Genomic DNA, 72089 nt, shown 5'->3' with positions numbered 1-72089 from the left:
AGCACATCTAGAGCACTGCTGGATGAATCGCGTTTGAGTCATGATCCAGGGTTGCCAATGGCTTAGGTCACTAGGGGTCCTGCTTCATCCAGGGCATGTTTTGAGAGTGGTATTGTAATGTACGGCAGCCAGGTTGGGGCAGGGGAGGAGAAAGATAGGAGACAGAGAGGACTGTATGGACTCCGCAAAGTTTTGTGTGTGAACAGCCCCAAAGGTTCCTTTATGTACAGTGGGTAGGAGGGTCTGGTGAGATGCTAAGGAGCTAGACAGAGAAAGAGAGGAGGTTATGGTCCTAGAGTGGGAGAAGGGAATTAGTGAAGTGAAAAGCAGAGCAGAGGTGGAGATAGACCAGATCAAGAGTGTTGACATCTCTGTGAGTGGGAAAGGCTGTGAGTTGTGAGAGACCAAGGGAGGAGGTGAGCGATTGAAGCTGAGAGGCAGATGGGGAAATGGGGTCATTGATGGGGATGTTAAAGTCACTTAGAATGAGGTTGGGATTTCGCAGGATAGGAAGTGGGGGAGTCAGGCAGCAAAGTGATCCAGAAACAGGTGGGGAGGACCTGGGGGCGGTGGATAACTTCTACTCGCATGGAAAAGTTGTAGGGTATGCACCTCAAATGATGGGAAAGTGAATGAGGGTATGGGGAGGATGACCTGGAAGGTGCATTGTCGAGAGAGAAGAGCACCTACTCCTCCATCACACCTATTGTCTGCTCTTAGAGTTTGAAAGAACTGCAGTGTATTGTAAGAAAGTGCAGCTGCGGATGCAGTGTCAGACTGCTGTATCCACGTTTCTCTGATAGATAGCAGGTTTACAGATTTAACTCTGAAAAAGTCGTGGATGGTGGGGAGTTTGTTGAATGCTGACTGGAGATAGGGGAGGGTATGCATGGACTAGGAGTTAGGAGCAACAGAGGGTGGACCAGTATTGGGAGAAATATCCCCTGCTGCTAGTAGCAGCAGGATAGTAAGGGTGAGCAGGGGGTTAGGAGATTTTGAGGGCGGCTGTTATGTCTCTCAGTGGCATTAGGGGCTTTGAGGCTTAGTAAGAAAGTAAAGAGTGTGTGTGAACTGTGGATGAGTGAAGAAGGGAGAGAAGGGCTGATATATGAATAGAATGCACCAGAGGTGGGCTTTAGAAATAGGTTTTAAAGCTAACAGCTAAAATGAGGATAGAGGCTACAATATCAGTGATGGTGGTGAAGTGCAAGGCATTTAGGCAATGTTTGTAGCCTACCTGTCTTCTACCCTGTCGAACTGCAATGTATAACTGCGTAAAACACTTGATCCAGCTCACACTTAATAGGGCTCACACATGCGTGGCTGCCAACTCACATGGCAATGATGGTGACATTGATTTTATAATGAAAGCTAGTTAACCCTTAGAAGCTATGCCAAGGTTTTATGCCGACTGAGGGTTTTTCATGCTGCGGCATATATGGTGTTATCTATTAACATTGCAAAATTTGCGTTGTTCTGTGCGTGATTTTGTTTCGGATGGGTGGTGTCCTAGGTGCGCAGAAAAATAGAGCATGTTATGTATTTTTTCGATTGCGCGAAAAAACACTCCATGTAAGGGAATCCATTGAAATTCACAATGAATATTTCTACGGTGGAATCCACCATGTGAACATACCATGTAAGTGAACTTAAAGGGGTTGTCCCACGAATTAAAGTTAAGCTAAGCACTTCTGTATGGCCATATACATGCACTTTGTAATATACATCGTGCATGAAATATGTGCCATACAGAAGTTATATACCTACCTACAGGGGGCCCCCCCCTGTGTTGCCTTCCCCGTTGTCTTGGCGCCGACCAAAGTCCTCTTCTCCACCGCTGGAACAGTCGCACCTAGGCAGTAGTCTTCTTTCTTCTTGTGGACGCTGCGAGCTGACTCCTCCCTCGGCCGAACACCCTCCTCCCTCCTGCACAGGGTGCCGAACAGCCAATGAGGTGGCTGGAATCGACAGTGCATACATGCCACCAGAGCGGAGAGCAGGAACAGAAAGGTGCCCGCCAACCGCGATGGCGTCATCGGGAGCGCGCTCGTAGCAGCAGACCACCCGCAATGCACCATGGGAGAAGACCCGCGGTGCACCGTGGGAGAAGACCCGAGGCGCCATCTTGAAAAGGAAAATTCTCCCAATGAACAAAAGCTGCTACAAGTAAGTGTGCAGCACTTATGGAAACGGTTTTAGTGTATATTTAATGCCCTTTGCTAGCTAGGGCAACTGGGCAAAAAAATTTTTTTTACTTTTACCGTGGGACAACACCTTTAAAAACCCTGTTAGGCTAACTTCACATGGGCAAGTGCGTGAAACAAATGCAGAGGCTAAATATCCTTTCAAAACAAATTAATTTACTAGGAGCAAAACACTGGTATAGGATACATCAAGGGTCACTAGAAGGGCTTAAACAGATGAGCGCATGCGCAAATGCACTTGCCCGTGTGGAGTGTATTAGCGCATGAACAAGTCAAAATGTTTTCCTACTGTTTATATTTTACGCTATTGCGTCCGGTAAACAAAATTAAAAAAAACGTAAGATAGGTCCTGCCCTATGGTTTCTCGCACGTAATATCGCGTGAGAATCATGCTAGTTAAAACAAAACCATTGAAATCAATAGTTTTGTTGCATCACATTTTGCAGGCGTAATTTTCACGCCCGCAAAATGCTAAGAGAACACGGACATCTGTTTAAGCCCTAAGTCAGAAATCCATACTAAATCACAAACCATTGCAAACTAAATTATTTAGTCCCCACTGCAAATTAGGTTTACTTGCCAAATTTACAAACATTTAGCTGCTTGCAAAAAATCGATCAAACAAGAACAATTTAAATAGCTCAACACGACTAATATTACAAGGGGTTTCTACAAATTCAATAGATGCTTCTTTTAAGGGGAAACTGTCATATCCTCACAGCACCATAAACGAAGTTATGGTGCTGTAAGGCGACATGACAGGGAGCCGGGTGAGGTCTACTTTATAATCATCAGCTCCCGCGATCCAGCGCTGTCACTAGGTGAAGTAATGGTCTTCTATGGAAGTCTATGGGAGCACATAGGCACGGGGCTCTGAAAAGAGCCAGATTTTTGTGCCACATGCTGACTTGACTGGGTGACAGTGCTGGATTGCAGGAGCAAGCGAGTACATCACCCGGCTCCTTGTCACACCCCGTAAGAGCACCATAACTTAGTTTATGTTGCCCTGGGGACATGACAGGTTCGCTTTAACAGCTACTGCAATCTCATGATTATTCAACCCTTTCCTGAGAAGCATCTTTAGTACTTAGTAGAACACAGAGGCGTAACTTGAAGATTCGGGGCCTCAATGCAAAATCTGTAACAGGGCCCCCCAACTATAATGCTTTATTCATACTACTAGGCTCCCTGTATGTGGAAAAGAGGCCTTATGGGCCCCCCAAGGCTCCTGGGCCCGGGTGTAACCGCATCCCCTGCATCACCTGTAATTATGCCCCTGGTCAAACACCCTTTTGCTGTTATGACCTGCTGCAAAGCTGATGCATAGGTGGACAGCAGCTTCTGAAAGCGTTCAGAATTGCTCATGGTCAACGGCTTCCAGTTCATCAATATTCTTGGGTGTACGTATTGCAACCGTCTCTTCATATCCCACCAAAGCTTTTCTATGGGGTTCAAATCAGCTAGCCGACTGTGACAAACACTTCAGAATCTTCCAGGATTTATTCTGAAACCAAACCTTGGTGGACCTTGAAGTACGCTTGGGATTATTGTCTAGTTGAAATGTCCAATGATGCCCAAATTTCAGTTTCCTCACAGAAGGCATGACATAATCTCCTAGGATTTCTTTATACTTGATTGAGCCCATCTTGCCCTCCACATGCTGTATGTTTCCAGTGGCAGAAGAGGCAAAACAACTCCAGATCATCACCAAGCTACTGCCATGCATCACTGTAGGCAGGGCGTTCCTTTCAGCATATACTTCACTCTTCCATAGGTTCCACTTTTCTTTTAATCATTCAACAGAACAGAATCCCAAGTCTTCTATGGCTTTGAGCATATTAGAGTTGACTCTTTCTATGCCTTTGCATCAGTAGAGGTGTACATCTTGGAGTTCAGACATGAAGACCATCAAAGTTTAGTATGCACCTTACTGTGCAAACGGAAACCTTAGTGTCTGTTGCCATCAAATTTCTGTGCAGACTCGTTGCAGTCACGTGGATTTTTTTTTTACCATCTGCCTCCTCGGGAATTGTGTGGTAGCCAGTGATAGCTTCCTCTTTCTGCCACATCCAAGTAGTTCAGCCAATGTTCCATTTAACTTTGAACTTGCAAACTGCTTTCAACTGTATCCCTAGGAAGCTTCACTGCTGTTGATATCTTTTTGTATCCTTGTCCTTGTTTGTGAAGGGCAATGATCTCTTCTCTTAACTTTATGGACCATTCTCTTGATTTAGCCATATTTCTAACATGCAGTGAAGCATTTCAGTCAACAAAGCCCTAGCCAGTGCAAGTATTTGATGTGTTTAATCTCATGCACACCTGATACAAATAATGAACCCCTTGATCAGCTTCATCGAGTATGCTTAAAACAATGTTATGAGAGGCTCTATTCAGGGGACTGAATAATTCTGAGACTACACTAGTCATTAAATGTGGAATTTTGTGTTCAATTTAGGAAACCATTTGTTATATAATTTGTGTTGAGCTATTTAAATTGCTTTTGTTTGATTTCCTTTACAAACAGATGAAAGTTTCTACATTTGCAAAAAAAAAAACAACTTATTTGCAATGGGGGGTGGTGGGGGGGGGGGAGGGGGGTTGAATGATTTTTATTGTAACTGTAGTATCAGAGCAGAAAAGAGAGGAAGTCATGTAGCCCCTTACATGTCACCACTAGATTGTGGCTTCCTCTGTTTATGTTCTCAATAGACTATGATTTTTGCATTATTATGTAATATGTTATTTTTATGTTGTTGTTCGTGTGCTGGATGGTTATTGATACACAATCTTAGTGTTTTGCTTGACTGTGGTTTTGTAGTGTATAGTTTTCTGTGCATCCATTATTACTGTAAATTAGTATATTTGTTAGAGGTGCACACCCTTTTCATTCTTTTGTTAACTATGTATTGCCTCCACTAGCAATATCAGTGGTGACCACAATTATTTTGCCTCCCATTGAGGTTAAATGGAATGCATTATCAGAAAATGGCCTACTGAATAAATCAAGTTTTTATGTTGAACATATTTTTTAGAATTTTTGGTATTTTTTTAAACTTTCAATGTCACAATCTATATTTTAAAAAAATCCTACATTTTTCATACTTTTCAGTAGTCCTCCCATTGTCATCACAGGCAGGACTACAATAAAGGGGACAAGTATATAGAGATAACACTGGATCCACCATTCACGATATGTGATGTCACATTTTATCTACTCCCTCTCCCTGTGCAGAGTCCCATAGGGAGACCCTGGACACCTGACATACGTTGGGAGCTGGGAGTGTAGAGTGCTGATTTGTTATGGTGGCACGTACTAGGCTCCTTCACGGAGGGACACACACAGCCAAGGCCAGAATAGCACTGCGGTCCACCTCGGAATCCCCTAGGATAGGGAATGCCCAGTTTACTGGATAACATGGGGGTGGTTGTCACATGTGATGCCACCGTTCCAACACTCACACCGGTATGACCCTCAGCGGTTAAGTAATTCAGCCACAGACAGTTCTTAAGTGCCACTGGTCTCTGGAAACAGTTAGAGCCCAGTTTAAACTTTACTTGAATAACAAAAGAACAATACAAGGCAGTTCATTTGTAGACTTCACAGTGCAGGCAAATGAATAGACTTCAGAACTTAGTACCTCCACATGGCTCTTACAGACTCAAAGCCGCACATGTGTGAACAGAGATTATTATCGTGTCGTACCTCCACCCAGCCTTGGAGATGCGTGGGTGTGCAAATAAAGGGTGTACCTCTACGCGGTGATCCAGACTTCAGACGGCCGCGTAGGAAAAACAGAAGAGATAGTACCTGTACACTGGCCTTGAATAAACACAGATTAGAACTCACAGATGCTCTGTCTCTCTCTCTAGGGGCTCACTCTCCTTACATCCAGTTCACAAGCAATATGGGAAATCTTTCCTTCTCTTCCATCTTCACCACATGAGGGCTGAAGGTGCCCCCATGTGACTCTAGACTCTCTCAACTCCAGAAGATGGACCCTTTTCCCCATCTCAATCACTCACTTCTATAAACTCTCTCATACCACATACCACTTGATATATTTACATGCAGGCTTTGGATTTTATTAACCTCTCAAGCGCTGCAGCTGCGCATCACTCACACTGGAAATGACAAGACCGTTTTGTACAGTGCATCAACACAAGACATACATGTATGACATTTATGGAGGGGAACAGGATTAAGTACTGGGTCACTACAGTTCCTCTCTGCTTAAGAACAAGCCGACCCCAGTGCCTCCAAAACAGAGTGCATAAATCCGGAGTCGGGCCATCTTGAGTGTATTACTTCCCTTCCCTTGAGAGATCTCTGCGCAGTTGCGGAGTGTGCAAGGTAAAACCTGTAAACACAACTCCAACCCCTGGCCACCTATGTGGTAGGATAAACCCACTTCCAATGTGCTATGACTAAAAGAAGTGTTATTTCTGTATGTGGCTTTTTATTTATGACAGCGTGTAAGGACTCTGACTTGCAAGTACATTAGAAAATTACTACTAGGCTGAACTGAATTCAAGGGCACTAGTATTGCTATGGAGCTTTATACATGACTCTTTTTTCCAAAGGCTAGAAAAATAAGATCAGTGGAATGAATGTCACTGTCTTTTCTGAGGATGAAACACACTGTTATCAATACAAAAATATGATAGGGTGACTGGCAGGAAAGAACATGAAACGAGTGGTATGAACTTCACTCTTTCTGTGTAGAGACAAAAATCAGCAGAGCAGTCAGTAGCTTAAGTCAATAAATCACTGTCCATGATTATGAGAAGGTGAAAGGAAGGCCCCGCCCCCTGGGACAGGCTAGAACAGGCTGCAAACACCAAGACGTGACTTAGGGGAACACAAGAAACCTCCAGTGACACACATGTAGCATTCACACCATCCATGCGGTTTCATGCATAAGGTGACATTGTGAAAATTTGCATTTCTAAATTAGCATAATTAAATTAGACATATTTAAACTACACATATTTGCATTGCAAGGAATAAATGACTTTAAATGAATTACTTAGAGAGCATAAGCACATGAGAAATAACAATAAACACCCCTTTGACTTCCTCCTGCACATACTTGAACATTATAATGTTGCATTAAACTTTTTAACATGAAAAACACACACTTGCGTTATGCAACCAGGGGAATAAACTTTAAAGTCCTTTTTCTTTAGGGACTTAACTGGGGTGAAACAGGAACAAATGTCCATTTTAGTTTTTGCACCGCTGGATTACCTGCGACAGCAAGATCTCTTAAGAACCATTTAAACACAACAATTATTGCTCAAAAGATGTCGCTCAAGCAACTTTTGAGCGATAATCATTGTGCCATTTACAGCGCAAGATGATCGCTCAAGATGAACGATCACCTTGTGCTGCCAGCGAAGGATGCAGAAGACAAGCAGGGTGTCCCACCCAACAGTACTGAGAAAGGGGTTTGTTTCCCCAAAAGACATATTATTGTTAGTTTACTTTTTAATAAAGATAAGTCAGATTTAACCCTTCCCAATCCACTGTCTGACTTCTCAACACATTCTGATTGAAGGCTGTACAGCCCCAATGTCAGAAGACATCCGGCAGGGTATTCTTACTGTAGATTATTGGCCGCTGTATTGTCGGGGGCCTCTCCAGCATGTCACATACAGCAGTACTGCCTCTAGCCAGCAGATGGCGCCATTGTATAATGGCAGAAAGAGAAAGCCCCCTAGGAAATCCTGAATCCAAAATTGGATTGCAAAGGGTTAATCCTCCTGTTCTTTGAGCTTGTTTTCACCGTAAAAGTTGCGCCGCATATCCCTCTTGGCCTCACACCCTACCAACCATGTAGCATGTTTACCATAATGGTGTCTTCTCATGTGGCAGAGGGGCCTTTTGGCCTCCTTAGTAACCAGGGCTTGGGTGTGACTGCTAACCCTACACCCTAAAATTATTGATGTAGGGGGGTTAAAAGAAATGTTTGCCTTTTATTGAGGTTTCATAAATTCATGTGATTTTTTTTTTAACATTAAAAAATGATTGCTCCTTAGAATCAGATTGCAAATGACCATTTTGTTAGCACGACTGTTATACTAAGGAGCACTAGACAGGTTAGGAATAGAGATGAGCGAACGTACTCGGTAAGGGCGATTTCGCAATCGAGCACCGCGATTTTCGAGTACTTCACTACTCGGGTGAAAAGTACTCGGGTGCGCAGGGTGTGAGCGGGGGGTTGCAGAGGGGAGTGGGGGGGAGAGGGAGAGAGAGAGGGCTCCCCCCTGTTCCCCGCTGCTACCCCCCACTCCCCTCTGCAAGCCCCCGCCCCACAGCGCACCCGAGTACTTTTCACCCGAGTAGTGAAGTACTCGAAAATCGCGGTGCTCGATTGCGAAATCGCCCTTACCAAGTACGTTAGCTCATCTCTAGTTATGAATGTAAATCTCAGCAGAATTGCAGTTCTGCTTAGGTGTGAGCGGTCAGTATAGTGACACTGCTATTCTAGAATTGTTTGTATTTTATGGTTTTCCTACATATAGAATTTTGCATTCATAATTCTGATAGAAGTTAATATATCGGTTAAATCTGTATAACTTTACGTCTGTTACAGAGCTGTAGAGCTGGAAAGCTTCACTTCAGCACATCCTTCTATCTGACCACAAGCTTACTGAACGGTTTAACTTTTTTCACACCTTGACGGAATAAACGCCTAGAAAGGAAACCCACACAAGGTAATGCCAATGAGCCAAATCATTTCTGTAATCTTCAGTCTTACTATTTATCTGGCTCTTTATTATCTATTACCTCCCAGTATATTCATTCCTAAGCAGCAGACCTGTGGAATTATTTATATACTTTATATTTGCTATATATTTTCTAGTTGTGATGTACAAATGTGTAACTACAGGCCGTATTTTTGCCACATACATTAGCATCAGTTTTATCCATGGTAGGTGGGGGTTTGTTACAGTTTTCTGGGTCACCTTTGTCTCCATACTTTTCTGTTTCTTTTCATGTTTTTTTGAGTGACTCACAATGTCACCCCTGGATGCTCCAGTGGCTTCCAACTGTTTTTGGTAAACCCTCACTTGTGCCTGCAATTTGTGCTGTTTGAAAGCATCTCCTCTAATTTCACTTATCTGAAAGAAGTATTCCATGCCTTATTTAGTCACTTTTACTTTAAGTGTTAAAATGGGTGATGGAGTATGGGGGCAGTATTTCAGGTCTCGCGAAAGAAGGAAGGGAGGAGATTGAAGACGGAGTTCCAGCGCATTTTGCGTGCTTTCAGCCAATCGCAGAGAAGGGTGTACAGATATTCTGACCCATCTGCTGCTCTTTGGTTATGCCATACTGGAAGATAAAACTTGCTTTTAGCAGCCTACTTAGGAGAGTGTTGTGAATCCAGCAACATAGTTTTCTGCTAAGAGGTGCACTGTGAACCAGAGCTTGCAAAATATGAGTCCGAAGGGACAAAAGGTTTCAATAAAGACTTATGAAAAACCCTGTGAACACTCCATGTAGCTGGCAAGTCCAGTTCATAGGCGGGAGGATTCACTACACGTGTGACAACAAAGGGCCCCACGTAACACGGTGCTAGCTTCAAAGACAGGACCTTTAATTTGAGATTTTTAGAAGACAGGTATACCTTCTGCCCTATGCAGTAAGGTGCAGACACTAACAAACTCCTCCCACTACATACGAGCCCCCATTGCTTCCAAGTTTTTCTGTACTTCTTTCTATACTCCTTGCAGCGTATCTGTGGTGACGTCAGCTGCAGGGCAGACAGACGGAGTAGGAATCGCTGTAAGGAAGCGAGGATGCTGCCCGTATACACAAAAGAATGGAGACACCCCAGTGGAAGAACAAGCGCAGTTGTTCAGCACAAACTCTGCCAACGGCAAGAACTCTGCCCACCAATGAGCCCTTTCGCTAGCAAACAACTGTAGATATTGCACTAAATCTTGGTTCTTCAGCTCAGTCTGACCATTGGTTTGCGGGTAGAATGCTGATGAGAAAGAAAGCAACGTTCCTAGGTTTCTGCAGAAGGCTCGCCAAAACTGTGCAACAAACTGAACCCCGCAATCGGATACAATGTTTTCGGGACCCTCATGTAGACAAATTATTTCTATTACAAAAATCCTAGAAAATTCTAATACCGAAAGTAGCTTCTTTAACGCCACAAAATGTGCTATCTTCGAGGACCAATCAACAACCACTAAAATAGTGGTGAACTTCTGAGATTCTGGTAGGTCGGTGATAAAATCTACTGATACCTGTGACCACGGGTGAGAAGGTACTGGTAAGGGTCTCAGAGGGCCCTCCGGAGGACGCCAACGACTTTTATTGCGTGCACAGACAGAGCATCCCTTAACAAAGTCGCAGATCTTCTGAGCCATGCCTGGCCACCAGAAGTGTCTAGAACAAAGATCCAGAGTTCCCTGTACTCCCGGATGGTCTGCGAAAACTGAAGGATGGGATTCTTCAATGACTCTAAGACATAAGGTGTCTTGCACAAACCATCTGCTCTCCGCTACCCCCGAAGGAGCGTCCTGCTGACAGTTCTGTAGTTGAGGGACAAGGTTAGTTTCTACAGCTGCCACCACCATCCCAGGTGCCAAGATATTCTCAGGAGTAACTGTCTCACTTTCCGGCGACCCGAAACTCCGTGACAGGGCGTCCGCCTTCACATTCTTCTCTCCTGGAATATAAGTCACGACGAAATTAAACCTGGCGAAAAATAACGCCCACCTGGCTTGACGAGCGATGATTTTTTTTAGCATTGACGGGATATACCAAGTTTTTGTGATCGGTATACATGGTAATGGGGTGTCTAGCTTCCTCAAGATGGTGTCGCCACTATTCAAGGGCCCATTTTATCGCCAGTAACTCACAGTTACCCACGTCACAGTTACGTTCTGCCAAGCTAAACTTCCGTGAAAAGAACGCACATGAGCAATACCCGGATCTCCCACTGACTTCCTGGGAGAACACAGCTCCTGCTCCTACCTCAGACGCATCTTCCTCAACGAAAAATGGTCGCCGTGTGTCCGGCTGTACTAACACCGGGGCAGTAGTCAATGCTCTTTTCAGATGACTAAAAGCCTCTAGGGCCTCAGGCGACCATCTTACCAAGTCGGCCGCTTTCTTAGTAAGATTGGTCAAGGGTTGAGCAATAACTGAATAATTCTTAATGAACTTTGTGTAAAAATTAGCGAAATCCAAAAAATGCTGGAGAGCCTTAAGGTTATCTGCTCTGACCCATTGAGAGATTGCTGCTACTTTATCAGACTCCATCTGAATCGCCGTGGGTGAAATCACATAAGCCAGGAAAGATACTTGTTTGGTACCAAATATACATTTTTCCTCGGCACCGTTTAGCCTGTCCTGACGCCATCTCCATTTGGCCCGATATTAGCCTTGCATCCTGGAAACCCCTCACAGATATAGATATAAAATGTATTTACTTTTATTAAATTATTTTAAAAGACATGGGCTTACACTGACACTGACAAACATAAATCGAGACGAAACAAGGAAAACCAAAGAAATGAAAAAAACCCTGGTTTGGAATTGAATGGGGAGATCACCACCTTGATAGTATGTGGAAACAGGTGTATTAGTCCCTCTTGATGTATTTAGGGATGACCCATATGAATTAATGCGAATACTGCAGGTCAGATCTGTTAATCAGATCCTGCCAGATTCGGTTCAAACGGGGTGTATATACACCCTTAGGTGATTGGTGGCAAATCACCTATATGTGATATACGGTCTAAAGGCAATCAAACCCCGTAAAGTAAAATCTAATTTACCACAAATGGAGAGTGTGGCACTACAAAAACTAAAAACCAATACCCAATTGGTCATAAAATCGGCCGATAAGGGAGGTAATGTGGTTGTGATGAACAGAGAAAACTATGTATCAATGTGCCATCAGATATTAAAAGACACAACTACATATAAGATACTACCCTCCGACCCTACTCTATGGTATCAGATGGAACTCAGAAATCTCCTACAAAAGGCCCTTGAAGCCAAATGCATTAACCAAAAGGAATGGGATTTCATCTACCCAGAACACCCGACCGTTGCTACATTTTACGCCCTCCCTAAGATACACAAAGGGATCAACCCCCTTCGCGGGAGACCAATAGTTTCTGGTATCAACAGCCTCACACAAAACCTAAGCATATACATAGATAAAATCCTAAGACCTTTTGTAACTTCACTAAGGTCTCATGTACAGGACACTACAGACGTCCTCAAAATGATAGAGGGAATCACTGTTGATCCAGAAACTCTTCTCGCCACCCTCGACGTGGAATCTCTCTATAGTTCCATCCCACACACAGGAGGTATCAAAGCGACCCAATATTTCCTTGAAAAAAGGGGTTTCCAATTCTCGCAACACAATCACTATGTCCTGGAATTTCTATAATTTGTATTGACCCACAACTATTTTTTGTTCGATACGAAGTACTTCCACCAGCTCAGGGGACGGCGATGGGGACATCATGTGCCCCATCATACGCCAATCTCTACCTGGGCTGGTGGGAGGAAAAGTTCGTTTACACCAACAGCGAGTGGTCGGATAAAATCATATTATGGCTACGCTTTATAGATGATATCCTGATCCTATGGGGAGGCACCGAAACATCTCTTCAAAGCTTCATAAATACACTTAATACTAATGATCTAAATCTGAAATTGACAGCAGAGATCAACACAAACTCGGTAGCCTTCTTAGATCTATGGATATCTAAAAACGAGGATGGAACCATCTCCTCTACTCTACACCGGAAAACAACAGCAACAAACAGCCTCCTAAAATGGGACAGCCACCATCCCTTTGCCCTAAAACGTGGCATCCCAAAAGGACAGTTTCTTAGGGTCAGACGCAATTGCTCTGACGACCGCAAGTTCGAACCAAAAAGCGTGGGTCTAAGAAAGAGATTCCTGGATAGAGACTACCCACGTGAAATCATTGAAAGTGCATATGAACATGCTAAACAGCCGAGAAGTAACCTCCTTGTCCCCAAAAAAAGAGACGATATTCCAATATCAAGGATAATTGGAACCTTTGACACAGGCACACATGAGGTGAGACAAATACTCCAACATTATTGGAGCATAATTAAAAACGACCCTGATCTCACAGAAACCCTGCCACCCGACCCTATGATTACATTCCGGAGAGGACATAATATCAGGGACCACTTAGTCAAGAGCCATCTAACAGCGGAGTCCAGTGAAAACTGGCTGAGTAGCCGTAAACCGTCTGGGACGTTCCCCTGTCACAAATACGTGGCCTGTACGTTTATCCTCAAAAGCAACACCTTTACGAGTGCAAGTACAGGCAAGACCTATCATAATCGTGGATTCATAAACTGTAAAACACGCAACATCATTTATATGGCTTCCTGCCTGTGCCCCAGGAACTACGTCGGAAAGACCACCCAAGAATTCCGGCGTCGCATCCTGGGACACGTGGGCAACATTCGTCGCGGGGAATCAACCCCGCTTGCAGATCATTTCCGTGATGTCTATAATGGCGAAGTAGAGGATCTGAAATTCCAAGGCATCGAGATGTTACGAACAAATGCAAGATGCGGGAACATTGATAAAAAACTCCTGCAAAAGGAAGCTGAATGGATATTCAGATTAAATACAGTGAAACCAGAAGGTCTTAACACAATTTTGAATTTTAATTGCTTCCTATAAGCTCTGTATATCTATTTCTCCTAAAAGTACAGTCCTCGTGGTCTCTTGAGGACTCACAAATTGATCTACTCAGGCATTGTCCTACGGGATTGTCCGTACATTCTTATTCACCTGGCACCTACACCTGCAACTTCTGACATATCAGACACCTATCAGTATACGATCTTATATACCATTGGACTTATACCTGACTGTACGATCTATAGAGGGATTGAAAAGATGACAAAAAGCAGGGTTCTACACCTATGGGACAAAAATAAAAAATACCAAGACCCGTTTCTTCCATACATCCTAGTTGCCATAACATCAATGATGTCAAGGGACACATTGAGTCACCATATGGGTTATGGAAATCTAATATATCACAATTTAAAGGTGGGTGACAATCTACTAATATCTACCAGGTATTTTTGTCAACACATCTATTGGGCGATACATCTATATCTGTTCTCGCCCCTTTACATATCCTTTGCCATATGGACATCTCAATATATGTATGATAGATGATCCATTCCCTCCCATCGTAAGATATGAATATGGTAACTGAACATAAACGTTCTTCAGGCACTTCGGTTGTCATACCAACCAGATGATGTATGTATGATAGATGATCCATTTCCCCTCCATCGTAAGATATGGAATATGGTAACTTAACATAAACGTTCTTCAGGCACTTCGGTTGTCATACCAACTAGATGATACATTATATGTGGATCCGCCCCTTAACACACCCGCTATGATGCGGGTGTCCTAATACACGCGATTCAAATCCCCCTTGACACCCTTGTAGCCATCACATCAGGATGCCAAGTTACGCCTAACCCCGCCCCCGTACACACCCCTCCTCATAACGGATATTCCATGAAAGAAACGCTTTCACATCCACTAAGTCCACCTACCTAATATGAGAGGTGGTATCTGTAAGTGACGTTTCACACACGGCCCACCCGCACTCACTGCATGGACCAAATGACCCCTCCTAAGGGGATGCGGTACGCTACTACGTCACAGGCGCGGCCCAATGGTTGGGCTCCAGCGCGATGACGAAGTCACGCAGCGCGTGATGCGTTCCAGTTTGGAACGCGGAAGTAAACCAGCGACGTCGGACCGAACGATCACTCCCACGGGGACACGGCACGCCATGTACGTCACCGCACTTTATCCAATGGTGATGTACTAGCGCGATGACGAAATCATGCAGTGCGTGAAGCGTTCCAGCATGGAATGCGGAAAGGACAGTAACAACTTCGGGAGCACAATCGGGGAGTTCCAGCGGCGATCAATTATGGCAACCCTTCAGCTCTGACCATCAGAGACATGCCTCCAGCAGAAAAGTGAGGTACATAAGGAGCGGCAAGTGTAATAAACACAATGAAGTGTACTGCGTTAAAGGGAACGCCTCCTGACACCTTGGATAGGTCAATTAGTCCACACTCCTCCCTTTTGAGGAGGAGCTAGTCCTATATAACCCCTGTCATCAGCCTCAACACCTCATAGCCGGCCGCTCACCATTAGAGCCGCAGGCACTACCTCTTGCTCTCCTCGTCTCGGTCACACACCCGGGCCCCATCTGACTGTGGATGGGACTATTTAGGGGTGTCGTTGTCCTCTCTATCTAGGCTCTCCCTGTACCTTTTGGGGGTTCAACCCTGGAAGTTGCCCACTTGGGTTCACTCTTCCTTCTCTCCTAAACTAACAGTCACTCTTTGTGTGATATACGGAGTATTGACTCTGGCTGTTCATATACTGACAAACAGCTATATCACTGACAGACTAGGGGACAAGTACAAACCTAGAGGGGACTCGCTTATGCAGCCCCTTTTAGGTAAAGTTAGGGGATAGAGCCTTTAGACGTAAAATAACCTTCCAGAAACTGGGTCCACAAGTGAGATTGTTCACTGCGAGACAAGTCCCTGGAAAGTGACTGATGTATATCGAGGGTCATTCAGCTCCAACCTTTCTCACTAAATGATACATTCTGTAATGGTACCGACATTTATACCAGAACACTGGTCGGTCTAACAGATAGTGTTGACTCGTTGGTTGCACATATTGAGAGCAAGAAAAAGGAATCTATAACCGTATCCTACGGTATTCCTTTAATAGAAACTGGTGGTTAAACCGTGAATCCACCGGGAAAAACCATATTGTTAACTTATTTGTTCACCGACCCTGGTGACGATTGGTCCACATAAAAAGGACTGCATATTAACTGATGGTATACGTACCTTTTGCTCCTGAGGAACTATCCAAAAAATCGGATAGGGAAACGCGTCGAGCCTATCTTTGAGCATGAGCCTATTCCTTGAGTATTACTGCACGGCGCTACGGCAAACAGTGAGCTCATAGACTCCTATTTGCCGAACGCCACGGCTAGCTCGTTCTTTGAGCTGTTAGATCCAGCACTACCAAGGTGCAAAGAGTTTGTTTGTAGGTTCTGGTTAACTAAATACCCAAGTGCACTATAACCAGATCCTGAAACAAAAACTTTTGAATATGCAAATGAATATTGTGGCATAACTGGGGAATCGCCGCAAGACCGTATATCCATATAGGTGATTTGCCACCAATCACCTAAGGGTGTATATACACCCCGTTTGAACAGAATCTGGCAGGATCTGATTAACAGATCCGACCTGCAGTATTCGCATTAATTCATATGGGTCATCCCTAAATACATCAAGAGGGACTAATACACCTGTTTCCACATATTATCGAGGTTGTGAATTCCCCATTCAATTCCAAACCAGGGTTTTTCATTTCTTTGGTTTTCCTTGTTTCGTCTCGATTTATGTTTGTTAGTGTCAGTGTAAGCCCATGTCTTTTAAAATAATTTAATAAAAGTAAATACATTTTATATCTATATCTGTGAAGGGTTTCTAAGAGTTTACATATAGATTTTCATACCACTGTGACTTCCTTTAGCCGTGCATCCTGTGTATATAATTAATGCAGCTTTGTACTGCAAACACAAATAAGACTGATCTGTACACAAAAGCAGTATACACTGTATACATAAACAGGAAGGATTTTATGAAGGTGGGTGGTTCATGGGTGTGGACATGTTCTTGCATATGAGGCCTGTCTTGTGGCCTGGTTATTTCAGTACTGTGGTGTAGTGGACTGAACTGGAGCAATTGCGAAATGAGTTATTTTGGGGAGAGCCCTTAGGAGTAAGTGGAAGTGGAAGTGAACCTTCTTTTGTTCTGAATAGAAACTTATGTTGAAGAGTTGACCTGTTTTGTTATTATTTAACTGTCATGAATCCTGTGGAGACCGAACGTCTAAGACCCCTGTGACATTAGGGGAAGCTGAGATGGAGGTAGTTACAAACATTGTAGTATAAGGAGTGTTGAAGTTGCTTTCTGGAGCATTCAAGTGTAAGAGGGTGCACCACGCGCTCCCTTACAATATATGCGGTTCAGCCACTTGGAGTCTGTGGCTGACGGCGGCTTGGTGCAAGCGATGAACAGTGCCATTTTGTAGAAGCCTCCTAAAAAAACTGTGTGTGTGAAGAAAGACCTTTGAGTATGCCCTCTCCATAGGAAATAGTGTAAGGCTAAGTCCTCTCATAGTGCCAGGTTATGCAAGGTCACTAGCAGGTCTATGGGTATGATATAGAACAGAACGAGTAATTATTAGGAAATTATAGTACCAGTGTTTTTGGTCACGCAATGTGCCACACAACTCTGCTACATGCATGTCACACACACAGCTGTGCTACATGCATGTTACATACACAGATCTGTTTTGTTGCTTTCGCATATAAGCTGCATGTGATTTACAAACTTCAGCAGCTCGCTGAGGAAATATGTTCACTCTTAGCTTTTGCGAATCTGTTGCACAAGATGTACAAACTTCAGCTGGTGGCTGAGGTGAAGTTGTGGCTTGTCGCTGTGTCATGTAAGCTGCATTAGTTCCATGGTGGTGTTGAACCCTCTGCGGCGAGATGTTTGCACGACAGCGACAGTTTGTTACAACACTGGAGAACGATTGCCGATTAGATGAAGGCTGAATTGGTGTTGGCGGCCTTGGGACTTGAGATGACATGATATCACGTTCAGGAGATGTGATGATAGTGGTGATGGACTATGCTTTAATGTTGTTGGTCAATATGCACTGCGAGCTATGTATGTGTACCTTTATTGGAGTCTCCACTCAACCAGCTACAAACTGCCAGACTGAGTACTTCTGTATCCTTAACAACTGAGTCCATGGGGGTTTGTGGGGGATGTAGTCCACCCATAATCCCTCATTCAGCTCAGAGACCACGTGACTAATCATTTGACGGTGGCACCCTCACAGGTCCTCTCACCACATGAGTTATGTAAGTGTAAATTTGTGAGGTGTCATTTATTAGAGTCTCCACACAGGTGCCCAGCTGTCTGACAACAAGCTACAAACTGCCAGACTGAGTACTGCTGTATCCATAGCAACTGAGTCCATAGAGGTTTGTGGGGGGTGTAGTCTGCCCATAATTCCTCATTCGGTTGCAGAAGGAGGCTAAAGGACCTGTGATGACGTCACCATTATGTGACTAGGGGTGGAGCTATGATCCGGTATGTGTATTTTTGTGCGGTGTCATTTATTGGAGTCTCCATACAGGTGTGCAGCAGTCTGACTACCAGGTACAAAGTATCAGACTGAGTATGGCTGTATCCATAGCAACTGAGACCGCAGGGGTTTGTAGGGGGTGTAGTCTGCCCATAATTCCTCATTCATTGCAGAAGAAGGATAAAGGGCCTCTGATGACATCACAGTCATGTAATCAGGGGGCAGAGATAAGAGCTGGTAACTGACATCACAGGTACTGTCAGGCTCTGTATGTAACTCACACGGCACACACACACACAAATTTGACAGACAAGTGGTCATTAGCAGTTTGAAACTGCATTACAGGATCTGAAAGGGGCTACAGAGAGGCAATGAGAGCAGTGTGTGAGAGAAGTAGATGGAAGTAGAGCATGAGCACCAGCTTCCTCTGCTCCTCAGCCATTTCTTTCCATAGAAGAGGTGATCTGTTTCCATGGCAACAAACTGTAAACAACCAGAGGACAGAGGAATCAATAACTACAATATTTGGAGAACAAAACATTTTGGAAACAAACATCTTATGGGTCATGCATTGTTTTTGTCATTTCGAAAACATTGCAATCAGATCCCAAGATGGGAATACCCCTCTAAGGTGTGTATTATGATGTTCAGCAGCTGAGTTGAGCATTATGATGTTCTACATGGTTACAAATTCTTATGTCTCATCATATCAAAGACTTTCTGGGAAATGCCACTACATCCTAAGCCACATTTCACATATTAATAGAGTATCTTATCTGCTTATTAAATTGAAAATCAACAGTGTTGTTTTAGCCTCAAGCATCCCACCTACACAATCACTGACTGTGAGTTGAAGTGTAATGAATGAGTGTATAACTTAAGCAGGTACAAAAGCTGGGCAACTAAATTAATACATTGAGTGCGCAGACTACAATATCCAGAGAGGTAATCAAAATTGTGGTTATTTAGTTTAGAATAAAGACGGCAGAGGGGCGACTAATAACTATGTACAAATATATCTGGGGACAATACAGAGATCTCTCCCATTATCCATTTATACCCAGGACTGTGACTGTAACAAGGAGGCATCCTCTATGTCTAGAGGAAAGAAGGTTTCTACACCAACATCAAAGGGGGTTCTTTACTGTAAGAGCAGTGAGACTATGGAACTCTCTGCCTGAGGACGTGGTGATGGCAAACTCGATAAAAGAGTTCAAGAGGGGCCGGAATGTCTTTCTTGGGTGGTACAATACTACATGTTATATTCACAAATTATTTTAGCTGTTGAGTGTAGACCCACTGTGCCAACTTACTAGCTAGGCCGTGATCCTACACCAGTGAGATTAGCAGCTGATCCGGATGAACGTAGGTGTTGGAGTGCAATGCTGCGAGTCCGTCCGATCCGAGAGCAGGAGAGGTACAAGAAATACCTAGTATAAGTAAAGACTGATGTCCTCTGACGGGCTATGAAAGATGGGGGTCTTGCCCTAAAATGAAATCGGGTTAGGTAAAAAACCCTGCTTAGATGCAGGGCGATCCTTCTGAGATGAATGGCCCCATGGTCTTCAGCTGGGGTCTGTCTATTCCTGAAGGAAAGGTGAACTGAAAAACTAAACCCACACACAGAGAACAATAAACGTAAACAGAAGAGACTGACCACAGAGATAAATACTTTACAAGACAGGAAGGCAATAGGGAACTCGAACACCAGAGAAGTACTAGACGAAGAGCAGGAAAGCACTTGGATATAGGAACCTGACTGGATAACTGTAGCAAAATACACAAGCAATAAGACTAAGAGCCTAGCTCAGCTAAATAGGAAGCTGAACTGGAACACTGCAGGGATTAACCCTGCACTGCTGGAAAGAAATGTACAGCAGTTCAGGTTACTGTGGAAACCAGACGACACCTACGTCTGCCGGAAATAACTGGAGGCAGGTAGGTCTGGGGCATAGGTCTAATACTAATAACTTCAGAAGGGTTGGTGATCCAGGAATTATTCCAATTGCCAGAATGGATTCAGGAAGGAATTTTTTCCCTTAAATGGGGAAAAATGGATCTTACCCCATTGGGATTTCTTGCCTTTCTCTGGATCAACATTCGGGCTGAATAGGCTGAACTAGATGGACATACCGTATATACCGGCGTATAAGGCGACGGGGCGTATAAGACGACCCCCCAACTTTCACCTTATACGCCGGTATACAGTGGAGAAAAAAAAAAAATCATTACTCACCTCCCCCGGCGTTCTGTCGCGCTCCGGCAGGATGTCGCTCGCTCCTCGTCCCCGGCGCAGCATTGCTTTCTGAATGCGGGGCTTGAAATCCCCGCTTCCAGAAAGCTAATACACACGCCGGCAGCCATGACAGCATTGAATGGCTGTGATTGGCTGAAGGCGCACGTGTTAGCAATCACACCCATTCAATGATGTCATTGAATAGTGTGATTGGCTGAAGCCACGTGTGTTTTAGCCAATCACAGCCATTCAATGCTGTCATGGCTGCCGGCGTGTGTATTAGCTTTCTGGAAGCGGGGATTTCAAGCCCCGCATACAGAAAGCAATGCTGCGCCGGAGACGAGGAGCGAGCGACATCCTGCCGGAGCGCGACAGAACGCCGGGGGAGGTGAGTAATGATTTTTTTTTTTACACTTTTTTTTTTTGTATTACCGGCGCATAAGACGACCCCCGACTTCAGAGCAGATTTTTCGGGGTTCAAAAGTCGTCTTATACGCCGGTATATACGGTATGTCTTTTTTCAACCTTACATACTATGGTATGTTATTATGTTAGACTTGAAATGAAAAAAAAGTAGCCTCCTCTAATATAAACAGCTCAGTATACAGTAACTATGACATATGGAATATTCCCCACTTTCAGGGCATTGACTGAACCAATGCACTACACGCCCTCGCTGTATGTGTACACATGACTCGATTGTGCTGCTCCTAGTACCCAGGAAACAATAATGAAACTGAAATGTAATGAAAGTTCAACAGATGAGTCAATGAATGTAAAAGAAATATACTCTACTTCGTATAATATGTGGGTTGCTGGGAAATTTATTGCCAACTATGCAGATCATCCTTGGTTCTTTCATGTGGTCACTGTTCCCTCTTACGGTTCCCACAGCAGGCAGATGTCTATCTCTCTATACAGCACACTATGTATGCTTCTGGCAGTTCGTTGTCTCACAGTAGGTATTGTTCCATCTTCCTTATTTACATATATCTCCCAGAGGAGTATGCATGGCCTTATAAGCCTCCTCACTCACCTTCTAGGTGGTCTCCTCAAGGAGAGACGATATCCCTCCCGACTCACGTCATAGGCCTCTCGCTAGCCAAGCCAAAGTCCTACTGCACACTGATGAGGGGCAAAACAGCTCTGTGTATTGATTCTGGCTTGGTTTTCAATTTTCAATCTTTGCTAAGACCTGTATAAAGGGTCTGACATTGATTTATTAGAGAAAGGGATGTGTAGGCAGTTAGATATTAGCATATCAAATACAGATTTCTCAGAGGGCATGCACAGAGCGCAGGGTTTTTCGAACTCTGGGTGTTCATAGTTTATCATAACGAAGTTTCCACAATTGTTTAATGTTGTAATAGAAGATATTATTTCTGTTTGTTTTTACCCCCATCGTAAGTGTATGGGTGTTAGTTAGAGATGAGCGAGCACCAAAATGCTCGGGTGCTCGTTACTCGGGACGAAATTATCGCGATGCTCGAGGGTTCGTTTCGAGTAATGAACCCCATTGAAGTCAATGGGCGACCCGAGCATTTTTGTATTTCGCCGATGCTCGCTAAGGTTTTCATGTGTGAAAATCTGGGCAATTCAAGAAAGTGATGGGAACGACACAGCAACGGATAGGGCAGGCGAGGGGCTACATGGTGGGCTGCATCTCAAGTTCACAGGTCCCACTATTAAGCCACAATACCGGCAAGAGTGCCCCCCCCCCCCCCTCCCAACAACTTTTACTTCTGAAAAGCCCTAATTAGCAATGGGTACCTTAGCTAAGCACCACACTACCTCCAACAAAGCACAATCACTGCCTGCATGACACTCCGCTGCCACTTCTCCTGGGTTACATGCTGCCCAACCCCCCCGCACGACCCAGTGTCCACAGCGCACACAAAAGTGTCCCTGCGCAGCCTTCAGCTGCCCTCATGCCACACCACCCTCATGTCTATTTATAAGTGCGTTTGCCATGAGGAGGAACCGCAGGCACACACTGCAGAGGGTTGGCACGGCTAGGCAGCGACCCTCTTTAAAAGGGGTGGGGCGATAGCCCACAATGCTGTACAGAAGCAATGAGAAATATAATCCTGTGCCACCGCCATCAGGAGCTGCACACGTGGGCATAGCAATGGGGAACCTATGTGCCACACACTATTCATTCTGTCAAGGTGTCTGCATGCCCCAGTCAGACCGCGGTTTTTAATTCATAGACACAGGCAGGTACAACTCCCTATTGTGAAGTCCCTGTGGACAGCATGGGTGGGTGCCAGGAAGCCACCGGCGGTACATAAAAATATCCCATTGCATTGCCCAACACAGCTGAGGTAGTAATGTCGTGCTTAATGCAGGTGGGTTTCGGCCCACACTGCATGCCCCAGTCTGACTGGGGTTCTTTAGAAGTGGAAACAAATGCATTTATAATTCCCTGTGGACCCACAGCATGGGTGGGTGCCAGGAAGCCACCGGCGGTACATAAAAATATCCCATTGCATTGCCCAACACAGCTGAGGTAGTAATGTCGTGCTTAATGCAGGTGGGCTTCGGCCCACACTGCATGCCCCAGTCTGACTGGGGTTCTTTAGAAGTGGAAACAGATGCATTTATAATTCCCTGTGGACCCACAGCATGGGTGGGTGCCAGGAAGCCACCGGCGGTACATAAAAATATCCCATTGCATTGCCCAACACAGCTGAGGTAGTAATGTCGTGCTTAATGCAGGTGGGTTTCGGCCCACACTGCATGCCCCAGTCTGACTGGTAATATGTACCTTAACAGTAACCTCGTTGGTGGTAATGTGGTGGTGACTGCGGACCTGGTAGCGCGGTTTTATGTAGTTGGTTTTCGGAATGTGGCCAGGATTAAGTGGGCCGTGGCGGGGGGATGGTGGTGGTGCTCTCTTGTTGTGTCGTTAAAGGTGAAATTCTTGGACTGCCACCAGACGGACCAATGCAAAGGTATTTGCCAAGAATGTTTTCATTGTTGGAGGAGGAGGGGGATGTTTTGGAGGCACTATGTGTCCTCTACACGTGTCCGTGGTTATATGCACCTTAACAGTAACAGCGTTGGTGGGAAATGGCCTCGCCGCCATCATGTCTTTGTGAAGCCTCTGTTTCCACACCCCAGTGACATACCATTAGCAGCGGTATAGGCAGAGCCCACAATTATTAACATTTCAACGGTAGCATTAGGGACAGGCCCCACTAGCATATCACTAGCAGCAGTATAGGGGGAGCGCAGTCTTAGTTCCATTTCAGTAATAGTAGCACTCAAGACAGGCCCCAGTAACATTCCCATTGCAGCAGTTTAGGGAGATAACAGTCTCTTTCACATTTCAGTAGCTGCAGTATAGACAAGGCCCCAGTTACATTTGTGTAGCTAAAGTGTAGGCCAACCCCACACACCTTTCTGTACCATGAGTGCAGGCGAAGAACATAGAAATTACTATGATTACACTGTAGGTGAGGGCCCAAAAAAATTGGTGTACCAACAGTACTAATGTACCTCAGAAAAAATTGGCCATGCCCAACCAAGATGGCAGGTGAAACCCATTAATCGCTTTGGTTAATGTGGCTTAAGTGGTAACTAGGCCTGGAGGCAGCCCAGTTGAACGAAAAATTGGTTCAAGTTAAAGTTTCAACGCTTTTAAGAGCATTGAAACGTATAAAAATTGTTTAGAAAAATTATATGACTGAGCCTTGTGGCCCTAAGAAAAATTGCCCGTTCGGCGTGATTACGTGAGGTTTCAGGAGGAGGAGCAGGAGGAGGAGGAGGAATATTATACACAGATTGATGAAGCAAAAAGGTCCCCGTTTTTGATGGGGATACAGAACGATGCTTCCATCCGCGGGTGCAGCCTACGTATTGCTTAGGTATCGCTGCTGTCCGCTGGTGGAGAAGAGAAGTCTGGGGAAATCCAGGCTTTGTTCATCTTGATGAGTTTAAGCCTGTCGGCACTGTCGGTTGACAGGTGGGTACGCTTATCTGTGATGATTCCCCCAGCCACACTAAACACACTCTCTGACAAGACGCTAGCCGCAGGACAAGCAAGCACCTCCAGGGCATACAGCGCGAGTTCAGGCCACGTGTCCAGCTTCAACACCCAGTAGTTGTAGGGGGCAGAGGCGTCACCGAGGACGGTGCTGCAATCGGCTACGTACTCCCTCACCATCCTTTTACAGTGCTCCCGCCAACTCAGCCTCGGTGACACAGTCTTGCTGGGGAGCTATAAAGCTGGCAAAGGCCTTGGAGAATGTTCCCCTGCCTGCGCTGTACATGCTGCCTGATCTCTGCGCCTCCCCTGCTACCTGGCCCTCGGAACTGCGCCTTCTGCCACTAGCGCTGTCGGATGGGAAGTTTACCATCGGTTTGTCCACCAGCGCCCTGTGGTATAGCATCATTCTCGAACCCCTTTCCTCTTAGAATGAGAGTGCAAAGGCTTTCCTTATACCGTGGATCGAGCAGTGTGTACACCCAGTAATCCGTAGTGGCCAGAATGCGTGTAACGCGAGGGTCACGAGAAAGGCATCCTAACATGAAGTCAGCCATGTGTTGCGTACAGGTACCCTGGCACACATGGCTGACTTCATGTTAGGATGCCTTTCTCGTGACCCTCGCGTTACACGCATTCTGGCCACTACGGATTACTGGGTGTACACACTGCTCGATCCACGGTATAAGGAAAGCCTTTGCACTCTCAGCCATGTGTGCCAGGGTACCTGTACGCAACACATGGCTGTCCTCACTCGGAAGATCACTTTCAGGATCCTCCTCCTTCTCCTCCTCCTCCTCCTCTGGCCATACACGCTGAAAGGATGACAGGCAAGCAGCATCTGTCCCCTCAGCAGTGGGCCAAGCTGTCTCTTCCCCCTCCTCCTCATGCTCCTCCCCCTCCTCCTCAACGCGCTGAGATATAGACATGAGGTTGCTCTGACTATCCAGCGACATACTGTCTTCCCCCGCCTCTGTTTCTGATTCCAAAGCGTCTGCCTTTATGCTTTGCAGGGAACTTCTCAAGAGGCATAGCATAGGAATGGTGACGCTAATGATTGCAGCATCCCCGCTCACCATCTGGGTAGACTCCTCAAATTTTCCAAGGACCTGGCAGATGGCTGCCAACCAGGCCCACTCTTCTGTAAATAATTGAGGAGGCTGACTCCCACTGCGCCGCGCAAGTTGGAGTTGGTATTCCACTATAGCTCTACGCTGCTCATAGAGTCTGGCCAACATGTGGAGCATAGAGTTCCACTGTGTGGGCACGTCGCACAGCAGTCGGTGCACTGGCAGATTAAACCGATGTTGCAGGGTCCGCAGGGTGGCAGCGTGCGTGTGGGATTTGCGGAAATGTGCGCAGAGCTGGCGCACCTTTCCGAGCAGGTATGAGAAGTGGGGGTAGCTTTTCAGAAAGCGCTGAACCACCAAATTAAACACATGGGCCAGGCATGGCACGTGCGTGAGGCTGCCGAGCTGCAGAGCCGCCACCAGGTTACGCCCGTTGTCACACATGACCATGCCCGGTTGTAGGGTCAGCGGCGCAAGCCAGCGGTCGGTCTGCTCTGTCAGACCCTGCAGCAGTTCGTGGGCTGTGTGCCTCTTATCTCCTAAGCTGAGTAGTTTCAGCACGGCCTGCTGACGCTTGCCCACCGCTGTGCTGCCACGCCGCGTGACACCAACTGCTGGCGACGTGCTGCTGACACATCTTGATTGCGAGACAGAGGTTGCGTTGGAGGAGGAGGAGGAGGAAGGTGCTTTAGTGGAGGAAGCATACACCGCCGCAGATACCACCACCGAGCTGTGGCCCGCAATTCTGGGGGTGGGTAGGACGTGAGCGGTCCCAGGCTCTGACTCGGTCCCAGCCTCCACTAAATTCACCCAATGTGCCGTCAGGGAGATATAGTGGCCCTGCCCGCCTGTGCTTGTCCACGTGTCCGTTGTTAAGTAGACCTTGGCAGTAACCGCGTTGGTGAGGGCGCGTACAATGTTGCGGGAGACGTGGTCGTGCAGGGCTAGGACGGCACATCGGGAAAAGTAGTGGCGACTGGGAACCGAGTAGCGCGGGGCCGCCGCCGCCATCATGCTTTTGAAAGCCTCCGTTTCCACAAGCCTATACGGCAGCATCTCTAGGCTGGTCAATTTTGCAATGCGCACGTTTAACGCTTGAGCGTGCGGGTGCGTGGCGTCGTACTTGCGCTTGCGCTCAAACTGTGGCGCTAGCGACGTCTGGACGCTACGCTGAGAGACATTGCTGGATGGGGCCGAGGACAGCGGAGGTGAGGGTGTGGGTGCAGGCCAGGAGACGGTAGTGCCTGTGTCCTCAGAGGGGGGTTGAATCTCAGTGGCAGGTTGGGGCACAGGGGGAGAGGCAGTGGTGCAAACCGGAGGCGGTGAACGGGCATCGAGTTGTAATCCGTGTACCGGGGTGGGCTCCCCAGGATACAGCGAAGTCACAAACAAGAAAAACGTCTCTGACACCAGTTCAGGGGCAAACCCAATTTTACTAAAGCCCTGTGGCCCACGTGACCACAAACAATGGGTAACCCAACAAAACTCACATACACTCAGCCAGATGGCTGAGGCCCTTGTGCTGTACAGCGCTGTACTCCCCAAAGGGCGCTACTATAATAAACTATGCTTTTACCTAATGGGCAGGCCTAAATAATCCTGCCCCTTGTTACCTATTAATACCGCTACTAAGGAACAAAGGAAAGGGAGAGTGATCTGAGTACTGGCGGTGCAGCACAACAGCTTACAGACTTAACAACACTGACTCTATCCCCCCAGACCAATACAATAAGGGGTATGTATAAATAACAGCAGCTATATAGCCAGGTGAATGTTCTCCAGTAGCTTCTTACTGACAGCTGAAGTGTGGCCTGACACGGTCCATAACCCTACCTAATCTAACTACAGGCCAAAATGCAGTCCCAAGTAACTTGGCGCCAAAATATGGTGTCTTGCGTGCACATAGACCGGTCTGTTGTTTGATCGGCCAAAAAGTCTAGACGGATGAGGGTCTCCTCCAGAAAAGCGTGCGGTACCGCAGAGAGCCATTACTCACTTCCTCAGCGGCATCCAGTATTGTCCACACAATATCCAGTCTCGCTCTGGTTGTTCAGCAACATCCCCGGCAGCAAGTCTTCTCCCATCCAGCGGGCATCTGAATCCGCTGTAGCTCCGATCCCTTCAGGATACGACCTCCGTCCCTCTTCCGTAGCTCCACTCAAAATGGCTTCCTCGACCAACTGCCCAACTCACACTGTACACACGCTTTTAATTTTCTCTCCTCCCGTGCGCACGCTGTAACCAGGCAACGGGTTCTCCAATCACAGGCTACCATGGTCCTGTCACCTCACAGCTTGACCATAATCTTTTCTGCAGAACAGTGACCTCTTGTGGACAAATAGTAAAACACACAGTAGTGGACTATTTACAGTAACAAGAACAATGTACACATATTGGAGGCTGTCTCACCCTCTCACAGTCCCACCTTGTGGGGTGCTTGGCCATCATATGCCTGCGCATGCTGTTGGTGGTGCCTCCCCAGCTGATCTTGGCGCGACAAAGGTTGCACACCACTGTTCGTCGGTCGTCAGGCGTCTCTGTGAAAAACTGCCACACCGTAGAGCACCTTGACCTCTGCAGGGTGGCATGGCGTGAGGGGGCGCTTTGGGAAACAGTAGGTGGATTATTCAGTCTGGCCCTGCCTCTACCCCTGGCCACCGCACTGGCTCGGCCTGTGCCCACACCCTGACTTGGGCCTCCGCGTCCTCGCCCGCGTCCACGTCCTATAGGCCTACCCCTACCCCTCAGCATGGTGTATTACCAGTGATTTGATTTCCCAGGCAGGAAATAAATTAGCGCAAGCCTGCTGTTAAACGTAGCTGGCTGCGTATGATTTTTGTTTACGTTCTGCACCCACCACACACGTACCCAGAACGCTGAGGACTGTCAGAGGCAGGCCAAATAGAATGTTTCCCTTTTTTTGTTAAAGAAAAGGCCCACTGCGTATATTCAATCAATAATAAATATGTCTTCTGGCCCTGCAAATGTGTCACAGAACTGCAGGGTTGCAGAGTTATTAACTACAGCAGAGCGGTGATTTTTCCCAGGCAGGAAATAAATTGGCGCAAGCCTGCTGTTAAACGTAGCTGGCTGCGTATGATTTTTGTTTACGTTCTGCACCCACCACACACGTACCCAGAACGCTGAGGACTGTCAGAGGCAGGCCAAATAGAATGTTTCCCTTTTTTTGTTAAAGAAAAGGCCCACTGCGTATATTCAATCAATAATATATGTCTTCTGGCCCTGCAAATGTGTCACAGAACTGCAGGGTTGCAGAGTTATTAACTACAGCAGAGCGGTGATTTCCCAGGCAGGAAATAAATTGGCGCAAGCCTGCTGTTAAACGTAGCTGGCTGCGTATGATTTTTGTTTACGTTCTGCACCCACCACACACGTACCCAGAACGCTGAGGACTGTCAGAGGCAGGCCAAATAGAATGTTTCCCTTTTTTTGTTAAAGAAAAGGCCCACTGCGTATATTCAATCAATAATAAATATGTCTTCTGGCCCTGCCTACACAATTCTGTCCCTGTAGTATTACTGCAGGGCGCAATGCTCTGCACAGCCGATTTAAAAAAAAAATAAAAAAAAATGCAACACTGCTAACAGCAGCCTGCACAGTACTGCACACGGTTAAATGTGGCCCTAAGAAGGACCGTTGGGGTTCTTGAAGCCTACACTCACTCCTAACACTCTCCCTGCCTAACCACCACTTCTGTCCCTGTAGTGTTACTGCAGGGCGCAATGCTCTGCACAGCCGATTTAAAAAAAATTAAAAAAAAATGCAACACTGCTAACAGCAGCCTGCACAGTACTGCACACAGTTAAATGTGGCCCTAAGAAGGACCGTTGGGGTTCTTGAAGCCTACACTCACTCCTAACACTCTCCCTGCCTAAACACCACTTCTGTCCCTGTAGTATTACTGCAGGGCGCAATGCTCTGCACAGCCGATTTAAAAAAAAAAAAAAAAAGGGCAACACTGCTAACAGCAGCCTCCACACGGATAGATGTGGCCCTAAGAAGGACCGTTGGGGTTCTTGAAGCCTACACTAACTCCTAACGCTCTCCCTACAGCAGCTCCGGCACCAGCAGCACTGTCCCTCAGCTAACTCACAAGGCATCTGAGGCGAGCCGCGGGAGGGGCCGACTTTTATACTCGGGTGACATCTGATCTCCCCAGCCACTCACAGCAGGGGGGTGGTATAGGGCTTGAACGTCACAGGGGGAAGTTGTAATGCCTTCCCTGTCTTTCAATTGGCCAGAAAAGCGCACTAACGTCTCAGAGAGGAAACTGAAAGTAACCCGAACATCGCGTGGTACTCGTTAAGAGTAACGAGCATCCCGAACACACTAATATTCGCCCGAGCATCAAGCTCGGACGAGTACGTTCGCTCATCTCTAGTGTTAGTGCCAAGGACTTTGGGGCTAACAAGTACCACACCTCTGCATTTTGCTAACATCTGTACAAACAGCTGTTGACCAATTCACATAACTGCAATCTAATGTAATAGGGGGCACTGCAGACTACACATCCTGACTGCTGTCATAGGGGGTGCTCCAGACTACGCAACCAGACTTCTGTTATAGGGGGCATTCCAGACTTCCAGGACTGTAAGGTCTAAATTTCAGGACACTTGGGAGGTATGAAACCCTATTTGTAAGTCTCTTATTGCATAATTTTTTTTATTGTTTGTGGTTATATAATTAATAGACCATTTTTGACTGTTAGGGCTCCTACCCACTGGCGTTTTTTAACGCGGTTGTCAATGGGACTTTCTAATGTTAAAAAACGCATCGCAAGATGGTGCTTTGCAGTTTTTGTGCAATGCGTTTTTAACATTAGAAAGTCCCATTGACAATCTCGTTAAAAAAAAAAGCAGCGATATCGCAGCATTAAAAAAACATGCAAGTGGGAGGGAGCCCTTACAGTTCATTTCATTTACACATGAAATTAGATGTTCTTTTGGCAAACAAATAAAGAATAGTATTTTTATTTTCTTTGTTCTAGAGAAGAAATTATGTACAGTATTTCCGAGTGATGGGTAGTTTTAGGCTGGGTTCACACAGGGCGTATTCCCGTCGGAAATCTCACGGTTTGGCCGCAGCAAAAACCGCGAGATCTCTGCCGGGAGAACCGCCGCGGAAAAAGCCGCGGCGGCTTTGAAGCGGCCCGGCGGCTCGCTTTTACGTTGCGGCCGGCGCTCCCATAGAGGAGAGCGCGGCTGCAACGAAAGTAAACAAAAAAGTAAAAGTAAATAGACATGCTGCATCTTTGGAAACCGTGTCTGCGGCGGCCGCAGCCGCGGTTTCAGCCGGACTTACCGCAGCGGATTGGCCGTCCCGTGTGGACGAGATTTCTGAGAAATCTCGTCCACATGGCTGGCTAATCCCGAGATTAGCGGCCGCGGGCGGATTTTCCGCGGCAAATCCGCCCTGTGTGAACCCAGCCTTAAAGCTGGCCATACAGTAAAGATGTTGAATGGCTGCAATGAGACTGATTGATCATTCATGGAATTTTTCATACAAAGGATCTCACCAGCTACAGTACAAATTAAAGTGACTCTCTGGGATGGTGTAAAATAAAAAAAAATAAGCTATACTCTCCTCTTAAGCATCCCCCTGTCCAGGCAGGAGCCCTGGACACCGCCTTACCTAACCCAAAAAAGGCCTGGTAGTGGTCATGGGTTGAGCAGCCAGCTGCAGAATGAATAGCACATGACCGCTACCAGCTTCTTCCAGGTTTAGAGTGGTGGTGACCAGGGCTTCTACGCTCGATGGAAGGACACTTAAGGAGGTGAGTATGGCTTATTTCTTTATTTTACAGGCTTGTCCAAATTGGCAGGATTGGACTGAGCATGCCATACACTTGCACTTTCAGAAACAGTTGACCAAAATTTTACAATATGACAGATCGCATCTTTGACAGACTATACTCTGCTATCAGCCTTTCCAAACAAATGTATTAATTTTACAGCTGCTGGTTGCCTGAAATGTTTAAAATTGGCCATTTTGGGTGAGTTTTTTTCCCAAGTATATGACCAGCTTTAGGACGCTTCCACACAGGCGACATCATATTGCCACGATAAAATCGCATCCGTGTTCTGTGATATTGTGGCTTTGTGTGCTTTTTGCTAAGTTTTTTTTGGGGAGGGGTGGGGGTGGCTAGAAATATAAGAAAATGAGCCCTAGCCACATAAAAAAAAAAAAAAAAAAGAATACATCACCTCTCGAGCGCTGTCAGCTTCCTGTGTGTCTCCCCTGAGCTCTGCGACATTTGCTTGAAGTTCTCCGGCAAAGCTTCCTGGTCAGTACTTTGAAAATTCCCGCCTCCAGGAAGCTCTGCCTCTGATTGACTGAGCTGCAGCGCTCAAGGACCAATCGCAGCCATTCAATGAATGGCTGTGATTGGTTCATCGAGCGCTGACTCTAATTGGCTGAGCTGTAGCACTTGAGAACCAATCAGAGGCAAAGCTCTGCTGGAGAACTTCAAGCAAATGCCGGTGAGCTTCAGGGGAAATGCGCAAGGAGCTGACAGTGCCTGAGAGATGAAGGTTTTTTTAAATTCTTTTTTTATGCAATTTTGTATTCTAACAATGTCGCAGGCTACAAAAAAAGAAAAATCACTCATGTGAAAGAACCCATTAGAAACCATGGGCTTCTCATGTATGCATTTTGTAGCACTGTTGCATTGCTACAAAATTGTGTGATTTTGTAGCCCATGTGGAAGTGGCCTTAGGCCTCAGTCAGACGGGCGTTTTTTCGCGCGATTTGCGCATGCGATCTGCGCATATTTACAACCATTGCTTCGCAATGGGATCGATCACATGGCTGCTTTTTATGCGGATGCCTGATAAATTATAGGACACGAGGAATCGCAGATCGCGCCTATCTGCAATCTGCGATTCCTTGTGTTCTATATATGCACTCAATGGGGCCGGCGGCAGCAGCGCCGACCCCATTGAGAACATATACTACAAAGATCCTTCTCCTCTGCCACAGCTGTAACAGCTGTGGCAGAGAAGAATGATGTTCGCCCATTGAATTCAATGGAGCCGGCAATACAGCCGGCTCCATTGAAAGCAATGGGCTGCCGGCGAGCACGGATGAATTTTCGAGAAGGGCTTAAAAATATAAGCCCTTCCCTGAAAATCATCCTAAAATGTGTAAAAATAAAAAAAACTATATATACTCACCTTGTCCCTGCAGCCGGAGTTCAGCAGCGGCCGGCCGGCAGTTCTCCTGAACTGCTCTGTGTAGTATTCAGAAGCCGGGGATTTAAAATCCCCGCCTGCTAAATGGGCTGCCTCTGATTGGTCACAGCCCTCACCAATCAGAGGCAGCTCTCACTCATCCATTCATGAATTCATGAATGGGTGAGTGAGTGCTGCCTCTGATTGGCTCAGCGCAAGGACCAATCAGGGGCAGCTCTCAGCTATTGAATGACAGCAATATGACATGCAATATTTTTGTTAAATCCCATGAATTTTGGTTGTTGGTTTTGTTCCAAATCCATTGTGATGGTGTGCAGAGGCTAAATTGGCAACAACTATCACTGTCCATATACGTACTTCTAGATCTAACTGTATCTTGCAAAGGGCCTTCTGTTCTCTTTGTTTATGATAGATAGATAGATAGATAGATAGATAGATAGATAGATAGATAGATAGATAGATAGATAGATAGATAGTAAATTTGTGGTTCTGCATTCTAGGGCTGCTGGTACCCCAAGTACCCCATGCTTTTGAACAAAATAAGAATTGTGTGAATATGCATTACTGGAAAAGAGAAAAAAAAGCTGCAGGACAGGAAGCGGAGACCACAAGCTTAGCAGAGAATAGTGTCAACAGATGCTGCAAAAAGGTGTGAAATTTTGCTTTTGTTCTTACACCCATAGCAGTAAACCGTGGCTTCTGCCTCCCTCCATGAATGAGAACAGGTGCATAGACAGACTTCAGTTGCCACAGGTTCCTTCTGAAAATAGGAAGGAAAGCTACAGGATATTTATTATTCTTCCCCTTTATATACTTATATTTAGTGAAGGTACATTACTTCGATGGGTCATTTATTTGGTAGTTGACTGCTTACCGTGCTTTCTTTTCAATCTGAATAGATCCCATACTATGTGCTGATTAATTGTATAATTCATCATTATAAAGGTCAGAGCTCAGTTACAGAGCTGCAAATTACCTACTACATAATACACATATGTACACACACCGACAGACTCAGGCCTCTGTCACAACAAACCTCCTTTCCAGACGATTGTGGCCGATGTAGGGTCATCGAATGAACCCATTTGTTCATGGGTTGACAGTCTGCCCCAACCATTGATTCCCTCATTACCAGGGTACATACAGAATACAAACCATGCACTTAGGGCACTAGCTGACATGTCGTGGCAGGAGGATTCATGTGGATCACAGCTCATGTTACTGCTTTATATACGGTTATTTCCCATCATTAATGGATTTGGCATTGCAGTGGTTCTCGCAGATCTACAGATCATACTTCCCTGAGCTCAGATACTACCTGGGTATTGTAGTGCATACTTGCTCAACACATAATTCTTTCTTATTTGACTCCAGGTTCTACTTGCATCTCACAGGCGCCAATATTGGTTCGAAATTCTCTCCTTCTGTTGCCATTATTTATCTGGCATGGTGGGAGCGAGATTATGTATTCAATGAGGATTGTCCATTTGAGCAATATCTGGTCTGGTATGGCCATTACATTGATGACATGCTGTTTATATGGTCCGGCAGTGCGGCAGCCATAAAAACCCTGATCAGCTATCTCAATAATAATCCATTTAATCTTTAATTCACATTTTCGTATAATCCAATTCACATTGCATTTCTAAATTTGAAGCTGTCAGGCAATGCGATCTGGTCTTTGGTTGAGACATTTACTTACAGCAAGCCCACTGCTGGTAACACTATATTATATGCTTCATCGTGTCATCCTATTTATGTGTCCCAGTGGGAGAATTGCTGCGTTCCAAGAAAAATTGTTCCTCCGATTTGGCCTACCAAATGGAGGAACAAAAGGACATGGAGAGATTAGAGTATCATAATTACCCAAAATGGATGCTGTCTGGGGCCCAAAAACTTTCTGCTGAAAAAAATTGTACTGACTTATTGAGTTAAACCGCACCTATGTAATAATGGGGGGGGGCATGATGATTTCTTCAACCTCATATAGTGTAGAATATACCTCCATCTGTCAGACTATGCAGAAATATCTTCCTTTACTGCGTGCTGACAGGGATGTTGCCAGAATTCTTGATTCAGGCTGTAAATTTGTAGCTAAAAAGCAGGCACCTCGCAACATTTACTATCACCCAGTATGATGATTGACCATTGAGTTGAACCGTCCTCCTGGCTTCGCTATTCGGGCTGTGTGAAATGTGGCCATAGATATATTTATTGGCTCGTTGTTCCCACTACAAATAACTTGTGTCACGAATAAAACTTTCAGCATCGCTCAATATATAAACTGTAATATTACTTTTGTGGTTTATCTCATGACATATCTGTCCTGCCAAGAGTAGTATGTTGGATGGACTGTCTGCAGCCTATAAACTAGGGTAAGAAGACAGATATATGATATTGAAGATGCTGGAAGGAATAATGTATCGCCTGTTCCATCCCATTTCTTTTTGGTTCATAAATTAGATTTTTCCTCCCTACAAGTCTTCGGTATTGAAGGAGTTAACCACCCATTACAGGGTGGAGATCATCATCACAAACTTCTTGACAGAGAGGCATTTTAGATGCATATTTTGCAAACATATGAACTGCATAGTATGAACCGCCAACTAAACTTTTTATTGCATTATTAGTTATTTCTAGAGATGAGCGAGTATACACGCTAAGGCTAACTACTCGAGCGAGTAGTGCCTTAGCCAAGCATCCTCTCGCTCGTCTCTAAAGATTCGGGGGCCGGGGAGCGGCGGGGGAGAGCGGGGAGGAACAGAGGGGAGATCTCTCTCTCCCCCCCGCTTCCCCTGCTCACCGCCGCAACTTGCCTGTCACCTGCGCCGACAGCCGAATCTTTACAGACGAGCGGGAGGATACTCGGCTAAGGCACCACTCGCTCGAGTAGTTAGCCTTAGCCTAGTTAGCCTCTAGTTATTTCTATTCTGTTTCTTGTATCTTGCCTCTGGAGTCATGTGTTTTTGTTTCAAGCATCCCATTGGCTGTCTATTGTGATATATGTGTTACTCACATGTGCCTTGATGTCTTTGATTAAGGGCAACATGCTTGCTGAAACATATAAGACGGCACATGATCTCTCCTCCTCCATGTCTGTCTAGATGGGTTAAAAGCTTTCAGTCTTCATTAAACAAACGCTGGAGTTTCTCCCTTTTCCTGTGCATCAGTTGTGGTTTACAGTCAGTCCTTGCATGGGAGCGACTGCAGAGGAGCTGGTTTCCGGTTTGTATAAATTCCACATCATTGGTACACATTTTGAAAGTTGGTGGCCAGGAAAGTTGGTGGCATAATTTATTTTTCCCTAAAGCATTAGCTCGCTAATTTGTACAGTCTATACTCTCAGTCACAAATAGATCAAAATATAGGGAGAACGGCGCCCTGTACAGAGGGAATTGATAAGTGCAACAACACCCATTGGACATCAAAGTAAGGGTGAACACCCACTGGTGTTTTTTTTCTCCACTGCGCTGTGAGAGTAAAGGTAAAGTCTCGCAGCGCAGTCTGAGAAAAAAAATGGCATCACGCCCGGATATCCACAGTCTTTTCAATGGGGCCAGCGGCAGCAGTGCTAGCCCCATTGAAAACAGATGGAGAATGCCGCTGACTTCTTCCACAGCTGTGACAGCTGTGGCAGAGAATCTGCGGCATTCTATCCCATTGCTTTCAATGGGATCAGCACTGCTGCCGATCCCATTTGAAAGCACTGCTTTCTGCCAAGCCCCACAGTATGATTATCGGGAAAGGGCTTGAAATATAAGCCCTTCCCCGATAATCATCAATAAGTGGTTAAAAAAAAAAATTACTCACCTCTCCGGCGCTCAGACGCGTCCTCCGGCTGGCTCCCCTGCATGAATGAATAGCTAAGGGCTATCTGTCATTGGCTGAGCGCTCAGCCAATAGCTAAGCACTGGCTGCTATTGGCTAAGCCCTCAGCCAATCAGCACAGCCCTTTCAAGAGGCGGGGATTTTTAAATCCCCGTCTGCTGAAAGAGCTTAACAGCAGTGCATGGGAGCCAGCCGGAGGACGCGTGTGAGCGGCGGAGAGGTGAGTAATTTTTTTTTTTTACCACTTATTGATGATTATCGGGGAAGGGCTTATATTTCAAGCCCTTCCCCGATAATCATACTGCGGGGCTTGGCAGAAAGCAGTGCTTTTATTGGGATCAGCAGCAGTGCCGATCCCATTGAAAGCAATGGGATAGAATGCCGCGGACTTCTGCCACAGCTGTTTTCAATGGGGCTAGCGCTGCTGCCGCTGGCCCCATTGAAAGCACTAGCGATATGCCGGTTCTATTCCGGTGTCTTTCTTGCGCTGCGAGGCGAGAGTTTTCTTGTGCTCTCGCAGTGCAAGAAAGAAAATATCGCCAGTGAGTGTCCACCCTCAGGAGTATACTTCAAACCCACAGGCTCACCCAAGTAAAGAAATGCAGAATTGTACAAAAAAAGCGCGCAGTCACAGTATTATGATACTAAAGGATTATGTAATTGCCAAGGCAGCCCCCTTCACCAAGTAAGCTCCTTTCGCATAACTATATAATCTTTTCCTATCTTAATACTGTCCCCTAAGCGCTTTTTTTGTACATTTCCGTTTATTCATAATTTTAGGCGCATCAGGTGCTGTCCAGTATTTCTGACAGCAGAGACGCTCTGCATACCAGCTCACCTCTTCCCACCCTTGAGTCCTGGTGGTTGAATTAGTAGCAAATGCAAGGGAAGCTTTGGACATCTTTTGAACATCAGTAACGCTGAATCAGCAGGAAGGGGTGGACTCTAATTGCTTCAATTTTATGTATGACGTTTTATTCGTGCATTGCACAGAATTGGGCTGTCAAAAGCAGAAAAACCTGATGGTAGTGAAGACAGCCCTAGGTTGACCCGCCGCCACAGCACAACTTACAGTCCAAAGCCAGAAAAGCGGGCTGGGCAGCCGAAAACATTTGCTGGTGAACTGCCCAGAGGGGCACGTGCCCCCTGTCCCTCAGTCTGCCCATGTCTGTAGTCAATTGGAGCTGTGAAATGCTAGGCTGTTTCCACAAGACTCATGACCCATGTCCTCCCTCCCCCAGGCCTATTTTGGTCCAGGATGAGCCCTTTGCACGAGCATACAAATATTTGAAAGTGCATTCACATGCTATTTCTGCAAGGCAAACATTTACTTGCATGGGCGTATGTTTTGGTGCCTCAATGAGACTGGTGCGATTTTCCATGGCATAGAATAAGGAGGACAGTGGTATGAGTGAGAGACTCTCCAAGTGGAGAGCAGCTGAGTGACTGAGCAGGCTGTATACTTCTGACTCTGCTAACCCTGAGTCAGAAAGGACTACCAAGAGATAGTTCTGCTGCAGAATGTCGTTTTGCTGACAACTATTAAGAGCAGATCTGCCATGTAGCAGGACATATCATTTAACAGTTACCAGGATCAGAGACTGTCAAGGAACTTCAGGCCAGGAGTCACCGATCAAGTGCAAGGTACCGATGAACAACCACTCACACAACTTCCTTATATTGAGGGGGGTTGCTGCTTAGTACTATTCTTGCATAAAAAGGCATATACAGGGAACCATGCCACATGATATGTGTAATGCACCATGCAGACTTACAACCTAATAATTAGACCATATTTCAATCCACTGGTCTGCCCTGCACCACATAGGTGAACCACACTGGCACAGGCACCCTGGGTTTCCCCAGCGTTCAAAGCCACATTGTATGTTACTGCCTGTGTGGTTCACCTGCAAGGTGCAGGGCAGCCCGCTGGGTTAAATATGGCATTGAAACAATATGCTTACCAGTTATACACACAGTTATAACCCTCCAGGGTTGGACAAATGTCATGCACAGCCACAGTTGGAACTTGAAACTTCATTCCAAAATTAAGTCCATAGAAGAAGAGAGCAAGTGGCAGCATAAGTTAGATGCAAAAAAGTTCAGATAATTTTATTCCTACATGCCAAAATTAAAAATGCTACGTTTCGACCATGTCTCGACAAAGATCATGTGTGGTTGAAACGTAGCATTTTAAATTTTGGCACGGAGGAATAAAATTATCTGAACTTTTTTGCAACTAACTTATGCTGCCATTTGCTCTCTTCTTCTATGGATTGAAATATGGCATCATTAATAGGTTGTAAGCCTCCATAGTGCACTACAAATATCATGTGGTCTGGTAACCTGTATTTGCCTTTTTTATGCAAGAATAGTACTAAGGAGGCGCCCCCCTCAATATAAGGAAGGTGTGTCAGTGGTTGTTCATCAATACCTTCACTTGTGCAAGTGGCTTACTTTGGGACCAACCACACATTTCAGTGGCTGTAATGGTTAGTGTATTACCCTCAGTTAGAAAATACTGTGGAGGAAGTCTGTTAGACTTGTCAGAAGTGTGAAGTAACCAAAATCCCATAGCAGCATGACCCTGTGTAACCCATGCAGACAAAAGAGCCGCATCGGACAGTGATTGGTCATTACAGACAATTGCCTGGTCATGGAAGACTGTTTCTCGAAGTTTGCAGTGGGGACTCCCATCTGAGGCCAAACAGCCAAATGTGCTGTTTGCAATCTGTCAAGACTTCATCCGAGCGTATGGGTGCCCCAAATGCATACACTCAGACCAAGGGGCCTGTTTCCAAGGGAAAGTAATGCAAGAGCTGCACCAGCTGTATGGAATTGAAAAGTCACGAATTACTTCTTATCATCCTCAGGAGAATGGAGCATGTGAACACTTTAACAGTACTTTGAATGAAATGCTACACATCCTGGAAGATGATAAAAGATGAGGTGGGTCAAATACCTGCCTTCTGTGGGTTTACAATATCCAGTCCACAATACCACAGAATACACCCCTTTATATGCTCCTTTTTGAGTGAGAAACGAAGATTGAGTAACCGCAGGATAACACCAAAAGAACTATTATATTCTGGGTGCATGAGCACTGGTATCAGTTGCAAACAATTAATTATCATAGAATCCTAGAATAGTAGAGTTAAAAGGGACCTCCAGGGTAATCAGGTTCAACCCCGTGCTTAGTGCAGGATCACTAAATCATCTCAGACAGATATTTGTCTAGCCTTTGTTTGAACACTTCCATTCCAGGAAAACTCACCACCTCCCATGGTAACCTGTTCCACTCATTGATCACCCTCACTGTCAGAAAGTTTTTTCTAATATCTAATTTGTGTCTTCTTCCTTTCAGTTTCATCACATTGCTTTTAGTCTTTCCTTGTGCCAATGAGAATAGGGCTGATCCCTCTGCAGTGTGACAGCCCCTCAGATATTTGTAGACAGCTATTAAGTCTCCTCTCAGCCTTCTTTTTTGCAAGCTAAACATTCCCAGATCCTTTAACTGTTCCTCATAAGACATGATTTGCAGATCGCTTACCATCTTGGTAACTCTTCTCTCAACTTGCTCTAGTTAGTCTACGTCTTTTTTTTGTACATTGGCTTGCAGGACAAAAAATTGAAGAGAAAAAGCTAGAAACCCAAACCCCAGTGCACAAACGTTCGCTGCAGCCCACCGACCAAGTATTGGTCCAAGAGAAATGTCCAAAAGAAAAGCTAGGTAAGAGATGTTAAGTAGAGCCTTACAGAGTACTGAAATGTGTCTTCCCTTCAAGACCCATGCATGAAGTACAGTCAAAAAAGTATTGGTGCACATCCTCAAATCCTGCATCAGAACATGCTGAAGCCCTATCTATTCCAGGAAGATACGCGCCCCCTAGTGGTAACACTCCAATGTCAACCTATGACTGGACCAAAGTATGACTTACCTGATAAGTGGTGAACCCAACCAGCGACCTCCGTAAGTCCTAGTATTGTGGATGTAGAAGCATCCACTTCGGTACCATCATCAGAGGTGAGAGAACAATGTGAAATAAGTCGTACGCCTGCTTGGATGGAGAAAAGTAAATCAACCCACAAACGATGTACTCGGCCTCTTTGAGGGGTTCTGACACAATGCTTTGCTGCTGAGGAGTACATATGGGGAATCTCTGTAACGGGTTAAATGCCTTGATGTATACAACTATTATTGATTTCTTCACTGGAGGACTGGTAAAGTTAAAGTGGAGAGGCACAAGAATGCAAATGCAAACATTTGTACATCCATGCAAACACTTATTCGCAGACAAATGTTTTGGTGCAATAATGAGACTCTGCCCTCAGAACCGGCGTGAGTTCCCGTGGTCTAATGTGAGGAGGACAGTGGTGTGAGAGACTCTCCAAGTGGAGTGCAGCTGAGTAACTGAGCAGGCCATTTACTGCTGCCTGCACTAAAGCTGTGTCGGGAAGGACTACTGAAAGTTCTGCTACAGAAGTTCATGTTGCGGATTCCCAAAGCTGTCAACTAGAGTGAGCACGTCTGAGACCACCATAGAGGGGGAAATATCAATTAACAGTTACCTGGACTCTGGAGGCCTCATCACCCCGACAATGGAGCAGAGGACACCAGCAGTTGTGAATGAGGATAGGCCTCTTTAAAAACTGAGTGCGCGCACAAACAGCTGCCTTTAGAACCCAAACAAGCCTGCTAGTTAAAGACAGGGACATATTCTGTTATTCAATCGGACATCTGCAGTTGTATTAGCTCATGCAATTAGCATACTCAGAGACAAGCCATGACTTTGTATTAAAATCTTAATCGACTTACTGGTACAAGTTTTTCGGTCAGACTCTTTACAAATGATTGTGTGTGTGGCATTGTGCCAAAGTTGAGTTCATCCCACCTTCTGAGACTTTACTTGCCCGGTTCACAGAATACGTCATTATACTTGTATGTATCAATTGTGTAGTGTGAAATCTGTTTCTCTGGGTCATGATGATTAGTTATCATGGTCAAGGTCGAATACAATATCTTCTACGGTTTCTTTTTTTTCTGTATCTGCATAACAAATGTTCCTTTTACAGTTCTTTGTTATAATAAAAGTATATACGTTTTTGTAATCCTGGTGTCCACATTGTTCTCCAATTCCAGTTTCGCCAACCCCTACCATGACATTCTCACCAAAGGAGGGTTACTTCCCTGGTATCACATTAATGTGAGTCAACTACATATTAACCACTTCTGTTTCTTCTCAGTGCTTGTCACTTCTACTAATTTCATAGTACATACTGTATACTTTAGGCACTGGGGGAGGTGGACAATAGATGTAGACAAAAGACCCATAGTTATTAAAAAAAGGGAGGGGGGATAGGAATATTTGGGAATAGAAAAATAGGCACTTAGAGGTAAAAAAAAATTAACTACTTGGCAATAACTATACAGTACTGTGCTGCCACCAAGGGGCTTGCAAAATCTCCCATACTCTACATATATGGCGCTGAGCTGAGCCCATTCTACTGCAGAGAAATGCCCATTCTCAGCTGTTTAACCCCTTTGATTCTACAATCAATAGCTACTGACCACAGCATCTAAGTGGTTAGGCAGAGGGAGAAGTCTCCTTGTTACCCCATCCCCCCTTCCAGTGACAAGAATGGGTTACAGCAGCCTGGACGAAATAAAGGTTTCTAAGTCTGCTATCTTTGCATACCTATTAGGCATAGTGCACTGCAATACTACATAGTACAATACAGAAGAACTGCATTATATTACACCATCAATCAGTCAATTGCGGGGCTAAAGGGGTATTCCCACCACAGCAAGTTATCCCTTGAATAGAGATTAACTTCCTGTGATGGGAATACCCCTTTAGGTTCCATAGTGGGATAAAAAAAGTGTAAACATGTTTACTAAAATGTTTAAAATAGGAAAAAATACAAAAAAGAAATGTCTAATTAAATAGTAACAAAGGACAAGGTTAGAGAACAAGGATTGGACCGCATTGATCATAAAATGATGGCATATCCTAGAGATATGCAATCACTTTTTAGGATGGAAGAACCCCTTTAACTCACAGCTAGCCATGGACATGGATACAACCAAGGGTGTATATACCATGGAGGCAGACAATGCAGCTGTTATGGGGCTCTTGGAGTGAAGGACCCCAACCCTGGTTGAACCCTCTACTATACAGTGGAGCTGCCTTGTAAGCAAACAAGGCAATTGGAATTTGCCAAGGGACATGAAAAAGACTTGCCGGTTAAAAGAAGAAACTATGGGGACATTTAAAGCTGAAAATGTTGACACAAATCTCACTTGCGCAAAAATTGAAACTCTTCTGCTTTTTGCGTCAGCCTCCCCACTTTAGTGAAAATTGGGTGGGGCTTATCAGGAGGGGCATGGCCACCCAGAACACCAAAAACTGGTGTAAGTTATACCCAAAATCTAGGCCTGCTCCTAGCTGGCGTAGATTTCCATGGCGGTGCATGGTGGAGCCAAGATGCGACCAATAGATGGAGAGGCGTGCACCTCTTCACATATTAGTTGCATTGTGCACTGGCCAAAATTATACTAAAGGCCCATTTACATGGAGCGATGATTGTTCAAAGATCGCACAAATGACAGTTCGAGTGATAGCTTTGAGCGATCATTTTGCATAAACTTTTAAGTAGCTACTCAGCTAATTAAGAGCAATTATGTGTGCCAATGAAGCCTTAGCTGAAAGCCGAGGGCTCTTATCAGCTTTCAGTCTTTGTTCTCCAGCGGGAAACAATGCTATCAGCACTCCCCGTGGAGAACTGCTGATAAGGCTGAAGGATGATTTTTAGGTTGGACTGAATGTAACAATCAGCTAGCAGTGCACAAAAAGTGCACGATGGCTGCGTGCTTAGAGCACAATTTTTGAGTGATCATCACTCCGTGTAAATAGGCCTTTAGACCAGATTCAGACAAGCATATGCATATTTATGCACACACTTATGCTGCATTTTCGCAGAATGGGTATTTGCATGTACATGTGCATGTTTTACTGTACTTTTTGTATACGCAAATCATGCACATTTACATGTGCAAAAGTGTAATTAGTTCAATATATGCCCATTCCCTGCAAATGCTCAAGAAAATAAGGCATGCTATACATTATTTTGCATGATCAAAATGCACACGCAAAATACACTTCGGTGAATTAACCCATTGAAATCAATGGGTTCAAATTTTTTTGTGTATTGCATGCACATAATTATTGTGCGCAAATATGCTCGTGTGAATCCGGCCTTAAGACCATTATTTCAAATGCTGGTCTTAGTAGCTTTCCCCTTTATGTTTTTTCTTGTTGCTATGTGGTGACGTATGGTTATGTATGCTTGCATCTTACAGCCTACATCCCCACCTCCCCGTCATATATCTTCTGAGTATCTCTTTGACAATGTTACAGTCCACAAAACTACATTGTATTGAGCTGACTCAAAGTGAAACAAGGACTTCTGTTTAATATGTCCTATTCTGTCGAAATGGTAAGTAAAGAATTTTAATACTGATCATTACATAGCAATTGAAGCTAGTAGATTTAGAAAAGGAATCTTGCAAATTTTGAGAATTTTGCAATATAATTCAATAAAATCAGTAGCTCAATTTTATATGAAGTTCAATAAATGTAAACTGCAATATAATTCAGTGACTAATATAATGCAATTAATTTGCCCAAATTCAGTTAATTTAATGTAGAATTTGGTGAATTTTAACTTAAAATACAATACATTTAACAGCAGAATTCTGTGATTTTACTACACTGTGAAATGTTTTCAGAAGGCGTTTGCTATTTTGTTTGGAAGTTCGTTGTGTGTAACTATGTACAGTTATATCGTCAATGCTTAAATGTATCAGGTATCCTCTCGTATGACATGTAATAAAATGTGTATAACTTCTAACATTTCAGAGGTGTTACAATATGGGTTTCTTACACAACCGTTTCTGTAGTTTAGTAACCTTTAAAATTTCATGACTTAAAAGAAAAGTATTTATGGGATCATTTTCTACATTTATTGGTATTCCATTTGTAATAAAACTTCAGCCATAGTAGCACAGTGCAAATGAGAATAGTACAGATACAGAAAATTATTGGGACAGGTCTATTCAACTGGTCATGTAGATGATGACCAGTGATGACTTTACTGTATAAATCCATCATATTCCTCTTATCTTTTTCTCAAACTATCTTTGGTGGTATTTAGTTTTATATATATATAATCTCCAAGTCAAAGCATTAAAGGGGTGGTCCAATAATTTCTTTTCTCTAAAGATAACAAATGTTGTAAAATATAGATGCTATACTAACCGTTCTCCTTACCAGGCTTTGTTTCCATGACTGCAACTTATACATATAGGACTGCTGCAGTCAATCATGTCCTCAGCGGTATACGTCACAAATCCACTCAGTTGGAGCAGTCACGTATATATATGAGCAGTCACGTATATATATGAGCACATCACCACTGCAGTCATGTACACAAAGCTTGGTGGGGAGGACTGAAGTGGTGGCACTGGACCGCTGTGTATATTTCTCCAGAGGGATTGTGTGGTTTTAAGAAAAAAATTTTAAAGGCTGGACAGAGAAGAAAATAAAAAACATACCTGTTTGCGCTCCCCCCAGGATACAGCTGAGCCACTCCCACTGTCCAATCCTTTTTGCCGTCTGTGGATGGCCACCTAATGTCAGGTGATCGCTGTGCCTAATCAGAGGCTGCAACATCACCAACCATGATGCCAAGAGTTTGCTGTGGCCACTGATCAGCCACAGCGGTCATCTGGCTTCGGCCAGCCATCTGATGGAGAAGAGGGCGGGGGAATGGCTTAGCTGGAAATAACAAACAGGTATACTGTGTTTTTGATTTTCTACCCTGCCCAGCCTTTACATTTTTTTGTTAAAATCACACAGCCGCTTTAAGGAAAGAGATATTAGCATATAATCAAATATCTTTACCTGTCTATGCTGAATTTATGATCCTTCCGTCTTTGGATTGGACCGATTCGGTGTTGGGGAAATAGTCTAACTCAGTGGTCCCCAACCAGTGGCTCATGAGCTACACATGGCTCATGATCTCCAGCTGTGAGGCTAGCTATAGGAACTTTCAGTTATGGCCATATGCACCACAATAGCGTTTCAAAACAAATCATGTGACATGTCAGGTGAGACTAAACCCCTCCCACCAATAAACACGCCCCACCACAAGAAGGTAGAGCATCACCCGCTGTGTATATATATATATATATATATATATATGTGTGTGTACTTATACTGGATGTATATATTAGCTTGAAAAAGACATTTTATTAGTGGAAACGCGTAGCTAACAATAAAGGGAACTTCTTTCACGGCGCGGGTTCTTTTTTGTTTTTCACTGCGCTATTCATATGCACTGCTTACAATACAACATCTACTCATTTATTGAAAAGCTATCCTAACACCTGAACTGTACCAATTTGGTGAAATAATGACAGTATGTCAAATTTCACACTAAAATATCTGCAAATTCCTGATTTCTCATTTCTACATGTTTTATACATTTCACATAAATTTTTGCTTTTATGTGGTTACGGAATACCAATCAAAATAGAATGTGACTCACAAGGTAGAAAAAGTTGGGGACCTCTGGTCTAAGTGAATTGTATTGAGTCCACCAGTAGAGATATGACTCTAGTTCTACTACCCAGTACATGTGCATTATAAAGCCGGCAGAATGTCATGGGGCTTTTGTAACTCTTTCAAGGTACATCATCATGCCAAAGGATCCTCTGGTTTTCCAGCTTGACTTGTGTCTTGGCATTGGTACAAAGGAGTCTTGTATGCCTAGTTTAACTGTAGCAGTGTGGTAACAATCTCTCATTCATTTTCATATATAGGTTTTACTTTTTAGCATTAATTGAACACAAACTTTTCACACAACGTTTCCTCATCTAAGAGCCTGTGTGTGTACAATCAAACTTGTAATATACTTGCATAAATTTTTTTTGTTTTACCACTGAATATCAAGTTTAAAGTTCTTACAAATAGGTGTTTCTCTTCCTTTGCAATCCACTGCCTGTCATTGGGCCCTTGGCTTCTCTAGTAACAATTTCATGGGCACACTTCTCGTTACTGCCAAGGCTGCGATCCATGCTGTTTCAACGTGTCGCCTCCTGCTCTGCGTCGACGTATGCTGCTCTCCCCCCACACTCCCCCATGCTAGGCAAAGTGCCATGGGAACTTTCATTCTGATGACCTTCAGACAGGCCTCACGGTGACTGACTTGTGCCTCTGATGCTGAGCCTGCACATCGCTCAAAGATCTTGAAGATGAAGCCGCCGACAAGCGGTGGTGCCCTATGCGGTAAGACCATCCAAGATGCCTGCTCTACCCACCACTGCTATCCACCTCGGGTAAGTATGCTCTTCTCCAACTATCCTCCACCCACTGATGATGCCGTCCTTCTGTGGAAAAGGATCAAGACAAACCGCGCTCTCTCAAATGCAAGTCTCGCGCTGATCGCTCATACTCCCACAAAGGCTGCCCGCAATCACTACGCCTGCAAATCTCTCCCCTTATAGCTAAAATTCCTGTGCTCCCCCTGTTTCCATAACTAACTGTGGTGCTACCAAGACCTTGGCTTCTGCCTGTACTGACCCAACACCCACTTCACCTTGGCCCTCCCCCCCCCTAAGGTTCCTCTGTTCCACTGCCTGCGAGTAGCAACCACTCCCTCATCTGCCCAAACAACCAATCAGGTTGTGAATCGAACAGAAGTGTTGTGGAATATAGATATATGCTTCCCAATGTCCTGCAGGCCTCCAGAAGCTGCTACAGCCCCCCGGTACCATCGTGCTGCACCATCTCCCAGATCTTCTCCTGTAAGTTTTCTATCTCTTCTTTCTTCTGTCAAGGTGTCTGCATGCCCCAGTCAGACCGCGGTTTTTTATAAATAGTCACAGGCAGGTACAACTCCGCAATGGGAATTACGTGTGCACCCACAGCATGGGTGGCTCCCTGGAACCCACCGGCTGTACATAAATGTATCCCATTGCACTGCCCATCACAGCTGAGGTAACGTCCGATTAAATGCAGGTGGGCTTCGGCCCACACTGCATGCCCCAGTCAGACTGGGGTTCTTTAGAAGTGGACACATGCAGTTACAACTCCCTGTGGACCCACAGCATGGGTGGGTGCCAGGAAGCCACCGGCGGTACATAAATATATCCCATTGCATTGCCCATCACAGCTGATGTAACGTCAGCTTTAATGCAGGTGGGCAAAAAATTAATTTGATTACACTGTAGGCGAGGGCCCCAAAAAATTGGTGTACCAACAGTACTAATGTACGTCAGAAAAATTGCCCATGCCCAACCAAGAGGGCAGGTGAAACCCATTAATCGCTTTGGTTAATGTGGCTTAATTTGTAACTAGGCCTGGAGGCAGCCCAGTTAAAATAAAAATTGGTTCAGGTGAAAGTTTTAACGCTTTAATGAGCATTGAAACGTATAAAAATTGTTTACAAAAATTATATGACTGAGCCTTGTGGGCCTAAGAAAAATTGCCCGTTCGGCGTGATTACGTGAGGTTTCAGGAGGAGGAGCAGGAGGAGGAGGATGAATAGAATACACAGATTGATGAAGCAAAAAGGTCCCCGTTTTTGATGGTGATAGAGAACGATGCTTCCATCCGCGGGTGCAGCCTACGTATTGCTTAGGTATCGCTGCTGTCCGCTGGTGGAGAAGAGAAGTCTGGGGAAATCCAGGCTTTGTTCATCTTGATGAGTGTAAGCCTGTCGGCACTGTCGGTTGACAGGCGGGTACGCTTATCCGTGATGATTCCCCCAGCCGCACTAAACACCCTCTCTGACAAGACGCTAGCCGCAGGACAAGCAAGTACCTCCAGGGCATACAGCGCGAGTTCAGGCCAAGTGTCCAGCTTCGACACCCAGTAGTTGTAGGGGGCAGAGGAGTGACCGAGGACGGTCGTGCGATCGGCTACGTACTCCCTCACCATTCTTTTAGAGTGCTCCCGCCAACTCAGCCTTGACTGGGGAGCGGTGACACAGTCTTGCTGGGGAGCCATAAAGCTGGCAAAGGCCTTGGAGAATGTTCCCCTGCCTGCGCTGCACATGCTGCCTGATCTCTGCGCCTCCCCTGCTACCTGGCACTCGGAACTGCACCTTCTGCCACTAGCGCTGTCGGATGGGAATGTTACCATCAGTTTGTCCGCCAGGGTCCTGTGGTATAGCATCACTCTCGAACCCCTTTCCTCTTCGGGTATGAGAGTGGAAAGGTTCTCCTTATACCGTGGGTCGAGCAGTGTGTACACCCAGTAATCCATAGTGGCCAGAATGCGTGTAACGCGAGGGTCTCGAGAAAGGCATCCTAACATGAAGTCAGCCATGTGTGCCAGGGTACCTGTACGCAACACATGGCTGTCCTCACTAGGAAGATCACTTTCAGGATCCTCCTCCTCCTCCTCCTCTGGCCATACACGCTGAAAGGATGACAGGCAAGCAGCATGGGTACCCTCAGCAGTGGGCCAAGCTGTCTCTTCCCCCTCCTCCTCATCCTCCTCATGCTCCTCCCCCTCCTCCTCAACGCGCTGAGATATAGACATGAGGGTGCTTTGACTATCCAGCGACATACTGTCTTCCCCCGCCTCCGTTTCCAAGCGCAAAGCATTTGCCTTTATGCTTTGCAGGGAACTTCTCAAGAGGCATAGCAGAGGAATGGTGACGCTAATGATTGCAGCATCCCCGCTCACCATCTGGGTAGACTCCTTAAAGTTTCCAAGGACCTGGCAGATGGCTGCCAACCAGGCCCACTCTTCTGTAAAGAATTGAGGAGGCTGACTCCCACTACGCCGCCCATGTTGGAGATGGTTTTCCTCTATAGCTCTACGCTGCTCATAGAGTCTGTCCAACATGTGGAGCGTAGAGTTCCACCGTGTGGGCACGTCGCACAGCAGTCGGTGCACTGGCAGATTAAACCGATGTTGCAGGGTCCGCAGGGTGGCAGCGTCCGTCTTGGACTTGCGGAAATGTGCGCTGACCTGGCGCACCTTTCCGAGCAGGTATGACAAGTGTGGGTAGCTTTTCAGAAAGCGCTGAACAACCAAATTAAAGACATGGGCCAGGCATGGCACGTGCGTGAGGCTGCCGAGCTGCAGAGCCGCCAGCAGGTTACGGCCGTTGTCACACACGACCATGCCCGGTTGGAGGCTCAGCGGCGAAAGCCAGCGGTCGGTCTGCTCTGTCAGACCCTGCAGCAGTTCGTGGGCCGTGTGCCTCTTCTCTCCTAAGCTGAGTAGTTTCAGCACGGCCTGCTGACGCTTGCCCACTGCTGTGCTGCCACGCCGCGCGACACCGACTGCTGGCGACGTGCTGCTGCTGCTGACACATCTTGATTGCGAGACAGAGGTTGCGTTGGAGGAGGAGGAGGAGGAGGAAGGTGGTTTAGTGGAGGAAGCATACACCGCCGCAGATACCAGCACCGAGCTGGGGCCCCAATTCTGGGGGTGGGTAGGACGTGAGCGGTCCCAGGCTCTGACTCTGTCCCAGCCTCCACTAAATTCACCCAATGTGCCGTCAGGGAGATATAGTGGCCCTGCCCGCCTGTGCTTGTCCACGTATCCGTTGTTAAGTGGACCTTGGCACTAACGGCGTTGGTGAGGGCGCGTACAATGTTGCGGGAGACGTGGTCGTGCAGGGCTGGGACGACTCGGGAAAAGTAGTGGCGACTGGGAACCGAGTAGCGCGGGGCCGCCGCCGCCGCCATCATGCTTTTGAAAGCCTCCGTTTCCACAAGCCTATACGGCAGCATCTCCAGGCTGATCAATTTGGCTATGTGCACGTTTAACGCTTGAGCATGCGGGTGCGTGGCGGCGTACTTGCGCTTGCGCTCAAACAGTTGCGCTAGCGACATCTGGACGCTGCGCTGAGAGACATTGCTGGATGGGGCCGAGGACAGCGGAGGTGAGGGTGTGGGTGCAGGCCGGTAGGCACTCGTGCCTGTGTCCTCAGAGGGGGGTTGGATCTCAGTGGCAGGTTGGGGCACAGGGGGAGAGGCAGTGGTGCAAACCGGAGGCGGTGAACGGCCTTTGTCCCACCTTGTGGGGTGCTTGGCCATCATATGCCTGCGCATGCTGGTGGTGGTGGCTCCCCAGCTGATCTTGGCGCGACAAAGGTTGCACACCACTGTTCGTCGGTCGTCAGGCGTCTCTGTGAAAAACTGCCACACCTTAGAGCACCTTGGCCTCTGCAGGGTGGCATGGCGCGAGGGGGCGCTTTGGGAAACAGTTGGGGGATTATTCGGTCTGGCCCTGCCTCTACCCCTGGCCACCGCACTGGCTCGGCCTGTGCCCACACCCTGACTTGGGCCTCCGCGTCCTCGCCCGTGTCCACATCCTCTAGGCCTACCCATACCCCTCAGCATGCTGTATTACCAGTAGTGCAGAAACAGAACGCTATAATTAAATGTGCCGCTTATTGGCCTGTGGTTGGAGGCTGACTTCGCTTACGGAACGCACAGCAGAGCAGGAAAGAATTTTGCGCAAGCCTGCTGTAACACTTAGCTGGCTGCGTATGAATTAGGACAACTACCCCCAGCAGAGACCCAGTACACTTGTGGACAGGAATACAGCAGTGATGTAAGAGGCAACACAGAGGCAGGAAAGAATTTTGCGCAAGCCTCCTGTAACTCTTAGCTGGCTGCGTATGAATTAGGAAAACTACCCCCAGCAGAGACCCAGTACACTTGTGGACAGGAATACAGCGGTGATGTAAGAGGCAACACAGAGGCAGGAAAGAATTTTGCGCAAGCCTGCTGTAACACTTAGCTGGCTGCGTATGAATTAGGACAACTACCCCCAGCGGAGACCCAGTACACTTGTGGACAGAAATACAGCGGTGATGTAAAAGGCAACACAGAGGCAGGAAAGAATTTTGCGCAAGCCTGCTGTAACACTTAGCTGGCTGCGTATGAATTAGGACAACTACCCCCAGCAGAGACCCAGTACACTTGTGGACAGGAATACAGCGGTGATGTAAGAGGCAACACAGAGGCAGGAAAGAATTTTGCGCAAGCCTGCTGTAACACTTAGCTGGCTGCGTATGAATTAGGACAACTACCCCCAGCAGAGACCCAGTACACTTGTGGACAGGAATACAGCGGTGATGTAAAAGGCAACACAGAGGCAGGAAAGAATTTTGCGCAAGCCTGCTGTAACACTTAGCTGGCTGCGTATGAATTAGGACAACTACCCCCAGCAGAGACCCAGTACACTTGTGGACAGGAATACAGCGGTGATGTAAGAGGCAACACAGAGGCAGGAAAGAATTTTGCGCAAGCCTGCTGTAACACTTAGCTGGCTGCGTATGAATTAGGACAACTACCCCCAGCAGAGACCCAGTACACTTGTGGACAGGAATACAGCGGTGATGTAAGAGGCAACACAGAGGCAGGAAAGAATTTTGCGCAAGCCTGCTGTAACACTTAGCTGGCTGCGTATGAATTAGGACAACTACCCCCAGCAGAGACCCAGTACACTGTGGACGGTCACAGGCAGCCCAAATAGATTTTTTTTTCCCAAATGTTTTTGGAAAGGCCCACTGCCTATATACACTAAATATGTCTTCTGTCCCTGCCTCACCACTACTGGCCCTGGACAATGTAAAATTACTGCAGGACGCAATGCTCTGCACGGCCGATATATTAAAAAAAAAAAAAATGTGCAACACTGCAAAAAGCAGCCTCCACACTACTGCACACGGTTAGTTGTGGCCCTAAGAAGGACCGTTAGGGTTCTTGAAGCCTAAGATAACTCCTAACGCTCTCCCTATTGCAGCTTCGGCACCAGCAGCACTGTCCCTGAACTATGTCAGAATGCATCTGTGGCGAGCCGCGGGAGGGGCTGATTTATATACTGGGGTGACACCTGATCTCACCAGCCACTCACTGCAGGGGGGTGGTATAGGGCTTGAACGTCGCAGGGGGAAGTTGTAATGCCTTCTCTGTCTTTCTATTGGCCAGAAAAGTGGGCTAACGTCTCAGAGATGAAAGTGAAAGTAACTCGAACATCGCGTGGTACTCGTCTCGAGTAACGAGCATCTCGAACACGCTAATACTCGAACGAGTATCAAGCTCGGATGAGTACGTTCACTCATCTCTAAGTGTGACTATAATAGGGATAGCAAATTAAGGAACGCACCCAGTACAAGCCTTCCACTTGGTGTATTTCACACACTAATATGTTATGTTTCCTTAACAACTATTTATTGGTTCATCAATCTTTCATGTGAAGAATAGATTTGTCAGTAACCAGTCAATGTGTGCCTTTATTTAATGGACAAAGAACCTGGCAAACCGACACATCCAAACTCATCTGCTTAAATGAAACAACTTTTGTCTGCGCGTGAAAAAGCTAATAATATAGAGGTTCACTTACTTTTTCTTTCCACACTGTGGATCTTTCCCTAGTGTGCTCCATACAAGACAAGAATAGTACAATTGTTTATGTGTTTAGTTAGATTGATAAGTATGATAATGATCCAATCATTATTTATTAGTGATCCATGCAGAAATCCAGGTAATTCCAAAAGGTTCACTTACTTTTTCTTGCAATTGTACATTAGTAACCAGTATAAAACCTTGTAAATCAGATGTATTCATTTCATCAAGTGTGACCAGATTTCTCATAGGGCCACTCATTTATATGAAACAATCCTCATCTATAGTGACCCTGATCTACATGTTGTATTCTGACTATCTTTTCTTATCTTTCTCTTAGGGTGACAGCTTTGAGAACATGACATTTCCATACTCGGATTCTCCATACAATGATGACTATAATATGTGTACTCATGAGAAGAGCAAGATTTTTGACCAAATCTTTTTGTCAGCATTCTATAGCATTTTGTTTACAGCCGGAATTTTGGGCAACGGTCTAGTCATATTGGTGATGCTGTTGACCAATCATCGGAAGATGCAGAGCACTGATGTGTTTATTGTTCACCTGGCACTGGCGGATTTGCTTCTAGTTTCTACTTTACCATTGTGGGCACTACAAGCAATTTATGGATGGATATTTGGAGAGGCCCTCTGTAAAATAGCTGCTTCCCTTTTCAAGATCAACTTCTATGCAGGCAGTTTTCTGCTTGCCTGTATCAGCATTGACCGCTATCTCTCTATTGTATATGCTGTTGAGATCTACAAGAAACATAGGAAGAACTATGTTCACTGGAGTTGTTTGGTTGTATGGTCTTTGTGTATTATTATGTCTATTCCCGATATTCTTTATTATTCGGTTTCATTTGAGTCTCGCACCAACATATCTACATGTGACCCATTCTACCCTGAGAACAATTCCAAGGCTTGGAAAGTGACTACAACTTTACTGTTCCAAATCTTTATCTTCTTCTTGCCTCTAATTTTCATGCTGTTTTGCTACTCTCACATTATAATAACACTGCTAAGATCTCAGGGGTTTAAGAAACATAAGGCAATCAGGCTTATCATAGCAGTAGTAGTGACTTTCTTCTTGTGTTGGACTCCATACAATGTTGCAGCTTTTTTAGATATGTTGACCTTGCTGGAAATAATTACTGATTGCTCCTTCATAAATAACATTGATTTTGCATTATCTGTCACATCCTGTATATGCTACTTGCATTGCTGCCTGAACCCTATTCTCTATGCTTTTATTGGAGCGAAATTCAAGGATAACTTGTGTAACCTGATCAGTAAAACAAGACTATGTCCATGGTTTGTGGCCAGGCACGTCCAGCGAAAGCAAACTTCATCAAAATCTTTCACTTGGTCTTCATCTGGAGATACGACCATGTCTGGGATTTACTAAGGACTGGATTTATTATAGACTCCTAAATCTGGTTTTGAGCAGATCAAAAGGAAAAAACGATTCCAAAACAACAAGAAGATTAATTGAAGCTAGAGAAGATCATACAGTTGTTTGTCTTTACTAGATTTGATGTCAACACAACTTCGCCATACAGATTGTCTTGGTTACTAAAGTCTATAGCTAAGACCTTTAGGTCATTGCTGTGTGTATAGATGCACTGAGCATGTCCTCTATAATAGAAACATCCAGGCAGAAAGGAAGACCCTCAGATTCGGGCACAAGATGATTGATGAGCAGGCCCCATACACACCACAGGCTTGGACATTGAGTCAGATATGAAAAAATGCAACTTAAAACCTAACAGTTCTTCAGAAGAGTCTTGCACAGGTTCTTAACATGAAGTAGCACAGTCAATGGAACCAATCAGGACTGGACCGTCTCTCTCCAGGAACCCTATAAAAACCGCATTGTCTACTTATATGATATACATTCAATGTACTATTACACAGATCCATAGGCCATCTTCATAAATTTTGAATACATGGTATTCATATATTTGCTATTTTTGTATCAGATATTTTGAAAACTGACAGTTCTTGGAAGGTACTGATAATCTTTGCAGAGATCTAGCTGGTAAGGAGTCTTAAGAGACAGGTATGTAAAATAGCTCTCCTCTGGAAGGAAGAGAACTGTGTTTCTAGTACCTCCTATAGGCGGCCAGCCTGTAAGCCAACTCCAAACACTTTGTGGAGCCTTGATACATGACGCCCTGATAATCTGTTTTAGGGCTCTATAGAGGATCTAACATTGAATCATAGGATAGCCACGTATACCGTAGGTGGCATTACTGAGGTAGTGCCAAAGGAGACCTATTTTGAACAGCTTGCAGGAAAGTATTTTTATGCCAGTAAAACTTATATCACAAGGCTGAATGTATATCTATTTATATCTATAGTTTTCTTTACACATTACTCTGTATGGGTCATAGTTTTAGAATCAAGGGTTAATCTGTATACAGAATTTCTTTTTTTCTGGCAAAAGTCACAGTAGAGAACATCTAAACTGTAAGTCCAAATGACTAGATTTAAACATCAAGAGCATAATGTTAGGGTAAGATTATTTGGAAGGGCATAAGTGGCACATGCCCTGGGGCCTACACCACCTTGGGGTCCTCGGAAGTCTGGAGCCCCCACCCTCCCTGCCACGGCTGCTTTTATCTATGTATCATTTTCTATATAAGCTAATGGCTGTGTTGGTAATCCTGTCCAGTTGAGAAAAAAATGAAGTTGTACATGTGTGGCTCTATCTTTTGAGGTCTAAGGGAGTCACTGGCTTGGCTATCTCCAAAACTCCAATACAATTTAGCAGAGGGGACCACTCACATGTACAACCATCTCTCTGTTATAAAACATCAGGTGGTCCAGGTTCCAGTGGTGAAATGAAAGACGTTTTTTGCCCATTGGCCTCCACGAACCTTTAAGGGAACCTGCCATGATGCCCTTATGGAAGGTAGCATAAAGTACTGACAGACATGCTGATTTTTGTGTTCTGTCACTTATGGAAAAAGTGCAGTGGTTCAAAAAGAACTCAGTCGCTACCTTTATGGTGCACTCTCTGGGGGCAGTGTAAGGTAGTGACAGGCATGTTGTTTACAGAGATAAGTGTGTCTTACGTATCCATGAAGTAGTTTGTCAGAAACTTTTATCAGTTGCAGCACACACTTAGGGGACTACAGGAAGTAGTCCTCAATATTCAAGAGCTGCAGACTAGTTCTGCCCACTCCAACAGGCAGCAGTCAATCAGTGACTGGAGGGCAGGATGGGCAGAGATAGTCTGCAGCTCATGAATAGTGAGGACAACTTTTTGTAGTCCTCTGTTTATGTGCTATTACTGCTAATATATAAGTTTATGACAAACTACTTCACAGATACATAAGGCAGACAAAGCCCAGAGAGAGCAGCATGAAGGTGGTGACAGATTTCCTTTAAGAACTTAGTTTGTTCCTGGAGTTCCTGGCAGGAGAGGAGTCACACTTATTCATATAGTGCTGTTAGCTCCGTCCACATTTGTGATCATTTTCTAGCATCAGGAATGCTATCTTTCTCCTTAGGGAGAGTGCTTAGAAGGTAAGTAAGTGAGGAAACTTATAAGGCCATTCATGCTCAGTTGGGTAATATGCAAATAAGGGAGAGGGAACAATACCTCTGCAGGGCCACCTATTGAAATGCAGCATTCCTGCAAGTCAATGTTAGATTTTTTTACAAGCCTTGTAACAATGACTGGGAATTGATCAGTTCCCAGTCATTGTTACTAGATTTGCATAAAGAGTCTAGCATTGACTTGCAGGAATGATGCCAATAGATGGTACTGCAGAGGTATTGTTCCATCTTTCTCATTTGTTTTCTAGCTGTTACAATGCATGCTGAGAGAAGTGCCAATCACAGGGTGTGGGTGGAGGTAGCAGAGCCTCTTGAATAAGTGTGACTTGTCTCTTGCCAGGAACTGCAAGAATAAGCTGTAATTTTTAAAAAAAGTATTGCACATTACTCCATAAGTGACACACTACTGAAATTGGCACGTCTGTTACTACTTTATGCTGCCCGCGGTGAGGGCAGCATACAGTACATGGAAGGTTCCTTTTTTGAGGCACTAATAAGAACTATCTTGACTTGGGCAGACATTCTTTTGTCTCCTTGTATTCTACCAGTTTACAATATTTTTCTTTTCATGTGTAGATAGAAATATTTACTTTCTTGCAGGACAGTTTGCAGATATTTTAGCATCATTTTCAAGTACTTATACATTATGCATTTCTATGAAAAATTGTATACATAAAAAATGTGTCTTGTTTTTAAGTGATTTACCATTTACTATAAGTGATACAGCAACTATTTGTTTTAATAGTTATGGAGGTATCAAATGTGTATGTGTTTTTTACTATTTGGAGAGTTTATTTAATAAAAACAATTTATGAAAATGTGTTTATTGTACACTCATTGTAAAAAAAAAAAATCCCTCCCCTGTAGGCCTCCTGTCCATGGCGTTACCCACAACGATAATCCGCATGCAGGTAACGCAATGAACGCTTTCCATAGGATAACTATGGAAAGCGCTGCTTGATGTACATGAGCGGAAAATCGCGGTGATTTTCCGCTTGCGTATAAAAATGGCGGCGTGCCGTGATTTTCCGTGATGAACCTATCATAATGATAGGTTCATCGTGGAAAAACGTGCGGAAAATTGTGGTAAGATAATGCTCCCCTGTGGTGGCTTCAGTTGCGGTATATAGCAACGCCCGTGGACAGCCGGCTATAAGGAGTTGTTGGAATCAAATGAAACTTTCTATGTGTGATTGTAACGTTGTTATATGTAGGTGATTACAATATGACAGCAAAAGGAGAATTTATTGTGGAAAACTGAACACCTAAAGGAAGGCTCTAGTACCCTGTTGTACTGCCTCTAGCTTGGATACAAGATGTGATATGGACGGGCATGAAGGAAGACAGTTTCTGTATGGTATCCTGTGGCATATCAGCCCACATTTGCTGTAACTGAGCCTCCAGATTGTGCAAACTTGTAGGCTGTCAAAGTTGACCCAATACAATTGGCAATTAACCTGGTGACTGGGCAGCCACGGAAGGGTGACAATGTTGTGGAGACATTCCTGTGACCTCCTTGTGTCTGCGGCCAAGCATTATCCTGCTGCAAGATGCCTCTTGGAAGCTCCCATGATAGGAACACATGTGGCTGCAGGATGTCCTGAACATATCACTGAGCTGTCATTGTCCCTTGTACCACCACTAGGGGTGACTGACTGTTGTATATAATGGCCCCCCACACTATCATTCCAACAAAGGGAGCAGTGTGCCGCTCCACAGCAAAGGCAGGATTATGGAAGTCACCCCTAGGTCTTCAGACATGAACACTGCTGTTATCGGTGCCCAAACTAAACCTGGATTCATCGCTGAAGACAACCCGGTTCCACTTTGTAGCATCCAGTTTTGTAAGTTACGACACCACTGTAAACAGAGGCGATGGTGGGTGGGTGTCAAAGGCAGTATATGTAATGGGTGCCGTAAGCCAAGCACCTGAAAATTGATACAACAGACACAGGTAATGATGGTCTTTGGATGGCAGACAACGAAACTGTTGGAGCTGCTCATGCTCGTTGGACAATCAGATGATCCTCTCTATTGGTGGTCTTTGAGGGCGTCCTGAGCCCGGTCACCTTGTGTGCCCTCACACATCCACTGGTCCCAATACCTTCTAACTGTCTGGTCAGAATGGCCCAGGTGGCGGCAATTCATTGATATAATCATCCAGCTACTTGCATTTCAGTAATGTGTCCCCTCTCAAACTGTTCACAGGGTGAAATCCCTTTTATTGTGTCGTAGAGGGGTCTAATGATCAACAAACTCTATAGTCAAATATAAAACACGCTACATACAAGGGGGCTTATTTATTATTTAAAATACGACAGCTTTCTGGTGTAAATACACCAGAAACCTCTCTAGCACGCGTTGCACCACATATACTGTGTATTTTTAGATAATTTGGGACAGTTTTTCCTGACTCATCTGAAAAGGGGGGTGTCCCAAGCTGTACCAAAAATTGAACCAAATAGCAGTGAATTGAACCAAAAAGTTTTGCCATAAATTATGTCAACTGATAAAGGGTCTAAATTTAGACTTTTTTAAAAATTCAACAGATGTACCATTCTGCAGAGCCATATGATAAATCTGGTGCATTTTAGGATTGTGTACTCTAAATTTGCACTAACTTTTAGTCAGTATTGGTATATAAGGCCTGGTATAATTTTGCATGTTTTTTAAAATGCCAGGATAAATGCTTTGAATGCATGTCATTTTATATGTGCATGAAGTAATTGGCTCCAAAGACACCTCCAAATGAAGTTGTCTTCTGCAGGAGCTTTGATGTCCATTACCGCAGCATAGTCTGGGCTCATTCCCTGGTACTCTATTAGATTACTCCCTGGGTAAAATAAAAATGACTTCTCCTGAAAGGAGCCAGCCTCACTTTGTACTGGTGAAAAGTGAGAATTCCAAAATGGGAAAAATTTACAGGCCAGTGTATCTGGTTTGACTAATGCCCAGGTCATGTTTCTAGGGCAAACAGACTTAGAGGTAGTCCGTTTTTGCTGGGTTTAAAGGCATACAAAATCCAATTTCAGTAGGGTAGATTGCTAATCTAATGTTTATAGGGGAAGTTAGATGAAAGAGTGATTGGGCAAGTTGAATTTCAAGAACTGTTGCTTTCAGCACTGGATTCCAGGATTCGAATCTGACCACAAACAACATCTGAATGGAGTTTACATGTTCTCCCAATTTTTGTGTGGGAACTATGAAGAACAGGCTGGTTAATTGACTTCCTATGACTTCACAATGGTGGCTTCTATTTGTATTCATTTTGTAAAGTAAGGGATAAATTCATATTATACAGCACGTACATGTTGGATACATTTAAAAAAACTTAACATCAAAACAGAAGTATCTTTGATACAGAAACAAGTACAACACTGTTTTTGACAACAGGAAAGTATGAGAAAACTTCCTAGTAAATCCTAGTTCTACTTCTCTCATACTTACTGTACACAGTTCCTATATTTAGATCAGTGACTATCAAGCCCTTGAACTCATACTGTTAGATCAGGCTTCAAATGATATATAGCTTACATTCATCTATATGCCTATAACCAGTATTGTATTGGGCTGCAATACAGACACAGTCATATACAAGAGGCACTGTTTCTTGAAAAATGAAGACTTTTTAAAAATCCTGAACATCCCCTTTATGTCAGGAACAGTGGCTCCCGGGGCCTCCGTGCCCGCACCACTGGTCTTATCACCCGCGCGGCTGGGGTGTGGCGCAGGGGAACCCCGATGCTGGTGACCCCCGACCCCCCTGGCCGCCGTTGCCCTGTTCGCCACCAGGTTGCTAGGGACGCGGCGGGCACCATCCCACGCCGCATCCCCATTGCCATGGCAGCTGGGCAGGCATCCTTTATCTCCGCCCGGCCAGCTAGTGCTGAGGGGGGGAGGGCTTGCTTGCACTCTGGATTAGCTTCTGCTGCTGTCAGGTTCCTACCCCAATCAGCTGCTGGGGCAGGAGTTCTGACAGCATTTAAACCTCTCGATGTCTGTCAGTACCTGCCAGCGTATGTTTGTCTCCAGGCTACACGCGCATAATTGGATTGCGCTCCCGGCTTTTGACCCTTGGACTTTGGACCTGACCTTGCTTTGCTTGACCCCTTTGTACCGTGTACCTCCAGTTGCCAACTCGGACTGTCTGACTCCCGTTTGCGTTCGTTTGTTTCCAGTGTTTGTCTGTATCGGTCCCCGTGCCCCGCTTCCCTAGTAAGTGTAGGGACCATCGCCCAGTTGTCACCCTGGGGCTTAGCCCAGGGGGGCAAGTAGGTAGGGACAGGGGTTGCAGATAGGATCAGGGACTGCCCCTGCCCGGACCCAGTTCCTGACACTTTACTAAACATAAACCTGTTCACTGTATATCCAGCAGCTGAAACTCGTAAAAGCTCAGCTAAGATGTCCAAGGAAGCTGTGGCCTGCAGCACATTTTTTCTGCAGTCGTCAGTGCAGGAGAAATGCAGAATTGCATGGCACTTATTCAGATCCTTGTGTGATCTTCTAATTCAGGGATGTCCAACCTTTGGGCGTCTGTGGACCATATTGGAAGAAGAGAGTTGTCCTGGGCCACACATTATGTATGCAAACACCAATGAAATGCATTGGAATTCCACATATGGATTTTGCCCACTAACGGGGCTAAATCTGCATCCAAATTTATGGCAAAAATCTGAGCAGAAAGCTGCAGTTTTATGTGTGTAAATTCTACCATGTTTATCTACTTTTAGGGTTAAAATAATAAACTAATGACTTCTAAATTAATGCAGTGTCAGGGTTTGAACCCGAGAACTCTTGCACTAAAGTTAGCAGCTCTCTCCGCTGAGCCATCCAGCCCTTTCGCAGCTCCTCTGCTAAACACCTTGTAATGATCCTGTGATTCCTGGTCTGTTCCCCTGTCCTGACCCTTCCTCTGTTCCTGATTAGGTTCACTATATAAGCCTGGCCCTGCCTCTCCCTCAATGCATGATTATTGTGCTCTACAGCCTTAGTCAAGCTCCACTATCAACCTGCTCCTCTGTAAACAACTTTAGACCTTCAATTATCAACCTCTAGCTTTTCCTCCTGACAATGCTACCTGCCTCCTCCTTTGTACTGTGACTTGAGACCTTCCGTTTTCAACCTCCAGCTTTTCCTCCTGACGTTACCTGTCTTCGTCTTTGTACTGCGACCTGCAACCACCTGTTGGTGACCACTATCTCTCTCTAATTACTCTCTGGACCTGCATGGCTACTACATCGGTGGCTCCAACCTAGTTCAGGAAACGCTACATGAAGCTGAGGTGGCTGACCTGGCTAGTCCACTAACTGCTGTCTGCACTGGGCCACCCCCTCATTAACTCACATAGACTAACTCACAGTACTGCTGCCGGGCACTTGATGCTGGCCTAGCTGTAGTTCAAAAGTGAATTAGAGAGGAAGCAGAAAGGGGCAGAGCTAACAATAGTGCTGGGCAGCTTGCCGCTTCTCCTCTGAGTACATCTGGATGCCATCAGGCCTGCAGTGTGCCATGTGATCAGCAGGGCCTGGAGGGGGGACTATTAAGCTCTGGACCGATAAAGGTGCTCGCTGCCTTAGACTCAGTCAGCACAGCTCCCTATTAGCTCTCCTCTCCACAGTGACTCTCCTACAACTTGGAGCAGCAACAGCAGTGGCTGAATTGTAAGTGCCGACCCCTTGTCTCCTCTGCCTTGCATGCTAGCACCTCCTTACTTCGCCACTTCAGCATCACACACACACTAGTAGATGGGCAGGTAGGCTGCTGCATTTCTTATATACAGGGCCGGCTGCATTTAGTTAAGTTTACACTGACAGCAGCCAACCCTGTGTATAATGAAGTGCAGCGGACGGCCTACAGAGCGGTCGGCCCAATGGGAATTTTTACAGTGCAGTAAACGGCCAATCTGCCCCTGTGGGCCATATTCATAGCCATCGTGGTCTACATTCATCCCACAGGCTGCAAGTTGGACACCCCTGTTATAATGCATGCTCTCAAACCGAGTCATCCAGAGTGAGAGCTGCTTTTTGCATTGGTTCCTCATTCTTATAAATAAAGGGAGGCACGAGGTTCCATACAGGAGAATAGATCTGACGTGCCTTTAAAGTGAATATCTACTTGTGAACACCTTTTTTGTTAGGTCCAAAATTCAGTGCTAATTAATATATCTTAGAGCTCCAATTTCTGATACTCAAAGACAAATCCTTGGTACAAGTATAGCATAAAAAGGGTAAGCAGAGAAAAAAATTATTTTGATGACTGCTCAGTATTGTGTAAAAACAATAAAAAGGCACCTTACCCCACTGCTCCTGTACTGACAGTCAACAATACCCCGCTGCCCGCTACTTCCTGCTGTACTAAAAACATCATGACACATGGACATATTATCGCCGCAGACAATTAGTGGTTCAAGTTGGCCGGTGATCAGTTACAGTGCTCACATGTCCATGTGTTAGGACATCATCGATGCAATAAGTAGTCCTTTGACAACGAGGATGGACTGCAAAAGTTTACAGCAGCATCTCCACTGACTTTTTGCTGTTATTATTCTTGTAGCCCCCTCCCCCCTTCCCTATGGCTCCTGTTACATACAGAGCCAACACTACAGTACCGTGAAGTGGATGGTCTCCACCACCCGATGTCAATGGCTGATATAATGTCTTAGTGATACTGAGTGGTGGAGCTTTACAATGCGGGGAGCCAAGAGCATTCCAGACAGAAGATCCACCTTCAGGACTTGGGGGGAATAAAAGTTAATTTTCTGAGTGCTGGTGATAATAAAAGCATTGACACAGGTATGTTTAAATTTATCTCCATGTCCCCTTCCTAGCCCTGTTAGCAGTTTTGCATGTTTAAAATTGCTGATAGACTCCCTCTAAGGGCATACCACCACTGATACTATGTTGCACCTGTTTGATCAATAATATTACACTTACTGAATGGAGCTACAGATAGTTGGATATGTATTTACTATAATACCTATTGATCCATTGTTAATGCTACAAGATCCAAAGCAGCAGTCTTGCAGATTCTCTATACAACTAGTAAGAAATGATGCAAGAGACATTGCCTAGTAAATGTGGTTAAGGTGTTGGGGATAACACAGGAAGCATAACTGATAGTTCATGAAACCTAATATGATAATTCACAGATTGGTCTGTCTTCACAACGGCACCTGTGTTTCAAAAGGTGATTTTTTTTTACACATATTGTCCCATTTTCAACTGCATTTAAAGATGTGCAAAGATTTTGTGTGCAGCCCTTGGCCCACGTGCGTGGTTCCACTCAAGGATGGCACAGTAACTATGGTACTGGCATTGGTTGACACACATATGATTATGGTCCCAGAAGAGATGGTAAATGTGCATCCCTGCAATGATATAGAAGGACCGATCAATTGTCACCAGCTTAGAGAAGGGAACAGGCTGTTGAATGAGGCATTTATGACACTTCCTAAACAAAACAAATGTCACAGAAGTCAAGAGGTTTTATAGAAGGAGAAGATATGCATCATGTCCTGTACCCAACCACAGAGTCTTTGTAAAAAATGAGAGAATTGATATTTAGTTAAATCCCCAAATGCAAATCTGAAACCCTGCAGCTTCCCATAATGCTTTATTTTACTTAGCTCAACATTTTTTAAATCATTTTTATTTCCCCTTAACTCTTCGCTGTCATTGCATGTGTTAATTCCTCTTTTTATGCTTTCTTCATGTGGTATATAGATACTTAAGTCATAAAGCATTGCAGACACTGCTAGTGAGATAGAGAAATCAATGCAAGAACATATATATAAAAATTCTGTAGTCAGACCTCATCTGGAATACTGTGTCCAGTTCTGGGCACCCCACTTTAAAAAAGACAGACAAGCTGGAGTAAGTTCAGAGAAGAGTTACCAAGATGGTGAGCGGTCTGCAAATCATGTCCTATGAGGAACGGTTAAAGGATCTGGGAATGTTTAGCTTGCAAAAAAGAAGGCTGAGAGGAGACTTAATAGCTGTCTACAAATATCTGAAGGGTTGTCACATTGCAGAGGGATCAGCCCTATTCTCATTTGTACAAGGAAAGACTAGAAGCAATGAGATGAAACTGAAAGGGAGGAGACACAAATTAGATATTAGAAAAAACTTTCCAACATTGAGGGTGATCAATGAGTGGAACATGTTACCACGGGAGGTGGCGAGTTCTCCTTCAATGGAAGTGTTCAAATAGAGGCTGGACAGATAACTGTCTGGGATGATTTAGTGAATCCTGCACTGAGCAGAGTGTTGGACCCGATGACTGTGGAGGTCCCTTCCTGCTGTATCATTCTGTGATCCTAACTGAAAGAGAACTGGGGTTGAATTAGGCATATATCACATGAATGTATTTGCACAGTGTTTTGCATGTGCAATACGCAGTGAATGAAACCCATTGATTTCAATGAGTTCATTCACATACGCATATTTTCTCACGCTTTTCCATTGTGCAAAAAGATACACAGCAAGCTCTATTTTCTGGAAAAGAACACATATTCAACTAATTATATTAATTGCTCATTTCAATGAATGGCAGCATTTCATTCAGATATTCGATGTCTATTGTGCAAATTTGTGACGCAAATGCTTGTGTAAATGTGCTTACACCTGTGTGACACCGGTCTTAGTGCACAAGTAAATCCTCTGTATGCCCAGACTCTGATACAAATGTAGTGGCCCAGAGTTAGTGGGGCCCCTCCATAGTGTTACATGTCTGTCTCGTGCTATTGTCTTGTCAGTATCTCGTCTGTAGTATGTATCAGATTTATGTGTATTGCACCTCTGCAGTACTGAAAAGGTTAATGTCTGGGTTATGTCTGGAAAATGTATCGTTGTGTAAGTCATGTGACTATGCTTTATATATATGTATGTGTTTGAAGAAAGTGAGGAAGTCTTCTTGCAAGAGTCAGTCTAGAGTGGTAGTCGGAGACAGTCTAGTCTGCAAGTGAGTGAGCCACACAGGCACTGAGTGGTCTGTGTGAGAAAAGAATGGAGGAAGCCGAGCGATTTCCTTTTGCCTGGCCTGGGTCTAGTCTACCCAGGATTTGCAAGTGGTACCACTAAGCGCTGAGAGAGAGAAGGACCGCTGCTTGGCAAGAGGAATGCACAACTAATGTGAGTGTGAACCGGTAGAGAGTGAGAGAGAGAAGGAGTCACCGGAAGTGGGATCACACAGATAACTTGGACTGTGGATCATCCAAGATACTCTAAGATTCCTCCCTGTCGCACCACTCTGAGTTGTTGTATTTGTGCCAAGTCTTTTTATGTGTTTGGGACTTTAACAAGTTGCAGTAAAACGACATTACCGACCGTTCCCGGTTTTGTACTGAAGGTTCCCTTGTATGTGGACTACTTTATTTTATCAGTAAGTTTCACCGCAGAGGACAGAACGGTGGCGTCACGGTTACTTTCCCTGTGATCTTCCCCAACAATAACTTGGTCGGGTCCAGAGTTACACCCAGGGGAGGAGAAGGTAGAGCCGCTCAACAAAGCCTTTCTCTACCCCGCTATCTCCTCGGCAGTGGGCCCACTCCTCAGACGCTACACAAATATGCTCCTCAAACATCCTGCAGAAGAAAACCCCATTGGGATTGTCTTTGGTAGCTTTGGAGCAATCATTTGCCATCTGCGTCTATTCCTTTAGGGATAATTCACAAATGAAGTATTAAACCTTATGGATGATATGTGCTGTGTGTGCAATGATAAGATTTCAATGTGATTAAAAGTGGATGTGCACATATTCTGTATGGATGAAGGGTGAAATTCTCTGAATTATATCTTCTAGTGGGGCCCAGGAACTTCAGGAACACGTCAAACTCCTGCATGTTAGCTAGATATTCATCAAGTATAAAGAAATCCACATTGAGGCCTCGGTCACACGGGTGTTTTTCCCCGCGATTTGCGGATCGCATGACGGATGCGCATCCGCAAATCGCGTGACCAGGGCCGAAAAATCGCCCGAAAAATCTGCTCCTAGCCGCGTTTCATTAGAAACGGGCCGGAGCAGTGCAGCGCTGTCCAGCGCATTGAATTCAATGGAGCCGGCAATACAGCCGGCTCCATTGAAAACAATGGGCTGCGGGCGATCTCAGGATGAATTTTCGGGAAGGGCTTAAAAATATAAGCCCTTCCCTGAAAATCATCCAGAAATGTGTAAAAAGTAAAAAAAAATATATACTCACCTTGTCCCAGCAGACGGAGTCCAGCCGCGGCCGGTCGGCAGTTCTCCTGAACTGCTGTGAGTAGTATTCAGCAGCCGGGGATTTAAAATCCCCGCCTGCTGAATGAGCTGCCTCTGATTGGTCACAGCCCTCACCAATCAGAGGCAGCTCTCACTCACCCATTCATGAATTCATGAATGGGTGAGTGAGTGCTACCTCTGATTGGCTCAGCGCAGGGACCAATCAGGGGCAGCTCTCAGCTGTCATTCAATGGGCAATCATCATTCTTCTCTGCCACAGCTGTTACAGCTGTGGCAGAGGAGAATGATTTGTCTAGTATATGTTCTCAATGGGGTCGGCGCTGCTGCCGCCGGCCCCATTGAGCGCATATAGAGAAGAGAACAGGAATCGCAGATCGCAGATAGGTGCGATCTGCGATTTCTGTTCTATAATTAATCGGACGAGCGCATAAAAAGCGCTCATGTGTCCGATACCATTGCAAAGCAATGGTTCTGTAAAAACGGCGATCGCATGCGCAGATTGCACCAAAAATCGCCCGTCTGACCGAGGCCTAAGGGTGGTTTCACACGGGTGATAAATCGAGAGTGAGTAAAATAGCAGATTAATGAAACCAGAGATTTTTAAGGGTTTCCTTCCCATTGGCGATCTTTTCCCTGATGCTATAGCGCAAAAACAAAAAATCGCGGCATGCTCCATCTTTCTGTGATGTGAGATTTTTTATCTCCCATGTTTCTCTGTAGAGCCTCCTTTTTATGATTTTAACATTAGAAAGTCCTATTGACTTTCGTGATCACGTGATTTTATTGTGGGTGTCAGTGATGCGAAGGAAGATTATTCTACAAAATAAAGCATGGGGGGAAAGGGACTTGCTATTTGTATAATGCCAACTTATTCTGCAGGGCTTTCAGGTAATTTATTTATTACCCTTCAGCAAGCTGGGTGCCCATTTTGCCAACCTCGGTGGGGATTGGGCCTGCAGCCTTCAGGTTGTGGGCGAGAGCTTAGGATAGCATGCTGCTGCCGTAACACTCTGCGCCACACAAGACCTCTAAGGCCTCATGTGTATGGGCGGATCGGATTCCGCAACCCTACCTCCAGGCCTTTTCCCCACCTTCCTAATTGATTTTAACCTTTAAATCCGCAATTGTATTCTTCTTATTCTCCTTCTTCTTCTCCTCCTTCTCCTTCACATTCTTGCTCTTCTCTAGGAGAAAGAAGCAAAAGCACGGTGGGTTAGTCCTTTTACCTTCTCACTTTGGTCATGGGTTCAAATTTGACAACATTTGCTTGGACTTTGATGTTCTCTTTGTTTTTCTTGTTCTCCTCCTCCAGAGGCAAAAGAAGAAAGAGCAAGCATGGTGGCTCAGTTGCCTCGCAGTACTAGATTCAAATCTGACCATGGGTGACATCTGTATGGAGTTTTTCAAAGCTGACACTGCCTTTGATGAGATTTGAACCTAGGACCCCAGCATTGCCAGGCAACAGTGCTAACCACTGGGCCACATTCATTGAAGAGTCTGCACTACTACCACGGCCTGCTTTCCAGTTCCATCCATTTCCCATTGAGTACAATGCAATAAAAAAAAAAGGATCCATCCGTGTTCCGTTTCCTAAACTGAAAACAAAAGCTCAGCAGTCTGTACTTTTGATCCAGCGTAAAAAACGGAATGGAGGTAGAAAATACAGAAACAGATTAAAACTGAAGACCTTCCACTACATTTCTACGGGCTACAAAGTGGAAATGTTTGCTGTCCGTTTGACTGTTTCCATAATGAAATAAAGCAGAGATAAAAATGCTTGTGAGAACTTGGCCTTACCACATTTATAACTGGCAAGATGGTAATAGTGCATGCATACATAGTGCAACCATATAGTACAGTTTTCTATAAATTTTTCTACTGCACCTCACTATTTGTGATCAAAGTCCTTGGTAAAAAAAGAGAACATATTGCTCAATTTACCTTTAATTCGTCTTCTGAACTCTGTATTGACATTATTATAAGTACAAGATGAGGGAATTATGTTGCCAAACAAGAGATTTCTGCAACAGGAGAAATACCTGTGCAGCTTAGGCCTCGTTCACACGAGCGCAGTTTTTAGCGCAGTATATGTGTGCGAAAAAAAAAATCGAGCCTATACTGCGTTAAAAATCACGCAAACTGGCAATTTTTCATGCACAGAAGATCCGAGTTTCATGCGCCTGAAAATCACCCATTCACTGGAGGAGCTGCACTTTAAAAAGTGCAGCTGCTAAAGGGGAAGAGAAAGAGGAATCTCCGCGGGGCTTCGGGATTCCCCATAGCAGGGAGAGAGAGTGGGGCTATGGGTTAATTTCCCATAGCCCCGCTCTCTCTCCCTGCTATGGGGGATTAACTCATAGCCCTGCTCTCCCTACTCTGGAGGTCCCCGAGGGATATCTCCATAGTGCAGAGAAGGGGGTGAGGCGGGGCTAGAAAGAGGAGGCGGGGTACATGGCTTCTCAAGGGGATTCTCCATAGCAAAGAGAGAGGGATGCGGCTAGACGGACGGGATCAGAGGGTGGATCCCTCTGACTACGCCCTCTCCTCCCATGCTCTCGGGTAAGCACTCGGGAAAGCTTGTAACCCGCCTCACTCTCTCTCCCCGCTATAGGGAAATCCCTTGAGGAGAGAGGAGGAGGGAGTCTCCTACTGCTCCCAGCTGCTGGGGAATTGCCCAGCAGCGGGGCTGGAGGAATTCCCAGCTACCTACAGTAGGGCATTTAAAACCTGCTGCCCAGAAGCACATTTTAAATGTCCCGTTGTAAATTCCTATTAGTCCCCGCGGGGATTAAGGGAATCCTTCGGGCTTTCCCTCACCATGCAGGATGTTAACAGGAGTTAACAGCGGGACATTTAAAATGTGTTTCTGGGCAGCAGGTCTTAAATGTCCAGCTATAAGCAGCGAGGAATTCCTTCCATCAGCAGAAGCATTGATATAGCTGGTGCCTATATAGTGATATCAACATATTAACGGGACTGTGTTGTCATAAAATGTAAAAGATGGAAAAGACAGGAAAAGTGAAAACTGCAATCAGACACAACATGAATTGTGATTCTAGATATAAATGTACTGCAATCACTTACATCGTCTGCAGAGCGTCTGTGTGGAACTGCTATCTACAACTATATGGTCACTTTCTGGCGGTAATATAGTATATACATAGTGTCTTTTATTCAGAAACAGTGTGGTGGTATTATTGTTTGATGGTAATTAGAGATGAGCGAGCGTACTCGTCCGAGCTTGATACTCATTCGAGTATTAGGGTGTTCGAGATGCTCGTTACTCGAGACGAGCACCACGCGATGTTCGAGTTCCTTTCACTTTCATCTCTGAGACATTTGCGTGCTTTTCTGGCCAATAGAAAGACATGGAAGGCATTACAACTTCCTCCTGTGATGTTCCAGCCCTATACCACCCCCCTGCAGTGAGTGGCTGGGGAGATCAGGTGACACCCGAGTATTAAAATCTGCCCCACCCGCGGCTCGCCACATGCATTCTGACATAGATCAGGGAAAGTGCTGCTGATGCTGCTGCTGCTATAGGGAGAGCGTTAGGTGTTATTTTAGGCTTCAAGAACCCCAACGGTCCTTCTTAGGGCCACATCTGACCGTGTGCAGTACTGTTGAGGCTGCTTTTAGCAGTGTTGCACAATTTTTTTTTTTTGTATATCGGGCGTGCAGACCATTGCGTCCTCAGTCTGCAGTCATTGTACAGAGTATAGGGGCAGTACTGGTGAGGCAGGGACAGTGGAAAAGGTGAAAGAGATATACTGTCTATATAGGCAGTGGGCTTTTTCAAAAAGATTTTGGAAAAATACTATATTTGGGCTGCCTGTGACCGTCGTCAGTGTACTGCGTGTCTGCTGGGGGTAGTAGTCCTAATTAATATGCAGCTAAGCGTTACAGCAGGCGTGCGCAAAATAGTTTCCTGGCTCTGCTGTGCCCGTTACATCACCGCCGTCATAGCGCCAGAGGGAAACAGTATACATAATATACGCTGCATACAGTATCTGTCTGGTGTTTCAGCTCACCATTTAAAAAAAGGGAAGCAAAATACTTAAGGCCTACCACTGCCCTTTGGCCATTTGACTGCTTCTGCGCTGTGAATTCCACTAGCTCAGTGATACGCACCTACGTCTCACTACAGGCGTGCGCAAAATTGTTTCCTGGCTCTGCTGTGCCCGTTACATCACCGCCGTCATAGCGCCAGAGGGAAACAGTATACATAATATACGCTGCATACAGTATCTGTCTGGTGTTTCAGCTCACCATTTTAAAAAAGGGAAGCAAAATACTTAAGGCCTACCACTGCCCTTTGGCTACTTAACTGCTTCTGCGCTGTGAATTCCACTAGCTCAGTGATACGCACCTACGTCTCACTACAGGCGTGCGCAAAATTGTTTCCTGGCTCTGCTGTGCGTTCCGTAAGCGAAGTCAGCCTCCAACCACAGGCCAATAAGCGGCACATTTAATTACAGCATTCTGTTTCTGCTCTACTCGTAATACACAATGCTGAGGGGTAGGGGTAGGCCTAGAGGACGTGGACGCGGGCGAGGACGCGGAGGCCCAAGTCAGGGTGTGGGCACAGGCCGAGCTCCTGATCCAGGTGTATCGCAGCTGACTGCTGCGGGATTAGGAGAGACGCACGTTTCTGGTGTCCCCAGATTCATCTCACAATTAATGGGTCCACGCGGTAGACCTTTATTAGAAAATGAGCAGTGTGAGCAGGTCCTGTCGTGGATGGCAGAAAGTGCATCCAGCAATCTATCGACCACCCAGAGTTATACGCCGTCCACTGCTGCAACTCTGAATCCTCTGGCTGCTGCTCCTCCTTCCTCCCAGCCTCCTCACTCCCTTACAATGACACATTCTGAGGAGCAGGCAGACTCCCAGGAACTGGCCCCTGCCCAGAATGGGCAGCAATGGTTCCTCTCCCACCGGAGGAGTTTGTCGTCACCAATGCCCAACCTTTGGAAAGTTCCCGGGGTCCGGGGGATGAGGCTGTGGACTTCCGGCAACTGTCTCAAGAGCTTTCAGTGGGTGAGGAGGACGATGACGATGAGACACAGTT

General features: G+C 45.3%; 1 protein-coding gene across 1 annotated transcript; it reads left to right on the top strand.

Annotated features, from left to right (window-relative positions):
• Positions 1–44199: 44199 nt before the first annotated feature.
• CXCR3 (C-X-C motif chemokine receptor 3) lies at positions 44200–56848 on the top strand. Its single transcript, XM_066607181.1, has 2 exons — positions 44200–44295; positions 53577–56848. The coding sequence occupies exons 1-2, from the start codon at positions 44275–44277 to the stop codon at positions 54642–54644; spliced, it is 1089 nt and encodes a 362-aa protein (XP_066463278.1). The 5' UTR covers positions 44200–44274; the 3' UTR covers positions 54645–56848.
• Positions 56849–72089: the final 15241 nt, after the last annotated feature.

The sequence above is a fragment of the Eleutherodactylus coqui genome, chromosome 6 (genome assembly GCF_035609145.1).
Source record: "Eleutherodactylus coqui strain aEleCoq1 chromosome 6, aEleCoq1.hap1, whole genome shotgun sequence".
NCBI lineage: Eukaryota > Metazoa > Chordata > Amphibia > Anura > Eleutherodactylidae > Eleutherodactylus > Eleutherodactylus coqui.
The sequence above is the reverse complement of the archived record's forward strand: the minus strand, read 5'-3'. Positions and strand labels throughout refer to the sequence as shown.

Bases quoted from the DNA above. Each gene is read 5' to 3' on its own strand.
- CXCR3 (XM_066607181.1), top strand. From the start codon at position 44,275: ATGTCCTATTCTGTCGAAATG. The intron at 44,296-53,576 runs GTAAGTAAAGAA...TCTTTCTCTTAG, and splicing joins TGTCCTATTCTGTCGAAATG to GGTGACAGCTTTGAGAACAT.